Below are 72,089 nucleotides of genomic sequence, written 5' to 3' on the forward strand. Positions count from 1 at the left end.
TCTTATTTGTATAAAAACACACGTTCCATTTCTAGAGCTTTTCCCTGTGACTAATTATGATGTGATTTCAAATTGACCAAATCAGTTGTTTGCTATAAATTACCCCAAAGTACTTGAACCATCTTTATCAGCAACTTTTTTGGAAAAGTAAACCAGACTAATATTTATCACAGTATTTTTGGAACCATAGTTGGTTTGGTTGTTCACGAGCGTTGGGTCAAAACTTTATTAGAATTAAAAAGTAAGATGATGTGTAATGTACTTACCTTTGTTATCTTAACTTTGTTTGGTGATAAAAAATATTTATCATTTCAAAAGTTATAAATATCAGGCACCACATTACCAAGTAACTCAGCTATAAGACTAAGGACCTACGACGCTAAAACTCTGATCTCGATACCAACACAGTGTAGAGCACACAAAATTTATTGTGTAGCATTATGTTTATCAAAAAACAAATTAGATATCAGGTAGTAAAACTGCACACGATTGAGAAGGTAATATCCCGTTTCTTTTTTCATATGCAAATAGAAGTTTAATAGTGAATTGTTCATCACAAACTGCTATACATGATATTGTGTTCTTTTATTATTACTAAGTTCAATGGCGCTACGTATAATCTAGTGGATCAGTAGTCTAAATTCAGTAGGTCTAAAATTTGTTATATAAATCACGTAAATTGTTTACCTCAAATCACTTACCAGGATGTATTTCATTCAGTACCAACATTTATAATAATACATTTAAAGTATTAATTTTTACACGTGTTTGTGTTCAAACTGAATAAGATGAATGTGACAAAAAGAGCATCTGAAACTTATGTGAATTTTATCACAAATTTTAGGCATATTAATAAATACTACCTGGCTATCTTTTAACATTTGAACTGCAACTTGTAGTTAGAACCGACCCTGGACAAAATTGTGACCCGTGATTATCTTGTGCGGGTGCGTACATTACATCACCCTCTCAAAGAGCCCATTCTTCGTTTAGTAGTTTAAATTACAGTAATGTATCATATTTTAAAGCTTTAATGTCTTGCTATTCACACAAAAATACATATTTATAAAGATACAAGTTGTCTTTAGCCTTTAATTAACAATCACAACGCTTATTCAAGATGGTTAGAAGGATGACAATTCGATATAAATTCATGTATATGCAATGCTGTGAATGGAAATCATGCGTATAAAGTGGAGTTAAATATGCAGTTTGATACAAAAACTGTACATCACCACAAATTTCTTCAGTACTATCTTTACAGCTGTTCGAAGTGTCCACCATTGATATCTTGACACAATGCCATTTTTCTTCTTCGATTATGCTCAGAAAATTTAATGAATAAACCCTCTAAGTCAATATTATGTTAACATGAGCATATGTACAATAAATACAAATAGAACAATATTATAAGCAAATACAATGAACACTTTACATATATTTTATTATATAGTACTAAGTCACGAATAATCGACAATCCATTACCGCTGATTAAAACACATCAATATGTCGGATAGAATATGCAAACCTAATTAAATCCGAAACAATAAATATAATATTATATACAAGTTGTACTTCCTCTGAGCCTCCGAAAGTGTTCTGTTTCAAGAGTAATAAAACAAAAATTAAGAGTACCGAATATTTTTATTTCTTGCTTTTAAGTTCACATGTCATGTCTGCTGTAAACTACAGAGTGCATAAGTTAATTTGTTTGTTTTGGAATTTCGCACAAAGCTATTCGAGGGCTATCTGTGCTAGCCGTCCCTAATTTAGCAGTGCTCGCCTTTTCAACAGTGGGGAAGTTATAATGTGTCAGTCAATCCCACTATTCGTTGGTAAACGAGTAGCCCAAGAGTTGTCGGTGGGTGGTGGTGACTAGCTGCCTTCCCTCTAGTCTTATACTGCTAAATTAGGGACAGCTAGTGCAAATAGCCCTCATGTAGCTTTGCACGAAATTCAGAAAACACACCAAACCTTTCGGTGGACCCAGCAGATCGCCCGATGTGGCTTTGCTGTAATAAAATATACACTCACAATACTCACATGAATCCTCTGTGTTGTTTTTTTTAATTTTTAAGATAATTTTATTACCTTTATAGTATACCATTTAGTTATAAAATATAAATAGGCTGTGAAAAAGGGAAATTGTGAAATTGAAACTTTACCATAACTTTTGTTTTAAATAATATATAGAATCACATAAAATTTTAGTCATGTGATGTCGAATAGCTAGACCAAACCAATCGATGAGTGCGGGGAGGGGGTAGAAGACATTTGTGCTCGTCGTTTTAGTTAAACGTTATTAAGATTAATTAAATAAAAATGTTAGAGTGTTACTTCAATGTAGATAGTGGTTATCTTGAAGGTTTGGTAAGAGGATTTAAAACAGGGATTTTAAAACACGCCGATTATTTAAATCTCGTACAATGTGAAACTCTGGAAGGTGAGAAACTAAGTGTTATCGACGGTATTGATAATGAATAAATGATACTGGTGACTATCATCATACATCATAATATAATTAATATTTATTACTATTAATAATTATAGAAGCATGTATATATCTAAATAAATAGCCTAATATTAGAATTTCCTATCTAAGCAGTAATAATATTTATAGTTTAATGTTATTAGAGCGTGTGTAAATCTATTGTACTTGTATGATGTAAATAATACTAAACTATGTTACTGGTATGAAAAGAATATTACATTAACTTTATTCGAATTTCAACTGTTGTTTAGTGTTGTTTTAACCTGGGTTGATTTGCAATTTGATTTGAATATCACTTTCATGCTTTAAAAAAAATTGAAAGATGTGCTTATGACTTTTTAAAATCAGTTTTCTATACTTTGAGTTGCAGTAGTAATGCTGTTATTTGTACCTTGCATGTTAGTGAGAGCTCATTTGTAAGTGACAAAAGGATAATGGCAATGTTAATAAATGTGATATGGTAGAAAATCAATTTTAATCAGTGTAAAGTTATCCATATGTGGCAAAGAAAGTTGGAAAAGACTCACTTATATGAGAGAAAGAATTGTGGTAGTGAAGAAGCAAAGAGTATATAAGCAATTCAGTGTTGGTAAAACTGAAAAGTCATATACTAAGTATTTAGCTGTAGTAAAGAGAAATTGTTCTTAATTATTTTGAAAGGAATATTAAAGTTAAGAGAAAAAAAAGTTGTGTAACTTTCTTTAAGGCATATGAAATCTAATTTAGAGTATTATGTTTAGGGACTTTAGTTTTACTACAAGGATAATTACATTGCTGGACATAAAACTGAATGGACTATCAGAGTGATGCCAGAGTTAATTATAATCAATTTATGCCATTAAGAAAAGCCGAGAGATTTGAGCTTGTTTAACTTAGAGAAAAGAACAATTAAAAACTTCATTTAGGTTAAACGTACAAAAGATTTTGTGAATAGTCTGTTTAATTAGTATAATAGATGTTGTATTTTATAACAGACACTATTTTATTCATGAAGTACCATGTTTGGTCTAATTAAATATTAAAGTTTGTAGCTAAATAAAAGTGTCGTAAGAATAAAAAAAACATACAGTTTATCTTATTGTTAGTGGATATTTTTACAAAGAGCCAAGACTTTTAGTGTTGGATTTAGTTGCATAATATGTTAAAATTATATTAAACAATATTTACTAATCAAATTCAGTATTAATTAGCAGTTTCCGCTGATCAAATCCACCAAACTATTTTGTCCCCAGCATAATTTGGATGTCCAGTTCCTGGATGTATGATTGATTTGTATACATGCCCATTTAGCAGATTGGTTTATACAGTATGCTCTTCCATTTTACCATGGATAAGAAGCTGTATTCCCAATAACACTTGGTTTGTGGATTGGGGTTGACAGGCTGTGTATGGTCTGTGGCACCATTATCTATTTACAATTTAGAGGACTATAGATGGTTCTTTCACAGTGTTTGTTCTATGGGATTAATCTTCTGCTATACTGTGATGTAGATTCAGACCCAACTGTTTACCTTTTCCTTTTTAGTTGTGCTCCTTCCACTTTCTGCCTGTGTGTATGCAACACCTATTTATTTATCAGATGCAGAGAGTGCCTGGTGTAGAAGTGGTGCAATCAACATGTATTTCTCTCCCTATGGAATTCACACCTTATGGGTGTTCTCTGGATGCTTTTGAAGGATACTTCTTTTGTGTCTTTCACAACTATCCTTTTTCCTATTCAATTTGGGATTCTAACTATACATGAGAATGGATTTCCTATACCGAAAATCTTTTTCTAACAAGTATTTAACTCCTCTAACACTTCCTGCTCTTTCTTCCTATTGAAAACTGGCATTTTTTTGGTTTTTCTGCCTCATCGTGGAGTGATAACTCCATAGAATCACATAAAAAGAGATGCGGGTGTCAGAAAGGTGTGTTACATACCTATTGGTTGAGGGTTGTTACATGATGATTTACATCTGGGACTCAACCATATGGGAGTGCAAAGCTTGTGACATATGAAAAAAATTTTGCATATAAAGGGCAAATATGAACACAAATAATTATACATGTGAAAGGAGCTAAGTAACTATTGGAAATATATTTTCAGTATGAGAAAATAATAATTTTTGTGTTTATTTATGCATATATGTATTATATTTTAATAACAGTTACTGCAGCAATGGATAGTTAATGGCTACATGAAAATTAAAATATTTTGGGTTTACATTGATTTTGTAGATCTCAAGTTACATCTGCAGAGCACGGACTATGGCAGTTTCCTGGCAAATGAAGCTAGTCCTCTAACTGTATCGGTTATTGATGACAAACTTCGAGAAAAGTTGGTTATAGAATTTCAGCATATCAGAAATCATGCAGTGGAGCCACTCTCTACATTTTTAGACTACATAACGTATGTATGCCTCAGTAATTACACCTTTACTGAACAAAAATATCCATTTAATAATTTTATAATAAAGAACGTGAAGTCTGGTGATGAAAACATAAATGTTAATTATGTAAAAAACATTTTCTTTTTTGGTATTTTAAATTTGGAGTACACTTATTACATGATCATATGAGACCAAATAAGAATGTTTTGATGTTTGCAAAACATCAAGAAGCTTAGGTCATATGTGCATATATAGACTGATGTACATTGCAGTATCTAGTCAGAACATGAGATCTGACACAGTACATTACTTATGCTCACAAAAATAGCTATTCTCAATCAGTGCTACCCCCTGTATGCAAAAGATCTTTTGCACATGCAATAAGTTTTGAATCTCCCACATCTGGAATTAGCATCTACTTCTATCCAGTTTTTCTGGATAACAGACCACGCTGGTATTTGCAGGAACGAGCTCGTCGACACCGCAGCTAAATCTACCTGCTCTGGCACTATCACCGCTGTGCCTATTCCATACATGGATTATGGTCCTGTATTAAAGACTTGGCTCTGTGTCAGCTGGCAGTCGATTTGGACTGAGAAATGCAAAATCAAACTTTTCCAAACAAAACCCTGTATTGGACTTTGGCCGTCTTGCTTTTGTAAGAATCAGAAAGAGGATGTTGTTTTGACTAGACTACGCATTGGTCACAGTTTTTTTAACTCATTGTTTTCATTTACCTGGAACTGATGCATCAATATGTAGTCTGTGTAACACTCAGGTCACAATAAGTCACCTTTTAATCTATTGTTAGGACTTTCAATGACTCTCAAGGTTTTTCCCGTAACATTAGACCATGTTATTGGTGATGGTGGCACTGTCAACCTTGGAAATGTTTATAGTTTTTTTAAAGGCCATTAATTTTTTTAATGCTATTTAAGTTTTTTTAATTTATACATCAAACCTTTTTTAATGTGATTCCCTTTTAAGAATCATAGTCCATCTGGTTCAATTTGAAATTAGAAAATGGCCGTAACATCAATTAACTTGAAATCAGGACTGGGAAGGCCAACTTCAGGTGACTAACACTGCTGTTTGAACTACCTATTTGTCATCCTGGTGAGTTATAATTAAAATTTTGCTGCAAGTCTTTTAAAACTTTTATTACTTTACTTTTTGAAAATGGCCATAATGTCAAATAACTCGGAACTAGGACTGGAAAGGACAACTTCAGGTGACTGACGGTAGTTCTTGTACTTACCTGTTAGTCTTCCTGGCAGGTTATGATAATTATCATTATGCTACAGAAATTCCTTTATGACTTCTCTTACTGTAGTTTCTCTTTTAACATTGTAGACTAGATGTGAACATTGGTTTTATGCTATTTATGTTTTTAAATGCTGTTTTGTTTTACTTTCATTTCCTTTTATGAATTTTACTACATTTACTATACTTTTACATTTTTACCAGATATGACTCTGTGAGCTCTGCCATGTTTGTTGTGGTACAGTGGTTGCATGCAGGATCTCCTTTACATCTTCTGTGGTCAGTGGTGAATTGTATGCCATTTCTCATGCCCTGGATCTTGTAGAAGCTATGCAGTACACAAACTGTATTGTTAATACTAACTCTCATAGCTCTCTACTGGCCCTGTAATTGCTTCACATTAATACTCACCCTCTTCTTGTTGATATTCAAAACTGACTGGCCCATTTCTCTTTATCATCTACTTCTATCTAGTTTTTTATCTTATACCAGTCCACATCAGTATTTGTGGGAAGGAGCTCACTGACACTGCAGTTAAGTTTGTCTGCTCTGGTACCATCACTCCCATGCCTGTTTCATACATGGACTATGGCCTTGTATTCAAGGCTTGGCATCACATCAGTTGTCAGTTGGCTTGGAGTGAGCAACATGATAATAAGCTTTTCTAGATAAAACCTTCTTGAACTTTGGTCATCTTATTTATGTAAGGATTGGAAAGAGGAAGCTGTCCTAACTAAACTGTGCATTGGCCACTGGTTTTTAGCTAATTGTTTTCTTTTATCTGGAACTGATGTACCAATGTATAGTCTGTGTAACACTGAAGTTACAATAGCCCACATTTTACTGTTGTGCTGTCGTTATGACCATGAGCGACGGAACCAATTTAGATATGTTTACCCGTGATGTTGGGCAGTTCGTGACACTGCCCACCTTACAAATGTTTAAAAATTTTTTTTTTTAAGATCCATTGGCCTTTCTAAATCTGTTAAAGTTTTTATCAGATGTTGGGTCACTGTTCTTGTTTTAACTTTATTTCCATTTATTCTTAATAATACTTTTATTGTTATTTTATTTTTTTATCAGTTGTTTGTGCCATAACACATCAAACAGCAATAATGACCTTCTCTTTTACTTTATGGATTCTGCTCTGTGATAAGTGTTGCCTGTTCAAGTATGCTTAAACTGGTAAAAGCCACACTGTGAAGCCTCGATGAGTTAACCATTATAATTCCATGGCCACTTAATGCACACTGCAGAGATGGGGTATTTCACAAGATCACTTTTAGATTTCTTTCAGTAATAGGTTTCCTTCATAAGTTTGCCCATCCCAGACAATACTCATTCATGGACTACATGAATAAGACAGAAGAGGATAGCTATTCATCACTGCCATGCTGTCTTTGAACAATCAGTTATGGTATTCTTTTCAGTGCTATGGGTGGCCATAAAACCCTATTCTATCTTGGGTATTATCATTCTTCCAGACTTTTCACCTCACTATTTTCATTTTTATTTTCAAGTGGAGTTTGAGAGCTCTTACTGCTTTTCAGTCTTAAGCTCGTGGGGTGGGTGACTGTGGAAGCATTCTCCTGAATGTGATAATGAAAACAAAATAATACATAAAAGAGTTTATAAAGCCATTCAGTTGAGAGTAGGGGAGTGGCATTCTGCTCTGGTAGATAGAGATATCCTTCATGATATAACACGAGACTGAGCTGTCAAAACTGCAGTTATTCCCCATCCTTTGGTATCTCTTCCTACTCCCATGTGGGTGTCTGTTCCTAGTAGCTGGGTTTTGGATTTGGAATTGAACCAATCAGCATAAGACCTTACACAAGTTTGGCAGATGTCTCTATTCCTTCAGTTATTTCTACTCTTGTTACTCCATTATTGCAGTGAGTCATGGTGGAAGTACTTGCAGATTACTACAGTTTTTCACCTTTTGCTGTCCCTTGATGATTATTATTCTGAGGATATTTGTGCACCTTGTCATTATATATTTGAGTTAGATTGTTTACATTACACTGACATTTTGTTGATGCTAGAAGTTCCTGGATTCATCATTCAGTTTCTCACATTGTTATAAAACAAAGACATGCCAATTCCTTATATTTATCCATTTCATTGTGTTTAGTAAAAGTTAATAGAAGGTTTCATTTTTTAACCATCACTTTTGAAAAAAATTTTTTAATCTTAAATTTTTTGTGAAAAAAATGTTAAGTCAGTTTTATTGATTACATCAATTTTACCTTAAATAACCTTATTGATGAACAAAAACCAAGAGCAAAACTAGTGATTTCCAAAAATCTTAATCACTTTTCACATTCTAAAGTTTGTTACAGTTACAACAAAATACTTTCAAGTTCCACATTTTTCTCTAATCCTATTTGGACTGGTGAGTACCTTATTGGTGTTGAGAGAACATATGTATGTCAGATTTCAAACTTTAAGTGAAAACAATAATTCTAATTATATTCCAACAATTTTTAGCTTAAAATATTTTAGAATGGATATTTTGTCATTGCATTTAGTTACTGTAATCTAGGAAGTAGAATGAAGAAAGGTTCACATTTGTTATTTCAGCACAGCTCCAAGGAGTTTTGCATGAACAAAATGTGATTGTAGTTTTATTATACTTTATCTGAAAAAGAATAGCTTTATATTTACTAAGAAGCTCTTACCCATTGAGATAACATTATCCATTTCTTAAATTTCAAGCCTTTGTCTTTTTCTTCAAATTTTTTTTTGTACATACATTAGTTATTATTCTTATGATATCTTATCAAGTGATTTAACCATTTAATTATAAAACTCAGATTTGGAAACGGTTATATAGATAATTTCAGTGTGATTGGGTACAGCAATAATGACTTTTCATGTCCTAGTAAAGTAAGTAAAGTGGTTTGCACCTTTAGCAAAAGTTTATGGTTTAGTTAGAAAGTTGCTAATAAGAGTTCTTTTAGCATTGACAAAAACCATTCAGTGGGAATTTTTGAAGGTTTATGAAATAAATGCAGAGCTGGAGAATTTCTTTGTAGTTTATTTTGATGTTTTTCACTTGATAAAATGTTAAAATCTGTGAAAATCTGGATAAGAAGACTTTTGATGAACTTGTTTAGGTTTAGTGATTCCAGTGGATGACAGCAGGATATGCTTGTAACTCAAATCCTTATTTATTTAATATTAATTTTATGTTTATCATATTCAAGCAAGTTACACAAATATATTGTATAATTAACTAATTAACCCTAGATGCACTGCTGAGTCAAAGTTCTCTAAAGTTACATTCAAAATTTAATTAAACAACTTTATCATCAAGGTTTGTCAATAAATTTTAAATTGAAACATATCTTGTAATTTATAACATTTTCTGAAATCTAATATCTTAAATTCAAGAGAAAATGTTAATTATAAATTGTCACTTTTCTGTATCGTGAAATCTGAGCTTCAATTTTTCCATTTCACAATATTTTAAAATCAAAAATGGACTGCTGAGGTAATTAGAAAAACAAACTACATATGCTAACAGGGCATTATGTAAAATGTGAACCTCCTACTTGCTTGAATTGCTGAGAAAAAAAATATATTTATAACTCTTATCAGTGAAGGTCCTCTAATCTTTTCAGCTTTTTATTTTATATTGATTGACTTACAGTCTATGTTAGAGAAGAGAACTGACAACATTCAGTTGTAAACTCTCTTTATTAACCTGAAGATGATGTTAAAAGGTTGATATATTTTTCTGTACTTTATTTTAATTAAAGTTTTAATACTCATACCAACCATCTTTAGAATACATTTCTTCAAGTGGGTTTCTGGACATCACTAAGAAATTATGATGACAATTGTGTAATCATGAATTTGGTTGAATTGGCTAAGTCCATAGGGAGAGAATTGAAGTCAGACAAAAATAATCAACTGTAATAAACTGTTATAGCTTGAGTATCATTTACAAATTAGCATACAGAACCAGTATGCTTGCTAAACATGTTGATTAAATTGTATTTAAAAATGTGTAAAGATTTTAAATCTTTATAATAGTTTCATTCAGAATATCCTAATAGTTATTATTTCACCGTGAAACAACATTGTTTCTGAAAACATACCTCATTTCTACACACAAAACAGCTTGATTGCCTATGAGCTTTGCATGTTAGTAGTATTGAGTTATCTTTCGCTGAAAAAATGTGCTTAACGTAAACTACATTATGTTGTGATAGTCCTCCAGCAATAGAAGGGCAATACAACCTCCTCATAGAGTAACTTACCTGAAGCACTTGTAATTAAACTTCATTCATTTCCTCTGTATTGCCTAGAATGAATGTGTCACAAAATTGTTAATAATTTACTTGAGATTTGTGATAATTTGTGTCTGAATTAACTTTTATTTTAGTTCACTTAGTTTAGAGATCATGTTTTACATATACAATGTGTTTTTTGTCTTACTGTTATGAATACTCAAGTGACAGTAACTTGAGCATCTCCATAATAGTGATGATGTTACTAATACAGGACCAGTGTCTACTGTGGGTTCATTGTTTGTGGAGGATGTAAAAGTAGTTGTTCAACATGCTATGGGTTCCTTCTTGCATACTGAGCATCCTTCTCCTTTCTATTCAGTGGATTCTCTGTTTCTGTAATTTTAAGATAACATGGATGTGACAATATATTGACCAGCTATTTCTCCTGCCAGTGTTTATTCTAGGCACAGCCTTCCAAGCTAATCAATATTTGGTTAATATGGGCAGGTTCTGCAACTCCCATTTCACTAGGGATCAGCCTTCACTACTTCACTTTCTACTTGCACATTGCACTAGGTTCATTTCCGTTTTTTGGATTCTGACTTTCCTCAAACCATTCATTCCTTTAGACCTTGCACATGTGCACCTTCTTCAGCAAACATTATAGGATAAGTGAAACCGTTTTTTGGATCCATTGTCCTTGATTGTGTCTCCTATTTCTTAACAAAATCCCAGTCTCTCTACAGGTGTTTCCCTTTGGGATAAGTGTCTGAGTGACAACATGAGTTCATGGAGGAGCAATTTATTTGCTGTCATTGTGGCATATTCCCATTTCCTCCATTCTTCTCATAGATCAGTTGATTGTGATCCACTCTAACAATTCTACATTTATTTTGTATATAAGCTGTCAAGGGATACCTTTTTCAGGATTCTTCTTCCATACATTGGACTTGCTGCTTCAAGTTTATTTCTATCAGGCTCATCTCATGATTTATCATGTGCCAGGAGCCCTGAATCTGATAGTAGATCACCTTTCTCAACCAGACAAGATTCTGCATATAGAGTTATCTCTTCACCATCAAGTTTTTTCATGGATTTTCTCTTGACTTACCTCTCATTGATGTCTTCACCACTCATCTCAACATCAAACTTCTCTTCTTCTGGTTCACAGCTCTTAATTCTTTAGCTCTGGTGGTTGGTGTTCTCAAGAATAATGTTTTTAATGTATGCCTACACTGTTCTTTATCTTATTTTTCATGTCTTTGTTTTAATGTTACACTCCTGATTAGTTTATGTTAGTGGCACATCTCTGATTTCCTTTGCTTCATAAGTTAGAACCAATGCCCCCTTTTCCTATGTGTCATTTTTGCTTTCACCTGCTCTAACAACACACACATTCCACATTCTTCAACTCTGTCTGTCAACATGAGTTGTGGTTTTTCATTATTGGTTCATTTGCCACTACCTTCTTCTGAGCTATTTTTGGTCCACATTTCAGCTTTTTCACATGTTTGTTCAACCATCAATTGTTTGTTTCCATTATTGCTAGTTATTGGGTAGTTTTATGAACTACATTTCACATTTCCTATCAGCAAATTTTTTTTTTTATTCTTCTTCCTTCTTCACTTTGTTCAGAATCTTATTTCTTCAGTAACCCCTTCATCCTATTTTGTTGTTTAACTGGGACCTTGATATAATTTTACATGCTCTTATATGTGCTCCATTTACACTTTTGATTACATGTTCCTTATAACTTCTGTTTTCAAAGATGTATTTGCATCTTTTCCTTGCCTATCATATGAATGTATACGCTGTTAATGCTTCCTGCATTCTCTTTTATCATAATTACTTCTCTGTTCTGACCAGACCTTTTTCTATAGGACTTCAATTGCTTGAAAATGTGATTATTTTTTCTCTCATCTTTATGTTTATTCAGACTTGGATCATCTGTTATGTCTAATTTGGATTGTTCAATATTTCTTGGCAAGTACCACCTACCTTTTGTAGGGTTCCTGCCCTCATTTGTTTCTCCTTTAAGACCCCTCTTTGCCCATGGACTTTGCTCTTTTATCTTTACAGGATGACATTGTGCACTAGCACAATTCATATTGAAGGTATATTTTAGATGAGAGTTAGCTCAAAGCTAGTAGCATTCAAATCTCGCAAGAATTAGCTATTCTGTGGAAGTTATGAGTATTTACTGAAAATATGTTTTCAGGGAAGGAAAATGTTAACTTCTGTACTTGTATTTAACTTCATACTTAAGAGCATATTTTGTATTGCAAATCATGAAAAATACTTATCGTATTCTTAATAAACAATTTTGAATATTAAATCTAATATCACGTAATGCAATTATTTTATATGCCAATATTCAAACAATACAATAAGCCTATTGTGATCAAAATAATCAAAACTGTAATAGTTTTCCATTCGTACTTCTCTTCATTTGCCCATTTTACATTCCAAATCACATGTGAAAAAATGTTGTTTCCAATCCATATTTTGTCCCCCATATGACACTGGCCAAGGGTACTTTCTGTCAATACCAGAACTTCAGTTGGGTTGGATGATGAAAGATATGGAGAACAAAATATAAATCTGAAATACCATTTTTATACATTGTTGATTTGGAACCCAAAATGCACAAAGTAACAGTAATGTGGAAAGACAAGTTTATGTGATTTTTCAATTCACAAATTTTAGACCTAGTATTTCATGAAGCTTTTTCAACTTGTAAAATGAAAATGCAAAAGATACACCATAAATATCCAGTGTTGTAACAAATAAGAAAAGAATTATGTTAAGGAAGTCAGAGAAGGTCACAATTTATTTAAAAAAAAATATGGTATTCTCACATGCATTACTTCAAAGCTCATTGTTATATATAAGATTAAGATACACAAAATTAAGTTCTAATGTATCAAGTGGTAAAGACCAATACATTGTAGCAGAAATATTACAAAATTGTTTATTTTCTGAAGAAAAGTAATATTTCACAAAAAACATAACTCTCATTCCAGAGACAAAAAGTTTTGATTTTTGGTAATTGTTGAGTAATACAATTATTACATTAAATTGAAGTTGAAGTATTAAGCTTTCTTTGTAAAATTTTAAAAACCAATTAATAGAATTTGAAACTACTATCCAACCACCTGCCAAATGTGGATTGTTTTTACCTGCTTATGAACTTGTCTTAATTGCACATCTGTTTTTGTTGCTTTTGTTGTTCTTGTCTTGACTTTTAAATCAAAAATAATTCTGCTTGTTCTCTAGGATTTGTTCCCTATATATTTATATGTATACACATACTGTATACTTTGTTTTGCATAATATATTAAGGATTAGCTTCAGATACATTACTGTTTACACTGTCTGACCTTATGGTATTGTAGTTAGTCTATTGAGCATATTGAACTTGGCTTTGAAGGTCATTGTTCTGAGTGAGAGACCAACTGTCATCAAAAGCCATTAAGTTTTTTTATAAATATTGTAATTTTTTAGTGAAACAAGAATGAAGTTCATGTTTTAATTCACTTAATGAAATAAAGTATATTGAAATCTGTGTTGAAAGGTTATCACTTCTGCTAAAGATTATAGATTCTTATAACTGGTTAATTTGATTTAATCAGTCTGCAATTTATTTTAACTATTTATGAATTTCATTTGAGTAAGCTATGTAGAATGATTGTCGTGTTTTAAAGAAAATCTGGGAGGCCCCCGGACCCCCCCTAGTCAGGCGTGGTTGCGCCACGCTGTGGCGCCTCTGGCGCCAGGCTATATACCTTTTCCTCTTTTTTACATAAATGTCATTGGCATGCCTGTAAACTAAAGAAGGGATGTTAGGTTTAAATTTGTTAAGAAATTATCATCCCTTGAGCACATTGTGCTCAGTATTTTTTATCCTCATGTAATTTTTCTTTCTCTGATTTTATCACTACAGACTCTCTTCCTAGTCTTTTATTACCTAGGAGCATGTGATATGAACAACTACTGGTGAAACTCATTTCTTAAAATAGCTATAGGTAAAGCTTAAATATCAGTATTATATATTGAGAAGTAATTTGAAGTGTTGTTGGAGAATGTATGATTATATGTATCTCCTGAAGATGATACTGAACATGAGTGGGGCCACTTACTAAAATCACACCCAGCTGAATATTTTTTTTTTTCCTTTACTGTATAGCTTGACTGAAATTGAGCAATCATTTGTAAAATTAATGCCTTTTGATGTATCTCAAAACACAGAAGCATATGAAACATGGATAAGGGAAAATTGAGCTATTGAAGCTTAGCATTATCCTGGGCTGTATAACTTGCTAGCATATATATAATTTCAAGAGGGATAGAGCCTAGCAGAACATTACAGTTTATAGAGTCTCTAATGAATAAATAAAGTTTTTTGTTCATTTCCTAAATCAATTGGATGATCATATGGCTTCCTAATCACTGGGACACTAAACAAGGTTTTAAACTGAAATACTTTAATGTGTGAATGAAGCTAAGTGATACTAATAATAAAGTAATTTTATACAATGGGAAGTTAACAAACAAAAGTAGTCAAAGATTGAATTTGTAAAGAATAACTTATTTTTTAAACAGAATTGAGATTCTAGTATGTTCATTCAATAATAAAATTGGATAGCTCATCTTCAGTGTGTGCATTTAGGTTGCATTAGAAATACACAAGATCATACAGACAGGTCATGTGGTTTTCTCAAGCCTTTGGGGTTGTTTTCATTTGCACCTAGTGCAAATGGACACTGATGCACCACTTGCATCTGTGAGGATGCAGCAGTAGCAACAAACTGTTTCTCTTAGAAGTTACAAGGGGGACAAGGAGCTGACTAGTTAATATGTTTTTGTACTTCTTAAATGTTGTTGGTAAAATAACAGTTTCTTCTTAAAAATTTTACAAATATTGTTTGTTAGACATGGAAAATGAATATCTGAAGGGGTATATCAATTTCAGAACCTCTGTATTAAAGGTATCCAGACAGTTAAAAAATGTAACAGAACAAACACATTTCATGCAATAAATTCTGTATGGGACACATTTTAAACATTTTGTGTGTGTTATTCCACCAAAGAAAGTTTATCATTTTTTAAGAATAGCTATGAATTATTAGAAATTTTTCTTGTGAAAAAATAATATATTTACTTTGAAATATTTCAGCTACAGTTATATGATTGACAACATCATCTTGCTGATCACAGGAACTCTCCACCAAAGACCAATATCAGAGCTTATTCCAAAATGTCATCCATTAGGAAGCTTTGATCAGATGGAAGCCATTCATATTGCTGCCACTCCTGCTGAGCTGTATAATGCTGTATTAGTAGACACTCCTTTGGGTAGGTATTTTTGTTTTAAATTAAGAATAGAAGAAGGTTCATTCACTAGACAGAAATTCAGTGATAGTTTTAAGCATTCAAAATTTCATCAAACAGCATTTAAACAGTGTCAGATTTTTTCTTTTTTTGTTTAGCAGGATCTATTATGTATAACGATTAAATAAAATCTATCGAATGGCTAGTGTACTAGTGTTATGATATAATAAGTATAATACATAAAATTTCTGGTAATGCTAATAATTTTAATGCTTAATTAGGGAATGATTTTATGTTAAAAAGACTATGGTTATTAACCTTCTTGGAAAATAGGAAAATAACCATCACATAAAGATTAATTTTGCATAAGTCAACTGCATTTCTTTTAACTCTTTTGCTATGAACTCAGTTTATTTGACCTAAATCTTGACCCCAAATTGACCTTTAGTTTCCATAATATAAGTTTTAATGTTTTTTGTATTTTCACAAAAATTTTTAAGCTTTCAATAAACATCACAAATCTTTTGTACACAAAAAATCAGATTTTTAAAGCTGTGTATATTTATAGACAAAAATCAGAATTTTTAATGAATTATATTTACTAAAAATTTCTCCTTAAATATATGGAGTCAAAGTGTTGACTAATTAAAATGCAAAGTGATTTTCTGTTAAGGTTAAAAATACCTTTCGTCATATAAAAATGTTTTCTAATTCCTATACAGTACATTGTCTCTTCTCACATAAATAGCTATATTTTACCTGTAGAATAAAATGGTTTTCAGTCAAATATAAACCAATAGTTATGGTCAAGTAATTGGTAAATTATGAAAATTAGCATTTTTGAAGGTTCAAACACTAATTTGGTAATGTGTTCCATTTCTTCAACAATCAAAATATACCTTCATTATAGACCTATACGTGAGAAAGAACCATTACCACAAATGCAAGCTGTACATAGTTAATTATTCATTGAAGGCATTATTGTGATTTTACCATAATTAATGGATGAATAAATATTGTAATGAAAGCATATTTTGTATAAAGATTATTCATGAGTGAAATCAGTAAAGTATACTCCAGATATTTTGTATATTGTAGCTCCTTTCTTTGTGGATTGTATCTCTGAGCAAGATCTGGATGAAATGAACATAGAAATAATCAGAAACACACTTTACAAGGTACATTCATCATCACATACACTTAATTTAAATAAAAATATTTATAGTATTTTTATAGTGTTCATAGTAATGTTTTATTCTTATTAGATAGTAGGGCAGGTTGATGTTATTTATTATACGTCTGTCTGCCTAGAATTAGAGTTGGACAGTTTAATAAAAATTACTGTTAGGGTGATTGTGAAAAAACAATAAACTAATTGCAATTATTCTAACAACTGACTAAACCAGTTGCTGTGAAAATAATCAACAAATCAGAATTATGGATAACTTGATTATCACCAAGTAATCAACTAATAGAAGTTAGGGTTCCCTTATTACTATTTTCAGTTTCTAAATATCAACGTTATTGAAATATTACCTTTGTGTTTTTTGTTGTTAAACACAAAGATATATAATGGGCTATCTCTTCTATTCTATATGGGTATTAAAACCTAAATTTTGCATAACAAAATATTTTTCAGCTTTGGACAGGCATGGACTGGAGATTGTAGGGGGGATTTTGTGATTTTGAGGGCCTGTGGTACAATTTCAATTGCCATCAAACTTGTTTCCTCACCTTTTCTGTATATAACAAAGCTACTTGGGACCACTTGCTTCTCTCACTAATTTTGAACTGGTGACTGAAGGAAAGGCAATTGCCTGGGAGTACTCGTAACCTGCTTAAGTGTTAAATATACAAGGTGTTTGGAAAGTCATTGTGCACTTATATATTTATTAACAGACATGTTTCAATACAGAATACAGGAGGTAAATTTGAATGACAATTATAAACAATGTTGAAAGTGACCCTGTTGGCATCAGTACAGGCCTGGATCCTTCTTATTTTGTTTCTAAACACTTCTATCAGTTGCTGGCTTGAAATAAACTGAATAAAATGTGGTTACACAACTGCACAGTGACTTTCTGAACACCCTGTATAATTGTGTGGCTGTTTTCTTCAATGTTATGAAATTAGTTGAGGATCTGAACCATTCTATGTTCTCCAGAAATTAACATATAAAACATCCAGATGTATATACATCACCAAATACTATTAAAAAGAAGCATTAGATACATGTTTTTATTTGATAAGGCAATTAATTATTATAAAAGGTTTTATAGTTTTCTGCAGTCAACACAAGTTAAGTCTACAGAAATCCAATTAAGGCCTCAGTGAATAACTGGTATTTTCTAAGATAATGACAATATGAATGTTAATTAAAAACTACTGCAGTAACTTTTCATGCCATTCCTTTTTCCAGATATTCTAACAATGTATTTAAGAGTGTAGATATTTGTTTCATCAAAGTTAATATTATTTTAAGACATTGACCTCTTATAACATGGATCTGTTATAGATTAGTTATTGCTTAAGAGTTAGAATTCTCATATTGTTGGTATCTAAAATGAATGTAAATGCAAGTACTTTAACTGTATAAGCTACTACTTAAAAACAATTCAAAATAGGTATTTGTTTATAAATGAACATTATAATTTTTTAATTGTAAATTTGACATATTTGTGTAAATTATTTTCATATCTATCACATAACTAAAACTGGTTGATTTAATTAAGCTAGCAATTACATTGATTAACATCACTGAAATATTATCATTTAATGGGTTCATTGATTTATTGATAAGCAGATACCACTGATTGTATAGCTCTAAATAGAATACAGTTTGTCATGAAAATTAAAACACTGGAAAAAAATCTTTGAGTATTTCTACTTTTTATTATTGATAATGATTTAATTTAGTAATTTATCAAAAAGTATTTTATTGTTTTGTAATTTAAATTTTCACACATTAACTTGTAATCATATACTGTAAATTTGATCAGTAGTATTTCAGATTATTTGATTTCTGTAGGGCTTATTGGTGTATAGAAAACATTTCTACACTAATGCTAATACTTGGAATAAATGGCTTTATAACACGCACACACACACGCACACAGACAGACACACGCACACAGACAGACACACGCACACAGACACACAACAACAACAACAAGGCTGGGCCTGGCCTAATGCTCGTGTAAATTAACTACTATTTGCTTTTAATACGTAGTATGAAGAGAAAAAATGTGTAATATTCTGAGTAATAGTGTTATGCCTTCAAAAATTAGTCACATTTTATTGTATGATTCTCCAAGCTCTCTGTCATTACAAAAAGAATTCAATGAAAGCACAATACAAAACATTGTAAAATAAAGCATACTGTATGATCAGATCTTGGTATATACATTTTAGATTTTGAATGGAATATGAAGTTCACCAATACATCATAATTGTAAATAAATTATTTTTTCATTCACTTAAGGCATATCTTGAAGCTTTTTTACAAGTTCTGTAAGGAGACAGGAGGAACAACAGCTGATGTTATGTGTGAAATCTTATCTGTAAGTGAAGAATGCATTAATGTCAGGTTACCAACTCTGTTTATATACCACACATAGTACTAATGGGGTCCATATGCTGCATTATATGAAGTAATTTTTTTGCTTGTTACAACATTCAATTTGAAGAACTTGCAGAAAGGGGGTTGGGATCACTTATTTTCTCTGTGAAATATATAAGAGAACTTAGCAATAACTGGTGGGCTTAATTGTAATTTTAATATACTTTTGTTTAAATTTTTGTGTTTGATTCACTTTTTGCTGAGGCCAATTTAATGAACAAAGTTAAGGAACTACATATACTTTGCTGCATAAATAGTTTGAGAAGTATGTTCAGAAAAGTTTATGGACTTCATCAGTAATTCTATAGTTAAGAAACATTAGAAACAGTTTGTTATTGTCTGAAAGTTTTTTTTCTTTTCCAATAGAAACATATTGTGCAAAACTAGGTTTGTAACAAATCAAAACTGTAACATGCTGATTGATTTCCTCTATCTGTAAAGTTGAAAAATAATATTAAGTAAGGGAACAGAGTTCACTTTTCCAGATTTCAAAGGATCACATCAGTATCAAGAATAGTTTGGATTTTGAAAAAAATATTTTCTTGTGTAATAAGTAAAAGTAAGGCTTTTTTTTTAGTGTACAAAATACTATTATAATCTGTATGGAGAATTACTATGAATATGGTAAAACTGAAAAGATGTTCATGTAGGATAGAAATGTAAGTTTTCTGTTGACAAAGCTGATGTAAGAAGTATCTTAGATATATCATTAAAATATGTAAATGTGCTTTTAATCATAAAAAATTTTGCTTTGCTGAATTGTTAAAGGGAACATCTATGTATATTTTTTAATGAAATTAGAAGTTAATCTTTCACATGTCGTTTAGTTTGAGGCTGATCGTCGAGCTTTTATCATCACCATCAACTCATTTGGAACAGAGTTAACAAAAGAAGACCGTTCTAAGCTTTATCCTCATTGTGGAAAGTTGTACCCAGATGGTCTGGCTGCTCTCTCGAAAGCTGATGACTATGAACAAGTTAGAGCTATTGCAGAGTACTATGCTGTAAGGAACTCTGAAATAAGAATTTTCACAATTGAAATTAGAAACTTATTCTGCCTAGACTTTTTTTCTGTAAATTTTGAAGTAAAACTATAATATTTTAGAATAACTTTGAATTTGTATTGCTTGTATGTAAAGTAAACAGTTCAGTTAAAAGTAGTTGTTAATGACTTGTTGGGAAGAAAAAGGTTATGATATAGCAGTGTAAAACATTGCAAAAATAATTTTAATCCATTATTAAACAATAGATTCAAAAGTATGAACAAATTGTTTAGTAAAGCCATATTGACAAGATAGTGAGTTATTCAAATTGACCAATATATGTGGTCATTCCACTTGACAGTTATCTCTGAAAGTAGGATAAAATTACTAAAAAAAAAAAGCATTATGGGTGTAAATATTTGAAATTAAGAGAGGGCAAGGTCCAATTAAATCCAAGTAATAAAATGTTTTATCTGACAATGTTACCTTAGTTCTTATGGTGTTCTATAGTTGTAAATAATTAATAAAGTAAAGTAAATTTGTATTTTAATTGATTTTTAAACAACAAAATAAAATTCAAAGTTGTTAACATAACCATGATATTTGAAAATGAATACAATGCACAACATAACTTTTAAAACACAAGACTTCCTGTGAGATGTATGGTCAAAATTGTATGTTAAATGTCTACAAGCTAATCAAAAAGAATAATAACTACTTGGATTTAACATTTGTAATTTGTCAAGTTAACTTTGATCAGTTGCAAAATATATGTACGTTGTAAGGATGAAGTATGTTTTTATTACACAGTATAAGACTGCCACACTAGCATAGAGTGAATGTAATTACTGCCTCACCAGGAAAGTGGTCATCTTTTAAACAAATCTAAAGGAGAACTGTAAATTGCAGATAATAAAACATTTAAGCTCTTTGGCTTGTGGATCATTCATGTTACTCTTTGTGCACATACTTTTTCTTCTCAAACCCCATTTGAAATACTTTACTTAACGGGACAACAAATTATATTCTAAAGTAAACAATTTCTCATTCTTTTCAAATTATTATCAGGTGCTTTTTATGATTTTAAGTTTATTAGAAAATAAATGCATATTTTTAAACCCAACATTTCAAACTATGGAGAAACAAAAAGTATTTAACAAATCTGTTTTTCTGAAACAAGTGTTCTTTACAGAGATCATTGAAATTTCTAACAGGATGAAATGTGGAATAAGTTCAGTTGTCCCTCCCATGTTACGGTAGTACAGAGATGAATTAAAACTTCTGTTTTCAGGAATATTGGACATTATTTGAGGGATCAGGTAACAATCCAGGAGAAAAAACTTTAGAAGACAAATTCTTCGAACATGAGGTATAGTATTCTATTTGGTTTAAGGAAATCATTACAAATACTTTTCCTTTCAAAATATATTACATTTTCCTTGTTCTTAAGTATACAAAATAGTTATGATGTCAGGGGCTGTATAATTTTTTGTTTTGATTTTGTAACTTTGTGCAAATACATTATTGAAAATTTTTCTTTAACTCTTTCAGAATGAACATCATTTTGTGGGGATGCCAGATTTTAATGAGTTACATTTACTATTTTCTTATCATGGTATATAAATAAGCTTGTATCTAGTAATCTAAGTTTTAACCATATACAAGTTTTAAGCTCTCAATTTTATAAGGCAATATTTTAAAAACTTCTTAATTTCCTCCTAGTGTAAAAATTATGGTATTTGCTTTGTTGGTATCCATTAATTTATTTACTTACCCCTCAAAGTCGTATGAAATTTAATGTAAATTACATAGTATAATGCTGTCATTGCTCAGAGATGGCATAAGTTTTATAGTTTTCAGTCTTATTTCATTACAGAGCCATAAAATAGAAAATCAGACTCTACTTGCCCCTTCTGCCACTAATGTCTTCTCAGTCATATTTAATACTACATTATTTATAAACAGTAGAAAGCCAGTCTATCAAATGAAAATTTATGTTGTTTTCTGTTGAGAGAATTGTTTATTTCATTTCCAGTTCAAATTTTATCACACAAGAAACTCAGGTACAAGCTTAGCTGGAATTTTAACAGCTCTTGTTGCATAGGGAGAAAGCCAGAAAAATTGTGAAAGTTACAAGAAATTGGCTGCTATTTGCTTTTTATTATTTTTTGTTACATAGTACATTTATTTAATTAACTCCCTCAATATGGGCATGAATTTGAGTAACCATGTGATCTCTTTGTATTTGTTGAAAGTCTATTAGAGATTTGATATTACTAACACTTTATAATATGTATATCTTCATAAAATTTGGCACACTTTTAGTAAACATGTCTTTCACATACAAGAGAAACATATTTTTTAGTGAAATACTTTTAGTAAACTAAAAAAAACCAAAAACAATTGTCCATGAAATAATGAAGTATTTGATTTGACTAGTCTGTGTGTAAAGTGATGTTCAGATTAAAAATACTCCTCATCATCTCAAAAATCTCATATTTCAGTTATGTAATCTCTAGAATGTACAACTTCATTTCAAATATGTTTTTGTTTTGTAAAACTATTTTATTTGCAATGTTCTCCACCATAACTCTGTACAAGGTTGGTCAGTTTGCACAACCACCAAAAACAAATCAAAATAAATCTAAATTATTTTTGCTTTCTACAATTACTTCATACGTAACAACATTTGTTTATCTGAAATAACTTTAAACTCATAATAGTTTGCATCTGTTTATAATGACATTTTATTGTTTTATTGCCCTTTGAATCATGTCTGACAACTGTTCATGCTATTATACGTTGGAAATCACTTTGAGAACATGCAGTTTTTGCTATGCTAGTGAATTACATTATCCACAAGCTGCTGACATGCCTCATAAAATATATTTATCACATTATCATTATTTAGATTTGCTTTTTTCTGTGTCTTCCTTTATTCTGTTGACTTCATTGGAAACCATTTTGGGATAATCTGCTTCAGTTCCTTTTCTTGTGTGATGTTTTGGGTTTTTCCTCAGTTGCTGAACCTTACTTGATGACTGAAAGGTCTTGGAGCAAATACTTAGATTTCCTTCTATCCACTGACATTGTGATTCATGCAGGGAAATTTACTTCTCAGTTATATAAAGGTACAACTGTGCCTTATCTTCCACAGTTGTTTGAACTATGTGATTTAGCCTATTGCCTTTAGGTGGAAGCATATTCCAACTCTTAAAGAATACATCTGCCTCTAGAAATTTGCAATCCTAGAGCAGATACTGTAGTTAACCTGAATAGATTATAACTTTCTAGTATTTGTCTCGCCTTTTATGGTCCTAAGTTATTTATTATCACTCTAAACGTTGTTGGAAGACTATTAGGTTTGATTCTACATTTTTCTTGTTTTTTGTGTCTCAACTTTCCTCAGTTCTAAAGGGGATAATAGTTTCACTTCTGTTCAAGGGTTATGCTGCTTGGTCAGAACATTATCATTAGAGTCTTTGACTTTTGTATGCTTATGGGGTCTGTGAGGGTGTGACTTCAAGAATTTTTTAAATATGGTAAATCATGACCAGAGATCTATGGGCACTACAGGTCTTTAAGTCAGGATTAGTAATTTGGTTTACATCTTTTCTACCATGATTTACCCAACCCATTGTGTTTCCTTCTCCCATAGGTCTTTGGATTTTAGAACTTCATTCCCAGACTATCTATTGGAGGTAGATATAGAGAGATAGATAGTCATGTCAGTTCTTCCAGGATTTTATTTCTGTTTGTTTGTTGGGTCCATGAAAACAGACTGATGTCCAGTCATCAATCTTTGTCATCTATATCAATTCCCGGTTGGCATTTTGTACTAGGATTGTGGATGTCCAAGTTTGTTATCTTCGAGTCTTATGTGCACATTGCCGTAGTGAAGGATGTATTGTCACTATAGTTGTTTTTGTGCACAAGGGTCGCATATGAATTTTGCTGAATCACATGATGTTTTGTTGTCACCTCTATTTCCTACGTCTGTTAACACATCATTCCATTGAGTGGTTATTGCTGACACCATTTTGTCAATTGTCAAAACATCACACTGGGATTATACTTTCAAAAACAACTAAGATAGCTTTCATTATCAGAGCTGAGACATCTGTTCATGCTTCAACACAATGTCATCAATTTCATTATTTTTTCATCACATATCTTGATCAGCCTCAGCTGACTCCCATCTAGCTATATGCTATGAAACATCAAGTCTGACTCTCACTCACCTATCCTTTTCTCACTGCATGGAAGGTTCTTTTTCTTTTGGGAATGTGGACATCACTCAAATCTCTCATGGCTTTGGGACAAGCACACAAGATATTTCTTAAGTGTTTTTTCTGTAACCATTAGATCATAAATGGTGATTCACTGGATTCCTCAGTTTCCTTATTTAAGATAATTTTTTCAATCACAAGGGGTGGTTAGATGGAACAATACTAATATATGGGATCCTCTGCTGCCAATACATCCAGAGATCCATCTCTTCCCAAGTGCCTCATTTCTGGGATGGATGCATATTTTAATAATCGGAAGTTTTAAGGGCTGTATACAGATGATGAGGCTTCCTTACACAATGATTTAGACATTCTTGCTCTTCAAAAGGTGATGTTTCTTGGTCTTGGCTTATTAACCCTAAGACTATTATAATGTGCATTTCCTATCAAGGAGGCATTTAATCCATGGCTCTTTATTTCCAAAGCTTGGACCTCCTATCATATCAGCTTAGTAACTTGCTATGTTCCACTGGTGATGACTTTGGCAGAAGGTTAGTTGCATCTACCCAAACAGATTCTCCCAGCAGAATAGATGCTGCATTGTGAGGTTTTTATTTTAGATTGGCTGTCACTTTGAAACACTGATTGGTGGATTGGTCACTCACTGGAACACCCCACTACTTGCAATCTTGTCTCCAGTACCTCACCCTCTGGTTTTGACAGTAGATGCATTCAATCAGGACTGGTAATAGTTACAACTCTAGGCCTTCTCTCTGTATTTTACCCACAGTGCTAGCTGTGATTCATTTCAACCCATTGTGAGGTCCTGCTTATAGCATCAGATTGGCAGATAAACCCTGGTTTATGTTTCTGTGGTACTTTCACAAGTGACCACCTTTTCAACTTCCTCTTTGGTCATCTCTGTGGAGGTATGGCATGGCCAGGTGGTTAAGGTATTCAACTTGTAATCTGAGAGTTGTGGGTTCAAATCCCCATCACACCAAACATGCTCACCCTTTTAGCCATGGAGGCGTTATAATGTTCTGGTCAATTCCACTAGTGAATCATTGATAAAAGAGTAGCCCAAGAGTTGGCAGTGGGTGCTGATGAATAGCTGCCTTCACTCTAGTCTTACACTGCTAAAGTAGGGATGGCTAGTACAGATAGCCCTTCTGTAGCTTTGTGCAAAATTCAAGAACCAAACAATGTTTGTGGAGGTAGCCATGATCTGATAATGTAAACCCAGCTATGCAGGCATAGAGGTTAGGCAGTCTTTCACATGGTCTTGAGGTTTACTTTCTAAAGTAGCCATGTATCTGTCTCAGTCTTTGTGTAATCCCAAGATGGACTTTAACTAATGAAATGGCACATATACTGGTAGTGGTTGAACCCTCTTCATTCAGAAGTTCTTACCATAATCTTTTAACCTGGCTTTTTGGCAAGAGGTTTGTACTTTTCACATTCACCTTAATAAAGTGGCCTAATCAGCTACCATTTGATACTCCAAAACAAAAATTATTTGAGTCCTCAGTACTCTCCTACTTTCTCAAGCCACTTTAGGTCTTTTGTCCAAAATGAATATTCCAGTTACCTAACTGGTGGATTATGGTTACGTTACATACTCTTTCTCAACACCCATTTATGACCTTAGCTTTATGTGCCATGTATCCGCTTTCTCTGAAGTTTTATCGTTTGTTGCTGCTGACCTACAAACATCATGAATCAGAGTGGTTTGTGCTGTTTCTGCACAGGAAGCTTTATCATTCCACCTACATTATCAGACTGGTTTTTCTTCCTTAAGACACTGTCAGCCAGAAATGGGGTTAAATCCTGTTCACCAATTCATCTCATCATTGTTTCTCACTTCTATAACTGATTAGATTTCAATTGTTTATGTTGAATGAAGGTCTTGAAGTTTTTGTCCACCTTACTAATGCCTTTAGAGATGTTAGACAGTGATATTTTATTCATTGGAATTATTCTTTTTCCCAGGATTTATCTCTGGTTACAATGATAAGGTGGGTATGAAATTGATCTATATCACTGATTCTGGGCTGTCTTTGAAGTTGAGGAATCTTCTGCAAGTTGTATCTAATCAGATTCATCACATTTCTATGCCCTTAGCAGCCAGATCAAATTGCCCACTGGAAGACATGATAGGCTGTTATGTGGATCTCCCACAACACTTTTATCTCACATTATTTGCATGATCTGACAGCATCTTCCTGATGATTTTTGACTACCCCCTGTAATTAACTTAACCACTTCTGCTAGATTATACAGAGGGTTGAGTATTTTCACAGCTACACTTTTCTATTTAACCTTTCAGGCTTCCTTACCTCGTTTTCACAAAATCATTCTATGATGAGTGTTCACTAGGTAGATATGCTTTTATCAAATCAATTCTGCACTAGCAACCACTAATCCAATATACTTTATCTATGTTGCAAAAGGCTCTGTAGAAATGAGGTGTTTCATGACACTACCTAAAGGCTAACAGGATGGTATTACTGTACTGTGCTGGACTATTACTTATGGACATGTATCTCCAAATCAATAAATCAGGGTTGGTTTGCTTTTAAGATTAGGAAACTTTGTTTGCCTGTTGTACTGTTCCTCGGGGCTCCACAGTGTACATTAACCCCAAGATTAGTATAGTAGAGCCAGGGAGTTCTTACCACACATAGTTTTCAGTCACTAGGATAGTAAACATAAGCTTTTCTTCCAGTGTTATGGTGGATTTCCTCCATTCTTGACGAGAGGATGAAGTTGGGAGCACTTTTACTTGGGCCCTTGCATGTCTTTTTCTAGTTTTCAGCAGCAGAGGCACCAGCCTACACAAGAGCTTACTCTAATGCCAGTGCAGATTTGATACTTAGCTGTCTGGTTGGGTTGAACATGGTCCATGGTTTTGATCAATACTGGGTCAGTAAATTGTTCATGGAAGTGGGTCCATTGCCTCATCATAATTCTGAATGCAGAGTGGTCTTATTCTGAGTCCTCAGTTGAGCACAATTTGTTCCCAGTCTTCCCCATAATTTCAGAGACAAATGGAATTGATCTTATTCACATGGTTGGGAAGTAAGGATGTGTTCTGTTTCCTGAGGTTGAGTAAGGCATACAAGATATTGTTACTCCAACCCTAAGATATTGCTTTTCAAACTTCTTAAGGTTGACAGGAAAGTTTTTCTACTTTAGTGTTACTTATCTTCTTCTCATAATTCTGGTGGTTCAGAACACATCACACTGTGGTGAGAACCACTCGTGTGTGTGTATTGCAGTCCAGTTGCCCTAACCATCAATGTGGGATATTAGGGACTATGGCCTTATAATTCAAACCTATGGCAATTGAACCTCAGCTATCTGGTTGTATGCTGGCCAGTAATAATGCTAAATGATGTAAAATTTCACCTGCAGGACATGTGTTCCTGGTGAAGAGCACATCTGTTCTGGATGTAGTGTGGTTTCCCTGTTAAGTGTCTTCTGTTGATACACCCATGATCTGTGTAGTTGGTTTCTGTATGAATAATGCCCTCACTGGCTTCTTCACCTTTTTAATATGAAATTCTAGTGGTAGTGAGAGAGGAGGCAAGTATTTTTTGGAAGTTAATGTTTGTTAAATCAAATATGTATCTCCAATAATACTTGCCTTCTAATTACATTCTCCCACACTAGGAGCTGGAATTAGAGACTGCAGATTACGTCAATCTCAAAAAGGTGATAACATTATTAGAATAAGGTGCTTATATACTGTACCAGGATAGAGGGTGCATTGAAATAAGTAGATAGTGTCAGAAGAAAAATATTACCAAGGGCAGTAATGTGAGGTATAAAATCTTCAAGCAAGCAAGAAAAAAATCAGACCAGTTCTTAGATAGAGAAGGAAGAAACCTTGACAATTTAATAATAGCTGTAATGTGAGAGGAGGCAAATATTACTGGAAATACACTTTTGATTTATGAAAATATTAAGCATAGACATGATTTAAATGGCAATAAAACAAAATTTAAGCATAAAAAGATGTACGTTGTTACAAGTTTAAAGCTATTTAGAATAAACAAATATTTCACATTTAAATCTGGAATTATTCTAGAAAGAGAAAAAGGGTGATTTAGATTTTCTTTTGTGGTTACAGGGTCAGTCAAATTGACTAACCTTATATTTAGAGACTGTGTAGAGAAAATGCCAGGTAAAATATAATGTTTTACTGAAAAATAATGTTTTATAATTACTTAAGAGCTTTTATAGATCATGCAAATGAAATATGAAATTTTTCAGATTATAAAAATGAAAATCACTGCACTTGGACTAGTAAACAGACAAATCTTGGTAAAAATATTTAACTAAAAATTTAATATTTTGTGTGCAAAAGTCTTGTAATGTTTATTGAAAGTCTGTCAACTTTTATGAAAATGCACTTGCAGTATGGAAATGGTAATGAACTCAGTTGATTTAACCGAGCCTTTGTGGGAAGAGTTAAGAATGTTAGATATTGAGTGTAATTCTACATACAGTAACATATACATGCTACATCTTGTTATATTGTGTTATGAAAACTCACACGTTTCATGAGCTTGACTTTTCTGTGATTGCTTCTGCTGTTTGTAAATAAATCTGACAACAGAAATCCCAAATTGTTTCCATCTTACACTAAATCTTTTATGTAAAAAACAAAAAATGATGAGAATTGAAGCTGGAGAGTGCCAATCGGAAATCTGAAACCTATAGATATTTGTTTTACATGACATAACTTCTACCCACTCTTTAAATAGAAAATTTTGTTTTTCACAATAATTTATGTTTCTTAGATTATTTTCAAAGATAATGTTGGATTACTAGGGTATGAACAAAGTAGTGACATTGTGTAGATTTGATGATTGTTTATAATCACTAGTATAGTAGTTTCATTAAAATCTACTTAAATTTATAATACTGACATAACTTGTGTCATAATAGCATTTATACAAATTTGATTGTCAATGATCAACATTAAAGAGAATGAAAAAATAATGCATAATACAAGTAGATGTTTACCACACTAACTGTAGAAATTGTTAAGAACCAAACCTACACTCCAATTTTAAAATATAGTTGTTTTGGAAATGTATACCTTATGTTTCTTGTAAGTAAAACTTTATGCTAGATTAGTAAAGAGGGAGGAGCTGTGGTTGTGTTAAGATTCATAATCTGTTATTTTAGTACTAACTTTACGAAGGTAATATAGCTATATCTGCAAGAAGGGGAAAATGGGTCTTTTAGATAAATAGCCAGATCTCGGAACACTTGGTTCTTTTGATGTTAATTTTTCAGGTGAAGTTGAACGTGAATGCTTTTCTCCAGCAGTTCCACTTCGGTGTGTTTTATGCATATGTGAAGTTGAAGGAACAAGAATGCCGAAACATTGTTTGGATTGCAGAATGTGTGGCCCAGCGTCACAGGGCAAAGATTGATAATTATATACCCATCTTGTGATTGTGTAAAATTGGATCTTGCAAAAATAAAACTATCAAATACAGTAGTATATGCATGTAATATTGTATCATATATATAAATGTGTTCTTTAATTTATACATCTTTGTGGTTTATATTTTAGATATAGGATTTGTTTTTGTTATTTCCTGTTAGTAGTCAAATTTATGTTACCTTTGAGAGAAAAAGAAAAAAGATTACTGAAACAGGGCAATGTACAGCTTCACAAAAAACAATATGGAATACTTAATTTACACAAGATCATCTTTACAAATGATTCCATCTTAATGAAAGAGACATTTTAGTGTTGTGCAGTTTTATATTTTAAATCTTCCAAGAAATAACTTTGAGAATTACAAAAAACACAAGACTATAACAACTGAATATAAAACCATTACTAATCCACAACTCAATTGAGGAAGAGAGGGAAATGTACAAGAAATATATTGCAAGAATGAAAAACAATCACATATTTATAAACTGATTAGCTTCAGATACACAAATGTGTGGAAAGTTGAATTTTATCATTTTTAACACTACCTACTTAAAAACTAAACCTAAGCAACAAACTTGTACAGAGTTTAAATATTTTTACTGTCCCACTAACAATTATAAATGATGGTATGAAATTAAAAATTAGGATTAGTTGTTTGATTTTTTTTTAAAACAGATTAAAAGAATATTTAAAATTATGAATGTTTTATGAGATAAAAGGTTTCAAACCGTATGGTAATTTTGCCCCTGTAACAACATAACCAAAATAGGGTTAAAATAATAGGGTGAGGGTAACAGTTTGCACATCAGTTACCCAACTTTACTTGTATTGTTAGCATCAGATTCTGTGTTTTTCAACAGTTAATGCTTTTTGTTTGGAAATTTTACTTTTTACTTTCCAAGAAACAAGATTTTTCTCAAATGGTGATAGTTTTGTCACCATTGAATGTTGAAATGTACAAGGTTCGGCGTGTGAAAATATAATGTTAATAGCCTGTAATCAACCAGTTGTTTTCTATTAATATGAAAATGACGATAATTTATGTGAGTGTTTAGTGTACATTAAACAGTGAATGAAAAATAAAATATATAAATGCAACACTGAATCCATCAGTTCATTCATACTACTTATGTAAACATCAAAATGGAATAATGTGCCAACAAAATTTCTGATACTAAGATTATATTTTGTGTTCAATAACTTTATCTCATTGGTAATAAATGTGAAAGATTAAATGAACACTCTGAGCATGTTTAAAGGTGTGTTTGTATTGTTTGTTAAGCCTAAATAACCAATAAGTTGCAATGAAAAGAATTTGGAATTAATACATGAATGTAGTGACAATCTTTTCTTTAAATGTTCATCCTAGTTTGTATTATACTGATCCATCTTTTTTATTGCTAATGGTATTGTAGGCATGAGTAAGAAGCAGCCTTAATTAAGCAGTATTGGTACACTAATTTGTAGTTTGATATCAGTTTTTTTGAAATTAGAAAAACCTGTATCAACAAGTAGTCTGGAAAACTAGTAGCAATATACATAGCAAAAGTTATCATGCAGCTCTGTTCCAAATACAGAATCCTAAAAAGGATTTGCTGAAACTGATTTAAAATGCCTTAAAATATATACAGTGATACTTCGGTTCTCAAATGACTCCCTTCTCGAACAATTCGGTTTTCGAAGATATTGTTTGAGAAAAAAATGTCTCGGTTGTTGAACATAAACTCTGTTCCTGAACCAAGCTGTTGTGGCCCAAACCCCCAAAATAACCCAACTGATGACCTGAATGACCCTTCAACCATTTTCGGTCCACACCAAGCTTGCCCAAAACATTTTATCCACACCTGTCGCTCAGTCCACATCCCCGCTAAAATCTGCTGTGAACGTTCTCGTTTTTTCTTTTGTTTTTTTTTTCTAAATATTCTGATTAAATAAGCCACAATGGGGTCAAAGAAGGAAAACGAAATCAGCAAACCAAAAAGAAAAGTTGTTAGAACCAAAATAGAGGTGAAAAAAGATCTCATAGCAAAGTATGAGAGTGATGTTCTCGTGTCTGACCTTGCTACACAGTTTGGTGTGATGAAGTCTACAGTCTGCACCATACTGAAAAATAAAGAGGTCATCAAAAGAGCTGATGTTCTAAAAGGAGTGACAGTGCTTACAAAACAAAGATCACAAACAATAGAAGAGGTAGAAGAACTGTTGTTGATTTGGGTAAACGAAAAACAGTTAGCTGGTGATAGCATTTCTGAGATCATCATTTGTGAGAAAGCAAAGCAGTTGCATGCTGACCTGAAAAACACCCTTGGAATGCGTGCTGATACAAGTGATGCCTTTAAGGCTAGTAGGGGTGATTTGAAAAATTTAGGAAGAGAAGTGGCATACATAGTGTGGTGAGACATGGGGAGGGTGCTAGTTCTAACGAAGACACTGCTGATAAATTTGTTAGGAAATTTAAGGACTATGTAGAAGCTGAGGGTTTTATTCCCCAACAAGTGTTCAACTGTGATGAAACAGGCCTCTTTTGGAAGAAAATGCCAAAGAGGACCTACATCACCAAGGAGGAGACAACTGCTAGGACACAAGCCAATGAAGGACAAGCTAACTCTATTGTTATGTAGTAATACAAGTGGGGACTTAAAATTTAAGCCTTTGCTTGTGTACCATTCTGAGAACCCAAGGGTTTTAAGAAAAATTATGTCCTGAAAAGTAAACTGAATGTCATGTGGAGGGCTAAAAGTAAAGCATGGGTAACCAGGCAATTTTTTATGGAGTGGGTCCATGAAGTGTTTGCCCCAAGTGTAAAGAATTATCTCGCAGAAAAACAGTTGCTACTCAAAGCCATTCTTGTGGTGGACAATGCACCTGTTCACCCACCAGGCTTGGAGGACAGGTTGGTGGAGGAGTACAGATCATTATGGTGAAGCTCTTGCCCCTTAACACGACTCCTCTCATTCAACCCATAGACCAGCAGGTCATGTTGAACTTTAAGAAACTACACCAAGGCACTGTTTCAAAGGTGCTTTTAAGTGACCTCTGACACAGAGTTAACCCTCAGAGAGTTCTGGAAAAATCACTTTTATATCCTCCATTGCTTAAGGATCATAGACAAAGCCTGGAGGGAAGTGTCTTTGAGGACCACAAACTCAGCCTGGAAGAAATTATGGCCAGACTCAGTAGCAAATAGAAACTTTGAAGGCTTTGAGGCTGAGCCCGTTGTCTAGAATATTGTCTCACTAGGGAAGTGTATTGGCTTGGATGTGAGTGGTGATGATGTGGAGGGAGTTGGTGGAAGACCACAACACTGAGCTCACCATGGAAGAACTCCAAGACCTTCAGAAGGAGCAGCAACAGAAAGCAACTGAGGAAGTGTCTTCAGATGAGGAGGAGGGAAGGGAGGATGTTCCTAGTTCACTAATCAAGGAAATGTGTGGAAAATGGGGAGAGTTACAAAGTATTGTGGGAATATTTCACCCTGACAAAGCTGTAGCAAACTGCAGCATAAACCTTTTCAATGACAATGTCATGTCTTACTTCAGAAACATTTTAAAATGGAGGCAGAAACAAACCTCATTAGACAAGTTTTTGTGAGAAATAGGACCAGTGAGTCTCAAGTAGGTTGTAGCAGTGCAAAGAGACAGAAAAGAGAAAGAACCCCAGAAGGAGAGTTACCTGACATTTTTATGGAAGGTGACTCCCCTTCCAAACAATAATAACCCTCCTACTCTCAATGTTTCTCACCACCTTTCACTTATGCCATCAACTCTCCTCAGCACAGGTGAAGTGCAGTTAAATTTTCATTTATTGTTTTTTATTGTGTTTATAGTTTTTGTGGTTGACTTTATGAATGTAAGTATTATTATACAGGTATAAATAAGCAATATTTTTACTTAAAATGCTTCATAATGCATACTTTTTGGAGGTCTGTAATGGATTAATTTAATTTACAGTATTTCGTATGGGAAAAAATTGATTCAGTTTGCGAACAGCCCTCTGGAACGGATTAAGTTCGAGAACTGAGGTACCACTATATTCAATATACACAGAATTTGCAAATGGAAAATCTCAGTACAATCAGTATCTCCAAGGATCTTACAAACATGGTATTTGGTTAGGGTGAGAAACCATAGGAGTCAACAATGAGAATTTCTATAGATGGAAAAAATGTAAACTGTTAATATCCTAGTTATAGGGCTGACAGACACAAGACAATTGTGTCTAGAAAGCTTGGCAGAAGTACTCGAAAGGTCGGTGCAATATCATCTTATATTTTCTATGGTAGGTCAATTATTCTCTTCAGTAGTATTTAGGCTAATTTCATAGTGTTCATATCTTCCCTATTAAATGCTAAAAAAGTTTATTTTTATTTTCTCTCTTCTTATTTTCATCTTTTGAAGCTCTACTCAAATAAGTAGTTGAGTCTAACAATGCAAAATGCATATTTTTTCTTTATGTTTATTTGCCTTACGATTTTGGCCAGCAGTGTATATGGAAGCCTCACAAAATGCCATACCTCCATGTTGTATGATAAGCCTTCTCAATGTCAAAGAATATTTATACATGATGTTGTTGTTGTTTGAGTAAGGCTTCTCTGATTGATGTTTCAAGTTGAATCAGGTGGTCTACAGTGGAGTACTGTCAACAGAACTTTCTGAAACCTGTCGATACAGTCACCTTCCAGAGGTTTTCTTTGTACAGACGTGACAGGCTGTGTGATGGATGCCCACCTTGTCATTTCCACTCGACACACCCTTGGAGGCCGGAGCCATTCATGCTTCCTTGGGTCATACCATCACTGTTTTTTCTCTCTACCTGTTACCTGGAGAGACATATGATCAATCAGACCTTGATGCTCTCATTGAACAGTAGCCCTCTCCCAGTGTTTTGATTTCATCCAGATCAGAACATAAAGGAACATAAACCTCGACAGTTCCATTGTACCAAGGTGGTTATTTTTACTTGTTTAATCCTAGGGGACTTTAATGGGCATCATCCTCCCTGGGGAAGTGCTGATATTGATAGGATGGGTTGCTCTGTGGAGCATATTCTCTTTCATCACAACCTTTCTCATTTCAATAATGGTTCTTCTACTTAATTTCATGCACCTAGTCAGTCCTTTGCTGCTATTGATCTTTCAGTTTGCTTCACTTCACAATTCTTCCATTTTTCATGGAGGGTTGACAGTGACCCATGAGGCAGTGATCACTTTCCTATAATTTTCAGAGAGACTGGCTGTGGTTGATGCCACCAGACCCATATGCCCTGGTGGAGGCTGGATCATGCAAACTGGCCCTCTTTCACTACTCTCACAGAACTTGATCCTGCCATTGTCTGTAAGCCATCAATAGACGATTGTATGGCAGCAGTAACTGACTGTATTATACAAGCAGCTGCTTTATGTATTCTTAAAACCTTGACAAATTTTCCATGATATCCTTGTCCATAGTCGAATCCAGCCTGCCACATGGCATGGAAGGCTCAAAAATGGGCCTGGGATACTTTTCATAGATATCCCACACTTTCGAACCTCATCGCTTTCCAACGGGCCAGTGCACATGCTAGGTGGGTAAGACATCATTTAGGATTAAGTTCACAACTAGCATATCTTCTACTACCAGTTCCAAGGTCATATGGAACAGTCAACAGTGTGAGAAATTCAGAAGTTGAACAAAATGGAATAGAAATTCCTACTTCATTCCAAGTATTAAGTGATATTAATGCTATCATATTGTATGCAAAATTGAAGGGGGAAAATAAACTTCATGAAAAGGCTGTAGAATTGGCATTCTGTTTTAACCACATTAGAAAGCCCATACAGTCATGTTAAAAAGTTAGGGCTCCCTATGAAAGCCTGTGTATTTTTGTAACATTTTTGGATATACAGATATTTAATCTCAATTTCAACAATACTGAGAGATTATAGGAATATAACTAAACAATTAAATCTGAAGAAAAGACTTTTCAAGATCTTCTCTAAATGTAATTCTACAAAAATGCATATTCTAACTGAGGAAAAAGTTCGGACACCCTACCCCCTTTGGCTGAAATAACTGCAGTTAGATGCTTCTTGCAGCCATCTACCAGTCTCTGACATCAGTCTGAAGAAAGTTTGGCCCACTCTTCAATGCAGAATTCTGTCAGCTGAGATGTTTGAGGGGTTTCTTACATGTACAGCCCCTTTCAAGTCACCCCACAGCATCTTAATGGGATTAACATCTGGGCTTTGACTTGGCCATTCCAGGACTCTCCATTTCTTAGTTTTCAGCCATTCCTTTGTGGATTTACTGGTATGTTTTGGATCATTGTCATGCTGCAGGGTCCACTTCCACTTCATCTTTAATTTTTGTACAGATGGACTCGCATGATCCTCAAGCACCCTCTGATCCACAGTAAAATTCATGGAGGATTCTACGATTGTGAGCTGTTCACGTCCTGCTGCAGCAAAGCAGCCCCAAACCATGACACTTCCACCTCCATGCTTCACAGTTGGTATGAGGATCGTTTCCTGGAATGCTGTATTTGGTTTACACCAAACATGTCCTCTGTTCTGATGTCCAAATAATTCAATTTTGAACTCATCTGTCCAAAGAACATTATTCCAGAAGTCCTGGTCTTTGTCTACATTCTCTCTGGCAAACTTCAGTCTGGCCTTGATGTTTCTCTTAGAGAGCAAAGGTTTCCTCTTTGCACACCTCCCATGCAAGTTAAACTTGTGCAGTCTCTTTCTGATTGTGGAGGCATGCACTTTCACATCAACAGTAGCCAGAGCCTGCTGTAGGTCCCGTGATGACATGTTAGGGTGTTTGGAGACCTCTTTTAGCATCTTGCAGTCTGCTCTTGGGGTGAACTTGCTTGAATGACCAGACCTGGGCATTTTGGCAGTTGTTTTGAAAGCCCTCCACTTGTTGACTATTTTCCAGACAGTGGAATGGCTGATTTCAAAATCTTTTGGGATCTTTTTAAATCCCTTACCAGACTCATAAGCTGCTACAATTTTCTTTCTAAAGGCCTCAGACAGTTCCTTTACTCTCACCATGGTGGTCACTCTCACTTCAATTGTCAGGAGCACACCAAACTAAATGTCTGAGGTTTAAATAGGGCAAGCCTCATTAAAAATGCTGAGTGACGATCTTCTAATCATGTGCACCTGGTGTGAAACACCTGTGTGTGAGTTGAGCCATTTTAAGTGGGATTAAATGTAGGGGTGTCCTAACTTTTTCCTCAGTTAGAATATGCATGTTGTGTAGAATTACATTTACAGAAGATCTTGAAAAGTCTTTTCTTCAGTTTTAATTGTTTAGTTATATTCCTATAATCTCAGAGTATTGTTAAAATTGAGATTAAATATCTATATATCCAAAATGTTACAAAAATACACAGGCTTTCATAGGGTGTCCTAACATTTTCACATGACTGTATATAATGTTTTGGTTTGACCTTTTGAAGTTGCAAGATTGTAGTCATGTTGTGTTAACATCATTCACTTAGTGAGACATGGACACTTACTTGTAACAAATATTAGTATAAGGAGGAAATTAAGCAGAAAGAAGTGTAATTTATGTTTTCACTTGTGTCTGTGGCTAGAACTGGGTATTAACTTAATTACTTTTGGGCATTGTTAATGTTCAAATGATGGAAATCATGATTATACTGTCATGAAAGTAATCAACCAATTAAAAGTAGTTTCCTATTATTTCATGTACCTTAAGTAATCAAAATATTGCAAATATGATTTCTCAGTATTATTTTTGATTAATTCAAGGTTGTTCAACTTAATCAGTTTGTGTTATGATTCATGAAAATAATTAATTGAAATGAGTATTTATTATTTTCAGTATTCCAACTATCAATTAATAAACCCTAAAATGAATGAATTAGCAAACTCCACTGATATACCAGCTACAGCTATCACAAGCAATGTTTTTAATCTGACCCTTTTGTATTTAATAAGGGAACCACTACAAATCAGTGAGAAGATCAAAGATTTTTTCTTTTAATTGTACTTCAGCTGTTAATGTCTAGTTGCATAACCTTAGTGTTATTAATAAAAGTGACTTCAAAACATCAATATATATGTAGTTATGATTTAAAATGCATTAGTACAGCATATTATGAAATTAGGTTATATCTGTGTATACTGAAGTAAAAGAATAAACAAAACAAAGAAATTCCACAAAAATATAATTTTTTTTTTAAATAAAATTAAAACAAAAAAGAATATTTAAAACTTCAAAAACTGTGTTTGCAGTAAGCATAAAGTAATGCTTGTAATAATAAAGTCAATTCATCAACAAATATAAGTAATGTATGGTATAACAGTCATCCACCTCAGCAAATGTTTCAAAATACAATGAAGTAGTTTAAGCATGGGTAAAAAGGTTTTCACACAATACCTACAAGAAATGATCTTTATTTTTGTTCCTTAAGTCCACATGATTTCTCATAGTGCCCAGCCTTAACATACCAAACATGAAAATAAAGTAATAAAAACATCATAAGTCAGTAGTACCATATTTTTAAGTGAACACAAAATAAATTTATTCAAAATGTACACTAACCAATGTCTTCTGTATAAAACAAAATGTTACATTATGTTTTCAGTGTTTACAAAATTACAAACATTTGATGTTTTCAAAATATGTAGTTTTCAGCATAATACTAACAATAATAAAACTATTTTTTTACTTCTGGTGGATGGTGGATAGAAAAATTCCTTGTTTGACTTTTATCAACAAATGCTTTCCGGAAAATGCCCACTGACTGGAAAGAAAAAAACTATCTGTTACCATTCACTTCAAACTATTTACAAATGTATATATATGGATTTGAAGACAACAACTATCAACACTAATTTCTGCAACAAATAAATAATACTCACTATAACAAAATACACTCATGAAGAAGAGAATGAAAACCAGGTTTTCAATTACATGAACAAAACAATAGTAAAACACTCCAACAGTCTTAACATACAAATCTTCCACAAACCTGGTAATAACAGCAACTATATAAAGTGGGCCTCAGCTCACTCAATTCAACAAAAAAATTGGCATTTTATTATGGATTTACTTCTGGCTATAGACAGTGAAAGGTGGCAGAAGCTGAGATGTTATGGGTATAAGCACATAGCTTCATACCCTTATCTGATTTTTAACAATTTTCCACAATGGTTAACTAGATTGGCATTGGCGTTTGAATTTTGTCTGAGAGATGGGATATCCCCAATGCACTTGAGTGCTATTATCACAGACAATACCCATTATGACAACAGAAAACTGGACCAATAAGTTTTACAGTGCTGATTTAATCAATTATTAACAATTAATGTAATCAATAAGTTTGTAAGCTCTCTCTATATATACACATATATGCATTGCTATTATGTGAAACCTCTTTAAGGAAGGCAGTCATAACCCAATGAAATTATCATCACTACCAATTCATGTTATAGCTGAGCCATTTAACTGATTACCAATGAACAGAAATTACATCAATTAGTACCTCATACACTAATACATTAATCAAAATTGTGATTCACCAATTAATGTGATGAAAATAATCAGCTAATTGAAATTAGTGTTTTAAATTATTACCTTTCAACATTATTTCAACAATCAAATAAAAAAAATGCATTTATTTGTTGTTAAGTACAAAACTACATAATTGGTAGGTGCTTTATGACTTGATGGTTTGGTAATGATTCCCACTGCCACTAAATTTCAGATTCTTGCCTTTGCTATTACCAAATTACTAAAGCTATCTGCCACTGGTCACTAATTTTGAACTTCTGAGTCAAGAAAAAGTAACCACCTGGTAGAATATGACAACTCTCTGGATACTTGTGTACTAAAGTGTAAATTTAATATTTCTAATTTATAACTGCATAGTCTTTATAATTTCTTTAAAACATGCTTATAATTACTTAATTTTATTTACAAAATTTTAAAATGTTTCCTTTTAGCTATTTTTACTTTCATATAAATCATGTAAATAAAGTTTTGAAACTGTTGGGTTATAACACAATAAATGTACTTAACACAGTTTAAAAGTTTGTTAATCATTCATCTTTTTTTGCAGTTATTTGCAGAATTCTTAAAATCTTCACATTGTACTTGTAAAAAAAATTTTGGAAAATTACACAGCAAATCTATTCAACAATTAAATAAAAGCATGTTCAAACATACTTATTCTATGTGCATATTCTTTGAAATATAAAAATGTAACAAGTTTTATTAGCATGAAAATGCAAACAATACTTTCAAAGTTGGCTGTCAAAAATTATGGTTTAAAGATTTTGCAGTAGAAAGTAGTTATTTATTAAATTTTACCAACATGTATGGAAATTAACAAGCACCAATAAAAGTTGCTCCTAGCAGACCCTCACATCTACCCATACATTTCTCTTTCTATTCATATGCAATGTGGAGATAGATACCCATTTTCTAAATATTATTCTGATGATAGAAAATATCAAAATTTGAAAAGTTATAATTTTCCTACACTGAAATTATATTTCCAAAAGATACCTACTTCTCACATGCATAGCTAATATTCTTCAGTGCTGCCCTTTATTAGTTAGTTTTCATGCACCACAAGCCTTTCACTCACATGTACCCCTCAGTTCACATTGTTTAACTGAATCTTGCCACAAACCTTCACCCACAGATACACCCCACACACACGTAACTTATGACTGTATGCTATTTCACCAAATTGTAACTTTGAGTTTAAACAAAAGCCTAAGCACTGGTTGATGGTTGAGAGAAAAGGTGAGAATCCCACAATGAACAGTTGGAGAAACTGCTACAAGGAACAAAGTAGAAGCATCACTCAAAAGCATCTGAAAGACACCCTCCTGAGAGAACCCTCTAATAAGAGGGCATTATATTTAGGAGACTGCACCACATATGTACCAGGTATACTCTTTTATCCAAATGTAGAAAAGGTGTGGCAGGCAGAAAATTGAGAGAAGCACATGCCAATAGCAGAGAAAATGGTTAGACAGTGATCCTAACCACAAGATATTATAATTTGTAGGTCTCTGATGAACAGAATGTGAATGAAATGAGGGATGTGCCCCAAGATGTAGTGTGGCTCATATGAGATGAACCGTACACAGCAAGTCAACTGCATCCAAAACTCAACTACTGGGACTCACTGTTTATGTGGAAATAGGAAAAAGGATCATAACATTTTAACCTCAAGTTCAGCCAACCAGATAGAAATTACACCACTGATCAGGGAAAAGTGCAAATGTTAGAAGAGCAAAATACAAATATATCTAACTCAAATCAAACCAATTAATATCCTTGGCATAAAGGACTTAAAGGGTTAGAGCAAGAGAAAGAAGCAAAGCAACTAAAATGTGCACCACAGCAAGTCACCCAAGGCAACATCAGTGAGGTATCAGGCACCCCTTGAACACATTTGAGAACTTATGGTGATTGGTTCATCTGCAAATTCAAAACTCAGCATTCAAGAACTAACTTCCTTGGGGGGGTAGGATGACAGTTCCCAATCATTATGACAGTCTACTCCAAAAATACATCCTCATCTTGGATAAGCCCATGCAGAGTGGAGCATCTTTTTGGTGAATATTTGTTAGCTATAACAGTAGAACAATACCCTACTCTCAGTTGAATGGAGTCATTATTGATATTGTATATTTCTCATTCAGGGGATACATCCATGATCACCAACCAAAGAAGAAATATGCCTTAAGGGATAATTGAAACATGGAACAAGATGGCTTAGATTGAAACAAAAATAAAGTTAGGAGGTGAAGTACCACAATGACACCCCAATCTAGAATGGACATATGCCATAGAGGTCAACCCATCCAAAATGTTAAAAACGTAACAAGGTAAGGGAGGCAGAAACTTTACAATTACAGGAAAAACAAAAAATGTGGGATCAGACATCTGATAAATCATGATCAAAGAGACTAAAGACCCTGACTAAATAATCAAGTGATGAAATCTGTAACAAGAACAGTGGGATAAGCAGGTGAAAACCCATGAATCAAAAACTAACTGCAGAAAACATTTCACTTACACCAATATACCTCCTTGGAAGAGTGTCGAATAAAATATGCCAAAAATGAAGCTACTCACCACAATAAATTGAGTTTTGATAACTAAGGATCAAATAAAAACTAGGTGTAAAAATGAAGAGTAGGAATGATGGGATGAACTACATTGGACTAAGGTTGCCATAGAAGGAACAGAGTTCTAGGGATAGGAAGTGGTGGTGCAGATTGTATACAGAAAAGCTGCAGAAACTACGGCTTGGCCCAGCAAAGATAAATCAAAAGGGCTTGACATATAATAAAGTGGATGATAGAAATCATTCTGGAAAGGAGTCAGATAGGAGAATACACAAAGAAATGTGTGTCCAATTCTGACTGAATGCATTTGGTTTCAGAGCAAGTGGATGAGGTATCAAAGAATGAAACAGAGGTAACTTGCTACTAACGATAGTGGCAAATTCATCCAGATGTGGAGAATCCATCCAGTTGCATAACTATTGAAAAACTTAAAGATCTAGAGACCACTTCATCAGAGAAATTTTGTCCAAGGAAGAAAGGTGATCTGTAATAAGGTTCAAAACATCTGGAATATGACAGAATTTGATGAATACTGTGCAATGTGGTCCGAAAAACAGAGGTTCAATGTTCAACAACAAAGGGAACAAAACAGGTGCCTCCCTGGTGACTAATATATGCCACCAGTGTAGAATTGTCTGTATGGATTATAAACAAATGATCGCTTGCTAGATGAAGAAAATGATCTAAAGCCTGATGGACAGCAAGAATCTCTAAATTATTTGGTCATACATTATTGATCTGAAGCAATTTCCTGCTAGTCCTACATTACTCAGCCAAGAAGCAAAGAGTCCATAAAAATAGATAGATCTGGATGAGGTAGAGAAAGCAGAACTGCCAGCTCTTTTGAACAGAGTTGAAGAGAAGGTTGGACCTGACTGAGTGTTGAAAAAAAACACATTCCAATGGACAAGATTGGTTGTTTGGTTGATTTAGAGTTTTATGGCACAAAGCAGCTAGGCTATCTGCACCAAACATCTGGTTAAAAAGTTAAAAGTAAATTTAGTAAAATTCATAAAAGGGAATTAAGGTAAAACAAAATAAAGTTTAAAAAAAAACATAAATATCATAAAACCAATATTTACATCTAGTCTACAATGTTAAGAGAAAAACTACAGTAATTCAAATTGTAAAGGACTTTCTGTAGCATAACTGTAATAATTATAACTTGCCAAGAAGACTAACAGGTAAGTACAAAAACCACCATCAGTCACCTGAAGTTGAACTATCCAGTCCTGGTTCTGAATTATTTGACATTATGGCCATTTTCAAAAAGGTTTGAAAAGATGTATAGCAAAATTATAATAATAACCCGCAAGGATGACTAACAGGTAGTTTAAACAGCAGCTTTAGACACCTGAAGTTGGCCTTTCCAGTCCTGGTTATAAGTTATTTAATGTTACACCAGTTTCTAATTTAAAATCAAACTAAATGAACTGTGATTTTTAAAAGGTAGCCACATTAAAAAGATGTAATGTATAAATTAAAATCTTAAATGGCATTAAAAAGATTAGTGGCCTTTAAAACACTAAAAACATTACCAAGGTGGACAGTGTCACAATCACCAATAACACTTTCTAATGTTATCAACAAACCGTGGGACAGAACATGCTTAAAATGGTGCTGTCGTTAAAAGTTGTAATGATGACAAGAAGGTAAAATGTGGCTCATTGTGATCTGAGTGTTACACAAACTACACACTGGTGTATCAGTCCCAGATAAAAGAAAACAATGAGTTACAAAACTGTGATTAATGTGTAGTCTAGTTAGAACAACTTCCACTTTCCAATCCTTATGGAAGCAAGACAGTCAAAGTCCAATAGAGGGTTTTATTTGGAAAAGCTTGTTTTCACGTTGCTCACTCCAAGTCGACTGCCAGCTTACACAGAGCCGAGCCTTGTATACAGAACCATAGTCCATGTATTGGACAGGCACAGTGGTAATAGAGCCAGAGCAGATAGACTTAGCTGCAGTGTCAGTGAGCTCGTTCCTGCAAATACCAATGTAGTCCAGTATTCAGAAAAATTGGATGGAAGTAAATGTTAAAGAGAAATAGGTCAGTCGGTTTTGAATATCAGCGAGAACAATGTGAACTAACATGAAGCGATTCCAGGCCAAGTAGAGAACTAAGCGAATCAGTATAAATAGTGCAGTTTAAATACTGCTTAGCTTCTATGTGATCCAGGGCAAGAGAAATGGCATACAGTTCAGCAGTGAATACAGAAGCTGTAGAGAGGATTGTGTGTGCAACCACCAAACCATGGCAGAGCCCACACAGTCACCTGATTTTGAACCATCTGTATACATATGAATGGAAGGATAGTTCAAAAGATGTTCAGCAAATAGCTGACAGTATTTCCAATTGGGAGTGTCTACTTTTCTCAGATGACTTAAAGATAGGTCACAATTTGGGACTGTAAAAAAGCCATGGTGGGATGGGCTGACCAGTGGATACAGCAATGTTATCTAAGGACAGACCCACTTCACCCAACTGTGTCTGGATACGAAGGCCAAAAGGAGCATTGGTAGACCATCTGGTCTGAAAAAGCATTGCCCATCAAGGAAGGAAAACACAACCCCATGTGGGATGCTTTGGTAAAGAATGATATTTTGAAGCATACAGTAAAGACAGTTGCAAATGGCAGAGGTGCAAAGAAGGTTCATGATACTCTATGTATAAGCTCTGAACTGGGGAAGTGCAGAAAGCCCCAGTGCAGACCCAAAGTCCTTGATGATGAATAGGGTCTAGCATCTTAAAGGCTGATGGTCTGGCAGAGCTATAGACCAGTGATCCATAGTCGAGTTTCGATCAAATAAGAACATGTTCTGCTCCCCAAGTGGTGGAAGAGAAGACACGAAGGATGTTTAGTGCTCTTGTACATTTGACCCGTAGCTGCTTGATGTGTGGAATAAGGTCAGCTTACATCAAAGATAAGCTCCAAGAACAGGCAGCACAACCTCACTGATACGGAGTTCAGAATTAGGGTGAATACCCCATTGGCAGCAAGAGTGCATGCAAATGGTTTCAGATAGAGAGAAGTTAAAGCCGTTTGCTGTGGTCCACTTCAGTAAACAATTGAGGGCAGTCTGTAGCTACCGCTCAATATACCTCATATTTGACAACTGACATCAGATGTGAAAGTCATTGACATGGAGCCCAATGAGAGGGAGTTGTTCAGTGAAGGCATTAATTTTTATACTGAAAAGTGTGACACTCAGAACAGCCCTGAGGGACTCCAACTTCCTATAGAAAAGAATGGGAGAGTGTTGAATCTACATGAACTCATCTCCTATCCATTAAAATTTTTTAATAAAAATGGGCAAGTGGCCATGTAACCAATATATATGGAGGTCTCACAAAATGGCATACCTCCATGTTGTATTATAAGCCTTCTCAATGTCAAAGAATATTGATACAAGATCTTGTTGTTTGAGTAAGGTTTCTCTGATTGACGTTTCAAGTCGAATCAAGTGACCCATGGTGGAGCACTGCCATTGGAACCCACAGTGGGTGGGTCAGAGGAGGTTGTTTCATTCAAGAAACCAAACAAGATGAGCATTAACCATCCTCTCTAAAGTCTTACAGAGACAGCTCGTCAAAGCAAATGGACTTCAGTTTGAAGGAATCTTGGGATCCTTCCCAGGCTTGGAGAAAGATAGGACCATAGCCTGGCACCAGGCATCAGGAAAAACATTATCCTGCCAGATCTGGTTAAAAAGAATCAGAAGAATAACAAAAGAAGCCAGAGATGTATGGCAAATCATGTCATTGTGTATATCATCAGGCCCAACCAATGTACTGGCAAGACCAATGAAGGGCCAGTTTGAGTTCCACCAGTGTAAAGGGACGACAGAGACAAACAGCTTGAAAGGAAAGACATGATTGCTCTGCCCAAGTCTTGATGGCTGAGAACGAGGAAGAAGAGGCAGAAGTGCTAGATATCCAGCAAAAGCTTTCACCTAAAATATCAGCAATGCTCCAAGCATCAGCTACTTCCTGGTCTTCAAGAGCAATATCGAGAGGGGAACAGATTTATATTGCCCACTGATCTTTTGAATCTTGTTCCATATGACTTTGGAACTGGTGGTACAAGATATGCTGGTTGTGAACTTAATCCAAGAGTCCTTCTGGCTTTGAGCATATACACAGGCCTGCTGGAAAGCAATGCAGTTCGAGAGTGTGGGATATCGATGGAAAGTATCCCAGTCTCATTTTTCAGCCTTCTGCACCATGTGACAGGCTGGATTCCACCATGGATGAGGATACAGTGGAAAATGTTTCAAGTTGTAGGAATACATTTAGCAGCTGCTTGTATAATACAGTCAGTAACTGCTGCCACGCAGTAACTAATTGATGGCTTACAGATGATTGCAGGATCAAGTTCTGCGAGAGCAGTGAAAGAGGGCCAGTTTGCCTGATCCAGCTTCCACTGGGAAAATAATGAAGGGGAGCAAACTGAAAGATCAATGGCAGTAAAGGACTGACTAGGTGTATGGAAATAAGTAGAAAAACCAGAGAACGGTTGTGATCAGAGAACATATGCTCTACAGAGCAACCCCTCCTATCAATATCAGCACTTCCCAGGAGGGGATGATGTCCATTAAAATCCCCCAGGATGAAAAGGGAGACAGCAACTGTTAAATGAGAGCATCAAGGTCTGATTGATCCTGTCTCTCCAGGTGACAGGTAGAGAGAACAAACAGTGATGCTATGACCAAAGGAAACATGGATGGCTATGGCCTCCAAGGGTGTGTTGAGTGGCTAAGACAGGGTGGGCACATGCTGATCAACCAACAGTGCCACCCCTTACTGTCCTTATTTGAGGGAGGTATATCGACCTCCATGGATCCTGCCCTGGGTCAATTTGGTAGGTCTTTGCTGTGGGAAGGGGATTCCAGAGACTGAGGATGTGAATAAATGATTGTTTTGATGTCATTCAGATTAGAGCGTAAACTTCAACAGTTCCATTGTACCAAGGTGGATATTTTTACTTGTGTGTAGGTGAATTGGGTGGAGAACCCTTCTGTTTATGACCACATTTTTTTTCTTTACAGTCTTTATTCGAGGGAGGTCTATTGACCTCCATGGATCCTGCCCTGGGTCAATTGGGCAGGTATTAGCTATTGGAAGATTATTTAAGCAATTAAGGATGTGAACAAATGATTGTTTTGCATCCTGGGTGGGAGAAGAAGAAGTATCCAAAGAAATGTCTGCACCCAGAACCAAAGGAAGTGGATCTTGGGGTTTGGTGGAATGTATATATGGGACAGATATAGTTGTTGAAGTTGATTAATCAACTTTTTTAAACATGGAGGTCAAAAGACTTTTTATTTGTTTGGAGAAAGATTCTTTAGGAGATCTGTCTGCACTCCCACTGTAGTTGTAAAATGAAGTGCAGCAGCATACATCAGAGATGAGGTAGTGGACAGCAATGTTCGAGCCTCAGAATAGATAATGTTATCAATTGTTTTGAAACACTGCACCTCTTTTTCTTCCAACCATTTAGGGCAACAACAAAAGTAGGATGGGTGAGAGCCATTTCAATTGATGCAATGAGTGTCCAATTCACACTTGTAGGCATCATGGTCCTTGCCACTGCAAGAAGCACACGTCAAGGAACCACAACATGACGTCTTTGAGTGACCGAACTGTTGACACTGGAAACATCGGAGAGGGTTTGGAATGTATGGCCGTACTCTGCAATTAAGATAACCTGCTTTAATGGTGGCATGTGGATGTGGTGATGTAAATGTGAGAATGAGGACATTGGTTAGCACCATAATTCCATCTTTGAAAGTGGATATACGCCTCACTGTAGAAACTCCTTGGGTGGAGAAACCAGTAAGAATCTCCGACTGTGAGATGTTCTTCAACTCCTTCTCAACAATAACTCTTCGTGATGAATTCAAAGTAGCATGAAGTGTAACCTCAACAGGTATATCCCCAATTGCCTTTGAATCCAAGAGGAATTCACTGTGTTGAGATATGGATGTTTCCACCAATATGTCACCAGATTAAAGCTTCTTTACTGACTTTGGAGAGCCAGCAAGTCCCTCTAGTCCATTCTGAATGAAAATGGGAGATATTTGCCCTAAAGGCTTGTCTGAAAGTGAATGTAATATAAGAAAATGAGGAACAACATGTGGTACAGATGGTGAAGATTGCTGCTCAGAATCTTCAAGATGTGATCATTTACCTGTGGACTGTTTTTTTGCTATTTTATCAAGATTTTTAAATGGAGTATCCATAGTAAAAAGAGGGAAATTTCAGTGCCCCCTGACCCCACTCACCATGGAAATCTATGATGGGACTCACTACAATGTCAAACAAGGACACTGCAGCAATGCCAAGGTTTTGTGAGCACCATACCCAAACACCAACATCAGATACAATGTCCACAACACCTGTTGAGAACATCCAACACTAGTACTTGGTTGACCCTAGCCCAAGTGGACCAGCTGACTGACCCAAGGGGGGCCATCCTCAGGCTGCCTGTCTACAGGAATTCAAGGTCAAAGTGGTGTGTTAAGGTTGGACCCCTCAACCACCAGAATCCTCTCCTCCCCTTCACGGGTTGCCATGCATGACAAACACGTGGGTGGATATTTAGATCCCAGAGGAGGTAAATTGAAAGAACAGAACCTTCTCTGGGAGGTCCCCTCATCACGTACAGGAATCCACACTGAGGGGTCCAATGGATAAGAAATTGGGAATGAGGAAAGATTTCTCCAACTAACCTGACCTGCCTATAAAAGGAGTAAAAACAAGTGTCAGGAGGATTCCAGTTCAGAATGCACCAACAAAACCAGTTATCCATGTGACGGTGGAAGCACAACCTTTGAGTTTGCATGAGTCTGGCAAAAGCCTTGAATGTCCTATAAAAGACAATGTGCTGCAAGAAGCCCAAAAGGTAGAGAACAAAATTGATAAACCATTCCATGATGAACAAACTGAAGGGAGCACCTCGATTCTCATAATATAGAAGTATGGAAAAAGAATTTGAGATATTGACCTTGTCCATCCATAAACTCACAGAGAAACACCCTAGGCTGTGAAACAACTCCACAGTAAAATGAAGTAGCATTAAAAAGTAATTGAGTGATAAATCAATCACAGGCAATCAGTCTCCAGTTTTCTTGAGGATAACAAACAGCTTGGAATAAAACCCTGGAGAAGGGTGAACTGCAGGTTCAATGGCATATTGAGAGAAAGCAGACACTGCACTGCCTGGACAAACACTGACAAATGGTAGTTTCCTGAGGTAAAGAAAAGGAATTGAGTATCAGAGACAACAGAAGAGGGGAGGAGGAAGTTGATAACAAGTCCTTTGGATAAAACTTGAAAAACTCACAGATCTTTGGCAAAGTTTTACCACAGATGAACAAACTGAGATAAATGAATAAATGAGCCCCCACAGAGTAGTCACTGATACTGTTAGCAACATCATGTTCTGCATTAAATTATATTATGAGAGGAAACTCCTCTACTGGAAGGAACAGGTAATGAATTGGAAGAATTAAAATGTGGAATAGACACGGGAGGGATGAAGTTGTGTGTGTGAGACAAAAGATCTTCCAGCAAATTTGGAATTCTGACTAGAATGTGTGAAACAAAAATCAACTATTTCCTTGTTGGTTGATCAATTGGTCAATGTAGAAAATGATCCGGGCATAAGTCCCTAAGATAAGGAGATGAGAAATGAACATAGGACAAAACTGTATTTCTCCCCCAAAAGTTCTCAAAAACATAGGAAACTTGTAAAGAAAGAACTAAAGTTGACAAATGTGCTAACAAGGAAAAAAAACAAAACTTAGATAGTAGATGTATGATGGATAAATACTGTAATATAAACACAAGAATAATATGAAGGCGAGAAAACTGGACTTGAGACATAAGAACAAGACAATCAGGGTCCACTCCCCAAAAGGCAAAATAGATTCCAGTTGCTGAGAATAAAGGAACAGAAAATCTGCCTGGTGACAAACTTAAGCAAACTGTTTTGAAGCCCACAGATTGTGATGCGTGCCAGTATCCTCACATAACTGAGATAGAAATTACATAGCATGAACCCCAATATCAAAATATGGAAACAAAAAATACTGAAATGAAGTATAAAAGTAACAAGGAAGGTAGAGAATCACAGGAAACTGGGGAGACGGATAAAACAGATCCTACTGTTCTGGAAAATCATGTCCAAAAACGCTGTATTAATGGAACTCACAATGGCAAATTCAACTGGAGAAAAAGGCTGACCATGAAAAAAAAAAAATTGGTTAAGCTAAGTTCAAATTAACAAACTGACATCAATTTTCCCAAATTATATTATTGTATGTCTTGATCTATTTTACTATCACTTCCATCTGATCTTACTATCTAAAGAAGTTATAGCAAATTAATTTAAAAAAAAAGTGTTAGCATTTTACAAAACAACATGGACAAGCATATTAAAAATAAACAGTAATGTCAGAGACAAAAAAAGCACTGAGTTTTTCTGTCTATTTATTTTTACTATATCCTAAGTAGTTCAAATGTAAGTTCTGTTATAGATTTCTTATTAGTAAGTAGCATTCCCTAAAACTTACTTTTATCCGTTAATTTTTTTCTTAACATTAGGGTTTCCCCTTGGACAAGTGGATTCACCTCACAACTAGTAAATAAAATCTATACAAAATTCAATACATTTTAAAATATTTGCTTTTAAGCTCTCACTCATTTTCAACAAGTTTGAATTAAAAAACTTAATTGGTAGATGTGAGATTATTCTTTTTAATGAAAGGTGCAGCCCAATTCCAAGAAAAGAATTAAACAATTTAATGAAGTATTTTAAGTTATTCTCACTGCTCAAATGTTACTGTGTTGTTATCTGAATTCAAATGATTATCTAACATAAAGCTGATTAATACAGAAGTTATCATCAAAATTGCTTTTAATCAACAGGTGGAACTAAAAGGTGTTAAAACTGCATCAAAACTATTTGAAATTTATTTAAACTAGTGAAAAAATAATACAAACATGTTTCTACACATATTAGTGATATCCAACCTCTTTTTTTATTCATTATTAATATCAATTGTTCATAGTGTACTTTGAAACAATATGCTAACAGAATCTTTTAAAATACCTCATGAAGCATTTCTTGAATTTCAATACTTTTGTCCAGCTTCTCCATTGTGACTTTCAAATCAGCAATTACAGTTTCTGAAATATTTTTTATAATGCTGATGAAATGTTACATTTACACACACAACTATATGTACAATTGAGAGAAATTAGAAAAAGCCATATTACAGTCTGAAATTGGGCAAGTCATGCATCAGTGCAGCTAAGAAAACCATAAAGAGGCATGTCCACTGAAAAGAACCAAGAGTATTATTAAGTGGGTCCATACAGATGGCATTAATTTAAAATCACTGAAGACTGGCAGTTGAATATGGAGGAAAAGGTTAAACTGGACAACATTTCAAGCATAGAATGGATACACAAGCAAGTACTGAAACTGATCCTAGCACAGGCCTCAACAAATATTTTCAAATCTAAGAACTATCTCAAACACTTAGGAATCAGGTATAACTAACATAACTACTATTTGTATCAGGAAATGGGAGGTATGTAGATTTATTTACTTTCACAGCAATGAGAGTGAATGCTAATAATCACATAATATCACCACTTGATAGTGTTGCCTGAACTAACTGATTTTGGTCCCATACGAGCCTAAACATGTACAATGACTGGTTAAATTGAAAGAGAGAAGAAAAACAAAATGGTGCAAAATTAGTAGTGTTGTGCACTACTAATTGTCAGACTGACAATCATAACAGGATCATACCCTTAGTAATTTCTAAACCTAAACACAAAATTAAAGATAGGTTTTCCTCAAAAATCCTTTTTGAGACTGAAGATTTATCTGATTACTACTACTTTACAGGTTAGGTCACAATGGCAAACCATTCAAACTCAATGGTGTAATTGGTAGGAACTAGATTCTACTAATTTTATTTTTAGAAATTGTTGAGAATATAACAATGAAGTTGGCTTGACCAAAATGTTAATCCCACATTTTTTTTATACCTTAGAGCAATTTTCACTTTTCTATTTTCAGGTTTGTTCTTCAAATAATTTTCTCTAGTACTTTTAGAAACATCAAAATAATTACAAGAACCAAAACCAGATACTGACAATCAAGAGGCAAGCAAGTAGCTCCTAATAAGAAGTCTGTACATTGCTAAAGAATTGTACTGAATTAAAAGGATGAAACAAATCATTCCTGAGCAACCAAAGTTACTGCTGTATAAGAGCAACTGAGTACAGTACAGATGAGGAATACAGGGCATAAAGATCCAATTTGTAATATCACCATATTAAAATAAAGTATTAAAGGAAAAGTACTGATATAAACAAGTTGTTCAAAAAATAGGTGAAAGCTTAGCTGAAGTATGTAGAACAGTAGCAACATTCTAAAATATATATACACAAGAACAATATGCTCCACTTATTAAAGAAACAAACTGATAAGATGTGCAAATTTACAATTTCACATCATGCCTAGTTACACTGAAGGGTTAAAATAATCTCATGTAATTCAGTAACATCTGAACAGTAAAGTATATATTTTTATAACTTTTCTCTGGCTATAACACAAACTTTTAAAACTCTGAAGTTTGGCTTTCAAGTTGCATCTGCAAATCACATATCAGACGAGAGTAAATTTTTGTTTCTTAAATAATTTCTTATAAAATTAGAACTTTAATAATACAAAAATTTGATTACCTATTTTCTGATGCCCAGTTTATTCAAATACATTGATAATAAAGTTATTTACGTAAATTTTGAATGTAATTCTGTAAAATGTTTTAATGTGCACTTTGACCTATCCAAGATAAATGGGTTAATCATCTGTCTGTTATTTTCCTGTAAGTTATTGTCATTGAAGAAAGCTAGTTTTATTGCAATGGTGAACAGCTGTGTGAAAACTGTATGCTGTTTAGTTCATTATGGTATAATGTTTAAAGCAAAGTATTTGTGCTTGCCTTGCATACAGGGCATTCTGCAGTGCCTAATCAGTACCCAGTGGATCAAATCTCATCCATTCTGACAAGTTCTCCTGTGTATGGGACCCAAGAGTTAAGGTTAACTAGAACCCTGTGCATTTATACCAAACCAGTTATTGATAACCCATTTTCGAAAAAAAATTAAAAGCCAGCAATATATACATCTCAACATGAAAAATACTAAATTCATAGATTTTTTCTTTGTAAAACCATACTTGTTAAACAAGCAGCAAACTGACAAAATATTAGTTCAAGAAAATGCTGATATACAGTTGTTGACATTATGCATTCTTTTTTACTTTCTCTCATACATTTCATGGCCAACCTTTTTTCCTTCTGATTTACCATGGTGTTGATTGGGTGTCCAAATTAGTTATACTCAAAATTGGTTTAATAATTTTAGAAATATATTAGACCAAATGAGCACTGCTTCAATGGCTTAAGTAATTTATTCATCATTATTCCAAGTTTCATTTCTTCAGTCAAGCTACTAAAAATTGGTCCCATCTATATTAAATACATGATCCAACTTGTGATGCCCTATATGCACTTGTCATATACCAAATATTTGTTAAAATTACCAACTGATAAGTTATTCTGAAATATCTCAAAAACATCCCCCAATACAGCTAGAAATATCCAAAAATTTTATCACCATCAGAAAACTTTATTAATTTACTAATTTCAACCTTTATAAGCATTATTAACATAAATCAATGAAAGCAAAGGTCCAAGCACTAACCTCTGAGGCACTCCATTTCCAACATCAGTCCAGCTTGACTGGACTACATAAATAACCTTTTATTTCCTCTTATCCAAACACTTTACAATCCAATTAAATAGTACGAGTTTCTTAGATAATCTTTAGTGTTGCAACTTATCAACAGCTTTTGAAAATTTATGTAAAGTAAATCCACACCCAAGTAAAACCAATGTCCCTGATAAAATATAAAAGCTTAGTAATGTGATTTACCTCTGGTGAATAGAATATGACTTTCATTCATATTTCTCCAAATGAGTTCATAAAAGTTTCTTTTAATCACACTCCAGAAGTTCCCAGTTACACAAGACTACACTAGATCTGAGCAATTAACTTGATTACACATGAGCACTGATTAAATCAATTACTGGCACATAAAATGATCATTTAATCAAAATTATGATTAAATTGTCATGAAAATAGTAAATTAATTTGTGTTTTTAACTATTACAATTATCCAAGTAACTGAAATACTGCCATTATAAATTTTCACTATTATTTTAGGCTAATTCAATGGCTTGTGAAAATAATTGATCATATTTAGTATTTCTGATTATTACTATTTTCAATTATTTCAACTTTTCAAAACTTGTGAGAAAAATCAGTCAGTTCAACTAACTAATTAATTAGCCCAGTAATCAATTAATTATCAAATTCCATCATTAACTAAATAGGTAAAAGAATTTTGTAAAACCCTTTTAAAAATAAGAGTAACAGCATTTTTCCAATACTAAGGTATCTGTCCACTGTTTGTTGAACTCAGAAAGAGGTTCATATACCTGAACTTTGATATCTTTCAAAATGCTGGGGGAAAAAAATCCCCGATGTGGCCATGGTAGTTTTATTTTCTTATTCATTCAGTCTTTCTGTTTATAACCAAATGGTTAATATTTACATGATCAGGGAAACTCTGATATTTTTCATACTGGAACCAGTAATATTACTATTAATATTAACATCTCTTGTAAAAACAAAACAAAAATTTGACCATTTAACAGTAATAAACAAACTATAATTATCAGGAAAAGTTGTTTTAGCTTTGAATTCAATGGTTACAGTTAAAATACAGTAAAATGGTTAAAATAGAAAATAATGTAACTCTAATCGTCGTTAATACAAAAACTACTTGGGCTATAACTAGCGTAAGAAATGTAAATCTTACTGCATCATCAATGGTCTCAGCAATACTACATTCAAAATACAACAAACTTTCAGTTTGTATGAATCTTTAACTGTGCAGTGTATTAATCGCCAATCGAACATGCAATAATTAGTTAAATGTTCTTTTTCAAATGAATTATTTCTCTAAACTCAGATTCCTAATTCTACTTCTAAATTCTATGTAGTTAAGGAATATTAAATCCAGTGAAATTATTCTACAGTGTTTTATTAAACTAATATAATATTCAAATACTAACCTGTAACATCGTTTATCTCACACATTCGACGACAAATATCTCGCATTACACTCAAATCTTTTGCCATGATAAGTTTTATTCATAGCGACATCTACCATTCATCATACACTCAATAAAAATTCACAAAAATAAAGGGCGTGTTTGTGTATGCGTTTGTATAGGAAAGCCACATTGGGATATCAGCTATATTCACCAAGGGGAATCGAACACTTGATTTTAGAGTTGTAAATCCGAAGACTTACCGCTGTTTCAGCAGGAGACATACGAAAGCGACAGCAAGTCTTTGATAATATTTTAGATTATTCCGTTTGTTCAACGTTTCGATTTTACATTTTCTTCAGGAACATGTATTTTCTGTTATGAATTCAATCACTCAAATCAAGATTGTCGTATTATAAAAATAAACAACTTATACTTTTCTGCAAACAAATAAAGCTCATTTTGCAAACCTGTAAATAGATAAAATAATTTCAATTTAAGACGTATGTACAAATACTGCTTTCCTCCACTGAATGCTGCCAAACAATGTAAACATAGTCACTAAATCGAATATAAAGTCCAGTTTTATAAGTACTTCTGAAATAGCTTGAGATTCCAATTAATACATAAAAAGTATAGCAAACGTGAGTGTTATACACCCTTAATTTGCTTAAAGAATTGTTTGCGGAAACGAAAGTGACTGTTTGTTTGTTTTTTGAATTTCGCGCAAAGCTGCTTAAGGGCTATCTGCGCTAGCCGTCCCTAATTTAGCAGTGTAAGACTAGAGGGAAGGAAGCTAGTCATCACCACCCACTGCCAACTCTTGGGCTACTCTTTTACCAACGAATAGTGGGATTGACCGTAACATTATAACGCCCTCACGCCTGAAAGGGCAAGCATGTCTGGTGCGACCGGGATTCGAACCCGCGACCCTCGGATTACAAGTCGAACGCCTTAACACGCTTGGCCGAAAGTGACTGTTACTGAAGATGTTTCATTTGTTCATTGTTTGGTCATATGACGTGGGAAGATTAGGTACACCTGGACCTCTAGCACTCTCCATGAATAGTGATTTTGTCTTTGAGTGTCGGGTGAAGCTCACGTTAATTCTTCCGTAAAATATGTTTCGATAGATTGGTGTGTATGTTTTTCTTATAGCAAAGCCACATAGAGCTATGTGCTGAGTCCACCGAGGGAATCGAACCCTGATTTTAGCGTTGTAAATCCGTAGACTTATCTCTGTGCCAGCGGGGGATCCGGTAGATTGGAAAACCAGTTCTTACATCATGCAGTTTCTCTATGCGTGTAGCAACGTTGTTGTTTGTAATTAAACACAAAGCTACACAAATAGCTAGCAATAGTTCGTTCGCAGATTCAAGTGACCCTTTTAAGGCCATGTCCATAAATGTATAAAGTAGAGTTTTCTAATATAAACTTCTTTTTTATGTTCATTATCAACATAAAGTTTTGTGCTTATAAACATTTCCGTGAATATCAATTTAAGTCATATAGTACTAATCGCATTTTCAAATAAATATACCATTTCAAATTGGCCCGGCATGGCCTAGCGCGTAAGGCGTGCGACTCGTAATCCGAGGGTCGCGGGTCGCGCCCCCGTCGCGCTAAACATGCTCGCCCTCCCAGCCGTGTGGGTGTATAATGTGACGGTCAATCCCACTATTCGTTGGTAAAGAGTAGCCCCAGAGTTGGCGGTGGGTGGTGATGACTAGTTGCCTTCCCTCTAGTCTTACACTGCTAAATTAGGGACGGCTAGCACAGATAGCCCTCGAGTAGCTTTGTGCGAAATTTCCAAACAAACAAACAAACAAAACCATTTCAAAATGAGTCCACCACTGGCATGGTTGTATGTCTACGAACTCACAGTACGAGAATGCAGGTTTCAATACCCGTGGTGGACAGAACACAGATTGTCCATTGTGTAGCTTTGTGCTTAATTCCAAACTTTTAAAATGAAATTAACACTACCTCTTGCTACCGGTTTGCCCAGTAGAAAGTGGTCATATGTTAAATAAGGAGTTTGCTAGATTTAGTAGTAAGGTGTACTTAGGTCAGTTATTATTATGTATGACAGAAGTTTTTCAGTGTTCGTAATGATTCACTGTTGTTAATATTTTTGCGAAAGTAATCTTCTGATATACTTTGAAGTCTGTCTGACAAGATGGGATGTTTTCGTAATTACGTTAGAATGTTGTGTTTGTGTATCTAGGCGCTTTGTATGCTTTCATGATTATTAAATTCGTACTTATTTGTAATTTTTTTACGTTTATAAGGATACATTTAACCGAAATGAGCATGTGTAGTCTGCCACTGGACATATGGATGTTTTCTGTATTTTGAGTATGTTTTCTGTTGTCGTCAGTCAGACGTTGTACACAATATGCTCTTTGCTAAATTGTATTTCTGATTTCATTTATGTATTTAGTCCAATTTAAGTCAGAGTTGTAGATTAGACTAAGAATTTGGCTGATGTGGCTATCAGAAGAAGATTCTGTAAAGGTATATTTTGGTGACAGTTTGGCCTTTTTCTTTTTAATTTTTTGAATACTATGATTATAGGGGGTTTATTTTTATCATCCATTTGTTACAATAGTTTTCTGTTTCATTTAAACATGGTTGTAGATTTGTCACTGATATAGTTGAAGTGTAGGAACTCTTCCAGACAGCCTCATCTTTCACAAAATGAGAGCAGAAGCAGAAATTCGTATCAGACAATGGGATTTCATTTACATACAAGTTATACCACGTTAATTTTTGTTTTCCTGTTGTCTAGAGATTAGTAGAACTATCATATAATATCTTGCGGTAGTTTCATTTGTGACATCTATATTTTAGTGTATTACACCATACAGTGTAGAATGCTTTCTCTGCCTCGAGAAAGCAAGCGACAATGTATTAATTACGGTTAGAACTAACTACTATTGTTTCTGTAAATCTAACTAGATTTTATCTATTTCCGATAGTTTTGATGTCAATTCGAGAAATGCCAAATGTTATTGAGGGCAGTCCTGGTTTGATTGATTTTGAATTTCACACAAACCTACTCTGTGCTAGCCATGCCCATTTTAGCAGTGAAAGACTAGAAGGAAAGCAACTGGTCAATACCACCCACTGTTAACGCTTGGGCTACTCTTTTAACGACGAATAGTGAGATTGACCTCGTATTATAACGCCCCCCAAAGCTGAAATGCCGAACATGTTTGATGGGACGGAGATTCAAACCCTAAAATCGTATATTGTAAGTCGAGTTTCCTAACTATCTGGCCTATTAATGAAGAACTTTAGGAGACATATAATGTTATTGCAGTTATAGGTAGATGCAAAATTTCTTGTTTTGTCACAATTTTTCTCGGGTTTTGACCCTTTCTAAATATTCTAAATACTTATTATTATTTAGAAAGTAGTGGATTTTCAGTGCAACCTTTATCCTTGAACTACATTCACCGAAGCTTAATCAATTAGTGCTCAATCGTTTATTAAAGTTAGTCAAAGAGTTGGTTATGCTTTACAGATACAAAAATATTACAGTTTATTATTTTCGTATTTGTACTGTGTTTTAAACTGAATAATTAAAATGCAGATGTTGAAAATACAATGAAAAAGTGAATCTTCTATGGTATGTTTATAACACCTAAAATCCATATTACAAAGTAAATGTAACGACATCATATGTGTGATATTTAAATCCTTTTTTAGAATTGCTAGTTATTGATTGCTTTCGCTTTTACGTTAATACAAAAGAAAATTAATACTGTCCATAAAGTTTTACCCAGAATGATAGAAATGGCAAACATTTCGAAGTACATTATTTTGCTTGAGCTGGGATGTTTCAATACAGATATTGTTCGACAGCGTATTATTGTAAACTAAATACAGCAAATTGATAGAACTCAGTTACTATTGGATTACATTTTAGCAAGTAATTTCTATATTTAACACCTGGCGTGAACTTATCCTGCTTATTGTTTTATTATTATTATTATGAAGAAACAAAGACTTCCGAAGATGCTAGGGAAATCCAACATACTTGTAACAAAACTATTAAAACAATTGAAACGCAAATATTAATTCAATATTTAGATAACCAAACTAAAGTGGAAAGTAAGTCATTTAAATATTTTTTCAAAAGTTTCAAGAATTGTTAAGCATCAAAATTGTAACCATATTCTCCTGTTATTCCAACTAAATCTCCACATCGCACCTTTCCACATATAAATCATTATTAAAAAATCTCAACTCAACACTCAGATATCTCAAGGTTTCAATTACGCGTATAAAGGATAAAATCTTCCAGTCTAGCAATGAGTAACATGTAATAAAGCATCCAATATACATTTCGTTCAAACTGAGGGAACTGGAGCGTTTATAAAATTCACCAAATCTGACAGATATCCCGTTAGAACGATTCCATCATCAATACTTCTAGTTTCTAATTTTTCATTTGATACACCGCAACCTCTTCTCAACTTCAAATAAAGACCGATGAGATTAGTTTAATACCCCCTAAAAATCCACTATTAGTATTGAGCCAACATTGCACAACAATAAGTTATCCCAGATCACCCTTCCAAACTGCTGCTGATCTTTGTTTTCATCAGAATATAGATTATCACGATTTACAACTTAGTGGTATATCAATCAAAACTGAAAGAACTTAAATCGATTTAAAAGTGTTTTAGAGATATTCCGAATCAACAACTCAAGAGTATCAGTCAATCAAGTTAAATATATACTTTTAGTGTACAGAAAGTTCATTCATATAATCGAGAATCAAGAGAATGAAAAGAATAAGTTTATGTCTTGAGTCTCAGAAATCTTACATCTTCAGGAAGAAAACTATACTGCAATAAGAAACCTTTATCCTTATCGAATATTAGTTACTGAATGAGCAAGGTTAGATGGAATCATATGCATTACTCAATAGCACTGGAAATAAAAAAACTTTTGTCTTGTCGGCCGTCAAGGTTTTATCTCGCATGTGCAAGACAAGAGATCCAGAAGTTGTTAAAAAATATGATAAAATTATTAACCCGCCCGAATATCATTTGTCATAAGAAAAAAGTAATTGAAACATGAGAAAAGAGCTTTAACAACATACAATAATAACTTCATCTCTCTCTACTGTCTCTGTTTATTTATATACCTCTTTCACAAACTTCTCCCTTCTTAGGTTAATTAAACACAAGATCATGCAAAGAAAAACGAACATTAGACTTATCTGGAATGCTAATAGTTAAACTGAGAAAGGTCCTTTTTAACTGTGAAAGTGACTTAAATACGAGAAAAAACAGGCATCAAGGTCGATTATATACAACCAATCACCTTCTACTTATACATATTATGAAATCTCAAAGTTTTTCTGCAATATTATGAAGAAAGTATACCTAAAGAATCACACAAGCTAAAACTACCAAATTTATCTTCTCAGCTGTCTTTTATTCCACCTACATAGCCACTTTTTCTTAATGCAGAATGTTATTCATTATCTTTTAACACACAAAATTAAACAAATAAACAGTCAGTAATACCATTCATTTCACACAAAATTAAACAAATAAACAGTCAGTAATACCATTCATTTCTTCAAAAAACATCACTATTGGATTTACCTAAAATCCTAGTTATAAAACTGAAGAAAACTTTTATCATATAGAGAGATGACCTGAACTACAAACAGAAACATACAAAAAGGTCAGATATAAAACGACAACTTTCTATTCAGATTCATGCCAGAATAACAGAAATAACTATTAAAATACTACTCGAAAAACTCAACTAATCAATACAAGTTTCAGAAAGTTAACAGTGATGTGCTTCATATTAGTCATTGTCTTTTACCACGTAGGTGGTAGCACTGATTATGATGGGATGGCTAGGATTATTCATCGAAATGTTAATTTGAACATCTCAATAAACTGTCAGGACTTTACAACACTATATAGTGTTTCATTTTATAACAATATTGATGTGATGACTGAGACACAAGTTCTGGAAATGTTTGTAAATATCATAGCAAAAAGTTTGAATTTCATGTTCCTCTTTCTTCTTCATTTTATAACGTAAGTAATTAAAAACTAAAACAATAGTGTCAATAAAAGTCACTAATGTCATATAGTTTCAAACATAGTATTCTTATTATTAACTAGTATTATTTTAAAAATCATAATTCTACTAACTTTATCTCTTAAGGCTAACTTTCTTATAGACATTTAGGTTTTCTTATATATAGGATGAAGTAGGATTTATCAGTCAATAATAGCAAAACAACATATATTACAGTTGGAATTTCATTGTATTTAGAACTTAGTTATAAATACAACCGTCCTACGTCTATTTAAACACTGTATTAAAAACACAAGTAAACAAATAAAGAAATACTTTTCAAAAAAGGAAGTAGATGTAATGTTGGCTAATATCAATCCTTAAAACAAACACACTAAAAACAAACAAGATAGAAGGGATGGCATTTGTATCATACTACATAATAGCATAGCAATGTATATAACTATTCAATCACAACTTATTGTAATCTATTCTATTCTTGTCTGTTAACATATTACTACGCTATGTGTAGCAGTCATCCCTACATTTACTTTTCTTGAAAAGTTTTTTCTTTACTTCTATCCTCATATATTAATACAATTCGACTACGATGTCCACATACAAACGGTTGTTAATGTTTTCATTCAGATTTCTATGAGTCAAACATACAAAATAAATCTATCACCACATGATGTTAATCCTAATTCAAGTGATGATTCACAGAGGGGAAGTAATCAAAACAAGTTAACTAGCCATAACAGTAAGTTGTCATTTCTTCAGTGTCAGAAAAATATAATGAAAAATTCACAACAGGAAATATCATAAAATAGTTTGTTTGTTTGAAGTTAAGCATAAAGCAACACAATGGGATATCTGTGCTTAACGATTTTTAGCAATATAAGTTTGCAAACATACCACTGTGCGATTAGGAGGTTCATAAAATAGTCCACAGGTACAAGGTAAGCAGGATATTTATTTAAAGATGCAAGAACATCCTCTCGCAACATATTCATATATCGCGTGAAATAAACACCATGTCTAGAAAAAGAGGAACTACATACTTTTTCACATAAAATGCTTCGTTTAGATTCTAAACTTTAGAATATTGCAAGCACTCAAGAGCCTGGACGAATCGCCTACAAAACCTTCCACTCCATTTATTTCATCTTTGTACCTGAATCGTCATTCTCTACTCTATCACCAGGTTTATCATCTTTAACAACACAGAGTCATAAACACCAATAAATTCTGGTTAATCCTCACATTAAATCTCTATTTGATTTATCAAAAGTAATTTTCACTAAATTGAAAAAGATATAATCACACTGTAGTATAAGAGAAATCAATCGACAAAACAAATATTGAAATCAGAAATCAGAGATATGTTTATCGTGATTAAATCAGCAAAATCAAAGTATTCTGAAGACTAACTTACATACCTAGATTCCCTCATTTCAGGTAATGATTGTTTGTTTTTTGAATTTCGCACAAAGCTACTCGAGGGCTATCTGTGCTAGCCGTCCCTAATTTAGCAGTGTAAGACTAGAGGGAAGGCAGCTAGTCATCACCACCCGTTCAGGTAATGAAGCACGTTTTCATTCACCAGAAAAGTTTAGTCACTGTTCAACTGATTTGGAAAGGAACATACAACACAAAATAAAAGAGCTTATGCAACCAAAATACTTTTTTTTTACGAGGAAGACAGTAAACAAAAGATTATTGGTCACTTATAAACAATTTAGGTTATCACATTGAAATGTTTAATTTATTTTAGTAAAACTGATCAATTGGTTTTATAAACTATATTATTTATATGTATGATTTGTATATTTCCTTATGTGCTTTCCAAAAATCTGTAACTTTCATTTATCTTTCTTTCAAACCTTCTTATAGGTTTAGAGCCATACTTCTGATGCTAAGGAGTGTTAAGGTGAAATATATAAACTATAATTGTTTTATAATGATTTCTACCATTTTATAATGTTGTAGGTGCTAGTCATGGAAAAGTACATGTAAGACACCAAAAAGCTGTATTTACATATTTTACATATTATAATGTATTTCGGTCGCGTCTCCTATTTATTGTTACCTTAATAAATCATCAACTGTGCTAATATTGTGGTGTCTTTCCATATTTCACTGGTAGCATAAGCAGTTGGTGAATAGTAAACCCATTAAAATTAAGTGTGGATGATTAAATATCAACATCTTTACAAGCTGTTGAATGTACGAATGTCCTAACAGTATTGATTTAAAAATTCTTGACACCATCACCAGACCCATTAACAAACGCCTAAGTTTTTTGGCATTGTGTACCTGATTAGCATTTGCTTTAGTTTTTATGGTAGTCTGGACCTTGTTGAACACTCATTTGATTCTCATTCAATTTTCCAACAATTTTATTCATATCTATATGTTCATCATGGTGAATGAAATCTCAAATTCTAACATAGCATTGTTTACTTCACTAGCAACAGAGTACAATGGACAACCAGCAGGAAGATCACTGCTATTCTTCAGTTTCCATTTTTGCTCAACATAGTTTAAATAGTTCACGTACTTCAGTGTTCTCTTCCTACAAACGTGACAATTGGTCATGGTATTTCAAACCTCCAAAGAAGCTATCTTTACAAGCATTAAATACATTCGTGTATTTGGAACAATTTTCCACTAGGCTATCGCATTTTCCCCAGGACTTAAACGGCAGCAACAACATGGTACAGAAGTATGTCTCCGGTTCTTGTTTTGGATTATATCTGTAATGGTTGATAATGTATGGTTGTATCCTTTTTTAAAATAAGTAACCAAACATAAACTAGAATGAAGCATTATCACTGAGCTGTTTGTTTACAATGTCATGCCAGACTAGAAAATCATATAGATTAACATCCTCAATCTTAGGTGGTCTGTTTGGATCATAGGTATTAATCCAAAGAGGATAAAGAGATTTTTAGAATTCCCAGGCAACCCAATTATGATGTGATGCTCCTTGAATCTACGATTGCAAACCATGTTTACATCAACCTATCACAATATAGACTGTACCTGGATCTTTGCCATACAGTGGTAAGCCCAATAAGGTGTAACTAGAACTTAAAGCAGCACATTTTCAATAAGAAAGACTCTATGGTATGACAGTCCATAAATGACTAACTAGTGATTGGTTTGAGGTTAATTCAGAATTGTCACAACTTTTTTTGCTTTAGTTGTGTACTTTATAATATACTAGCTTAGAACCGTCGACTTTTTCCTGCAAATTGCAGATTCATATCCCCATACCCGTTTATACTCTCGTCCCTATAACATGTGCCCGGTAACGGTCAGTTGCAAACTCTCTTTGTTAACCTGAAGATGACCTAAAGAGGTCAAAACGTTTTTCTTTACTTTATTTTAATAAAAATTTTAATACCCATACCAATCGTCTTGAGATACATTTTTACTTCAAGTGAGTTTTTCGTCATCACGAATTAACTCTACAATGATTATATAAATAACACTGACTCATTTTCTGACAAGCATAATCAACTAAACTTGAAAATAACTAAAAGAATCATTTGTGAAACAAAAGAAAATTATCTTGTACAATGTAAAAATTACAATTACCACTATGTAGAACACACAAAAGAACTATTAGAGAACGTTTCAAAACCCTAAATATTCTATTAACACTGAAAAAGATCTCTGTAGCTCAACACTTTAACCAACCCAGTCATTCCATTAACAATGTTACTCTCATTGGTACTGAAACAGGATCCAAAACTAAAGCAGATAGAAAAAAATGTAAGCTTATTTGATTGCTAATGTAACCACTGTTCAACCTTTCAGAATTAATCTTGATCCAGAATCAATGATCTCCGTTCATTGGTTTCATCTCTACCATAAAAAATAATGTTTATTCTTTGCTTATTTTATCATGGGATATGGAAACTGTGTGTGCTTGTTTTCTTAGAGCAAAGCCACAGCAGGGTATCTGCTGAGCCCACCGCAAGGAATCGAATGGCTGATTTTAGCGTTGTAAATCTGGAGACTTACCGCTGTACTAGCGGGGTGGGGTGGGTGGGGGACATGAAAGCTGAAGTTCCTAAAACTTACTATTTGTTTAAGATAATTTTTCACACTTGTTTTTATAAAATGATTAGTATAAGATATCTTTTTCAATCACTCTCCAAGTGTAACATTTATTTTACTTAAACACCTAATTATAGTTTAAATATACATATATCTAGCCATTTTTAAATTAAAATGTTTCTTACATCTTTTCGTTTGCATTCTCGTCATCGGCCACATTGTACCGGAAATGAGATGCTTACAACAGTAGGTACGTGTAGAAATAAACATTTGTGGGAAAACATTCATGATGTTACTAAAATTCCTTTATATATATCACTCATTCCATTACACCACCATTCCCAATTTGCCCCTAAAGAAGAAAGATCAACCTCTTGAATGTGCTCAGGTTATAATCAGTGATGTCGAGATAACCCACTTGTAGAGAAATATATATGTAAAAACGGCTCGTTTGGGTTTAGAAAATTATTTACGTACAGGAGTGAACAACGTTTCGACCTTCTTCGGCCATCGTCAGGTTCAGAAAGAAAGAGAGAGGTAACTGACAAGCTGACCACATGTTTGAAAGGGTTTGTGTAATGAGTGTCGGAATGTAGAGGGCGGGCTTAAATGTTGAATATGCAATTTTATATTATTTATTTATTTTAATTATTATTTATTATATTATATTTTAATATAGATATAAAGATGTTCCTTTGTATTGGTTTATTTTGGGCTTAAGTTGTTGTATAAGTAAGACTTCTTTAATTTTGCGTTTGTTTATGTTTGTTTCTTTATTTAGTATTTGAGTGTTTTTCTAGGGTTATGTTGTGTTTATTTGACTTACAGTGTTCGAAAACGTGTGAAGGAGACTTTTTATGTTTTTTAAATCTGGTTTCCATTTTTCTACTTCTTTCTCCAATATAGAAGTCGTGGCAGTTATCACATTGTATTTTATAAATAAAGTTGGTGTGATGTTTGTCAGTGTAGTTTTTACATAGTATAGACCTCAGTTTTGTGCCTGGTTTTTGAATAAATTTGGTGTTAACTGGAATGTCATATTTTGTTACTAGTTTTTGCCAAATGTTGGTTATTTTTCTGCTGATGTCGTGAGTATATGGTATGCAGCAGTATTTGGTTTTGTGATTTTTTGATTTGTGAGATATATTTACTTTTGTTGGTTGATTTTGCTTTATGTCTAGGTGTGTGTGTATTATGTTTTCTACGGTTTGTGGAGGAAACTTATTGATCTTGATGAAATATTGTTTTATTTTGTCTAATTCATCGTTAATTTTATCTGGTTAGCATAGTTTTATGGCTGTGTTTATTTGATTTTTAGTATGTTGAGTTTTTATTTTGTTTCATGTGCTGAGTCCCAAGGAATATAGTCCAGTATGGGTGATTTTTCGGTGGATTTCTGTTATAAATTGTGTATCGGTTCTTGTAGTTTTGAGGTTAAGAAATGATATTTGATTGCTTCCTTCTTGTTCACATGTGAAGTTGATGTTGGGATGTATAACGTTAATGTGATTGAAAAAACTTAGTGTGTGTTCTGTAGATGTGAATCCCGCAATCGTGTCGTTTACATATCTGTACCAGTATAGTGGTGGATGTAATGCTGTGTTAATTGCTTGTGTTTCAACTTGTGTCATAAGACAACTTAGACAATTTTATTGACATCCAACAGCCAAACTTCCCAGGTAAAATAAAAAATTTACATTTCCCAGAAACACCTAAAAACAATATCTTAAACGATTTTTTCAAAGAATTTTCTCACAAAACCATCAACATAATTTCACAAAACAGAAAGTTAAAAATAATCTCACAAAAAGAGACATTAATTCCATTAAAAACCTAAAACAAGAAAAAAACATAAAAATTCTAAAAGCAGATAAAGGTAACGCTATAGTCATAATGAATACGAATGAATACATTCAAAAAATAAAGAACATTCTATCAGACACTAACAAATTTAACCAATACACACAAATCTCACAAAGACACACGAAATGCAACTAAACAAAATACTACTAAAAATGAAACAAGCCAACACAATTTCACAAACACTTTATTCCTACTTACGCAAAACCGACTCACGGACACCACAGATATACGAAATCCCCAAACCTCATAAACCAGATTGTCCATTACGACCAATAATGTCCACATATGAATCGTTTAATTACAATCTTGGTAAATACATAGCATGGGCATTTTCCAAATATATAACATCAGCCAGCTCATTCATCAAAGACTCTTTTAATTTCAAGTCTAATCTAAATCAACTTAATCATAAAGCCTTAATGGCCAGTTTAAATTATACGTTCTTTACATAGAATTTGTAATAAATACTATTTTTATCTTGGAATTAAGCTTTTTATGTAGATTCTGTATGGAACAATAATAATTTCTTGTGGTATAGTTTATTTGTGTAGAATTTCTGGGAAACAGTAGTTATTTCTATGAAATGTATTTTTCATTATATAGCTATTGTCGGGAAGAGTAGTCCTTTCTGGTGAATCTATGTTTTTTAAGTAATTTTCTAAAGAACGATAGTTTTTTAGAGATCTCTTTATTTTTTATGAATCTTTTGTAAAAAAATAGTAGTCATTTTGTAGGATAAAACTTTTTATGTAGATTTTGTAGAGAATAGGAGTCCTTTATGGGGTATCTTTCTTTATATACATAGTTAAAAACTAGTTGTCTTTTCTGGGCAAATGTGTAGCTGTGTCTAATACAGATATTGTAAGAAACAGTAGACCTTTCTGGTGTATCTAATTTTTTTCATCTATAAGTGTAACCCGGTAGTACAGCGGTATGTCTCCGGATTTACAACAATGAAATCAGGGGTTCGATTCCCTCGGTGGGCTGAGCAGATAGCCCTTTGTGGCTTTGCTATAAGAAAATTTTGTTTAGAATTAAGCACAAAGCTACTCAATGGGCTATCTGTGCTTCTATAAGAAAAACACGAAACGCACTCATATATAAGTATAAGGAAATGTGGTTCTTTCTGGAATATCTTGTTGATGTAAAATAGGTATTGTAGGTAGGGAACAGTAGTCTTTTTTTGGTTCCGGCACTCATATAGATATTTGAACAAGAGTATTTCTGTTAAAGGGCAATTCTAGTTTTCTTAGGAAACAGAAGATGGAAGGAAAATCATACTTTTTATATAGAACTTGTAAGGAATAGTACTTGTTTCTGGTGGGCCTTACGTAGATTTACTAACTGACAATAATTTTTTCGAGGATCTAGCCTTATTATGTACATTTTGTATGTAACATTTATCCTTTCTGAGAGATCTAGCTTTCCTTATACAGGCATTTTTTAGGAATAGTAGTCGCGTATAGTGGATCCAGTATATTCTAGAGTATATTTTGAACATTTTTACTGTTTAAGGAGGAACTACAATGGATAGTGATAATGTAAAATAAGTGTTTGTCCTAAATTTTATCAACAGTGGAGAATTAAACTTCTCTAAAATGAGCAGTAAAGTAACAAACATATATAATTCTTTTCAACATCCTATAACAGTGAGTAATCCTAAGAAGATGTGTAGAAATTTAAAGTTTCTTAGACTGTTTATAACAAGTAAGAAAAGAATGATTATCACCCGGTTTACATCAACCGACACCCTTCAAAACTTTAACACACTACTATATGGATATTGAATTTTTTCATCTAATTGAACTGACTCCTCGCTATGGTCTAAAGGCTAAAAGCAGAGTATGTATAGCGTGTAAGGCCTTTGAGAAAAAATCTTAAGAGTGCTCAAATATAATTTTCATATCTATATAAGGTATACTTTACATTCAGGCTTAAAGATGCGTCTCAAATCAACCTGTTTGTAAGCAGAATGACAATTATTTAGTTGATTTTTAATCAAATTACATTATTTACCTGTTTATGACAATAGTAAATAAATTTTAAGTTCAAAAACATTCCAGTTCTTCTGACTACTGTCATGTATGTGCAAAAAATTACTGATTCTTTTCAATAATTAATTTACGTACTTTACAAGTAATTATGTTACTTCAATGCGACAGCTGTCATAACATTGTTGTGTATGTCATATTTTTACATTACACTGAGAAAACTTAATAAGTTTATTATTGTTCTCAGAACAGCTGGCATGGATATTAACACTTTTGTTAATAAGCAAAGAACAACGTATCGACTTTCCTAGGTCATTTTCAGATTGTTGTTTTTGTTTGTTTTCTTGTTAACCTGAAGATGACCTAGGAAGGTCGAAACGTTGTTCTCTCCTTATCAGTAAAAGTGTTAATACCATACCAGCCGTTTTGAGATACACTTTTATTTCAAGTGGCTTTCTCGTCATCAAGAAGTTTATTGTTCATATCTGTGTTTAATCAACAGTATTTTACCTTAGTTGCATAACATACTTTTTACAGTTATTTGTCCTGAAAAAATACGGTTTTAGAGTACGGAATATTTGATATAAACAATCTTTCTAGATACTTTAATAAAAAAGACAGCAATGATTATTGAGAGATCAGTACAGAAACTAACCGTGTATAGAGGTTCATTTAAGACAATGAAAGTGTTTCATTCTAATTAATTGTGCTGTTTTCAACTCTAAATTGATCACTGTAAGTAATTTCAAGAGACAAACAAACTGACTAAAAATAATTTATTATTAAAATGTAATTTAGTTTAATACCTTAAAACTGTTCTAATTTAAATAATATTTTATAATATATATTTCATTCATTTGATGACAAATCAGAAATTCTATCTATAACCGTATTTTTTATTTTTATTTTCACTGTAGACACACACACATACAATAACATTTAATATTTTTAGTTCACCAAAGCATGAAATATATAAAATAAATCACAATGGAAATACTTATCGTTATCAATACAAAAGTCTTGACAAAATATTTTAATTTTGTTGTTTCTTACATTTATTTTGTACAATTTCATAACATACTTTACAAAAACAATGTAAAATCACAGACTTAGCAAATATCACTCATACTGAAGCGCAAAAATATTTAAAACGAGATAATACAAAAAATTAATACAGTCGTTCTGGAATTTTCTTAAATTCCATCAGCAGCATTTATATTTCATAATGGAATTTAAAGAAATTCAGAAACATCCATATTGAAGATGTTTTTTAGTATTACTGTGTTTTAAATATTTATTTAAAAACTTGCAAATGCTGAAAGGTTTATTAAAAACTTTAAGAATTTCATACATTAAAATAATATTTACAAGAACTTCTTAATTTATAAAATATTGGACTGTTTAATTTAAATTAGCTTTCATATAACTTTTATGCGTTAGTTTCAAGAGTCTATATTTTTCGTGTAAATACTGTAATTCATCTTTGTAACAATACGTCAAAACAAGCACTGAATTTATCATTAGACATTCTTAACACACGTTACTACATAAATAAATGAATTATGATATCTCATAATTCTACTAGTGATAATTATGGACAATTTATCTACTATAAATACTTTTCTATTCATTTTACGTTTTCAAATTTAATATTGAATTACATGAAACAGGTAGTGCTACAGAACTATTTTTATATTGATGACACAAGATGTGTTACCAAGATACAGTACTTATAACTTAATTGTGTACTTATGTAGAATACGGTCACACTATCTATTAGTTGTGTTGTGCTAAATGAATTAAGAAACGTTTCATACCTACTATTGGATGAAGCTTACTTCCAGCTGTCAGCGATAACTGTTGACGAAACTGAAAAGTTTGAGGTTCCAAATAATGTAAATTGTTTTCATATTGTCCACCAAATTATATTGGTATATGATCAATACAATTTTCTGCACTTATACAAAATTATGACATTCGTTTCATTTTTTTACAGGCATCCTGTGATGAAGTGTCTAGTAACATACACATTTCCTAAGGTGTCAAGTGTACATCTAACAAGGAAGTGTTAGTTTTCAACATTTATACAAGTGGGAACTTTATTTTAAATTATCTTATCCATCAAGTCATAACGTTTGACCTTATCGCAAACGGTATCAAATTTAAATAATTGCATATACTTTTCCTTTTACAGACAATTTATGATGTTAAACGTCAGCACAAGGAAGGCATAGATTTTATTATTAGAACAATGGGAAATAAATGTAAAGGTATACAAAGCAATTGCTACAGCATATAACATATTTAATTCATAATCATATGAAAAGTCTTTTACAAACACTTGGAACACTTTCAAAATATATTGGACAATACCATGTCCAATTTAATCAATTAAGTTATAGTATGTAATTATTCCAATCATATGGAAAAAATCAAGAGATGTTTACAGAATAATTTTTTTAACCTTCTATGATCTCAACTATTGAAAAGATCAAATGATAAAGGGTATACCGTTAGATGAATGAGGTCATTATAATACAGTTATCTCTTGGTAGCAACAGACGTAAGTTATTGAATATAAGTCTTGATGATCTTAACAAACAATTAGTTATCCCTACAAACAACAATGATGATCTTTGCTGTGCTAGGGCTATAATATTAGCTTTCTGAAACATTAGACGAAAGATATAAGTCCTTAGCCACATATATAAAGACTTGTATCTTTTGTTACAATATAATGGGTTATAATAATCTACTGATTTACAAAACCGGTTACAGTCAGCACAAACTATACCTTTTGAA

At 33.4% G+C, this 72,089-nt stretch overlaps 1 protein-coding gene and 1 long non-coding RNA gene across 9 annotated transcripts; one reads left to right on the top strand and one right to left on the bottom strand.

The window, feature by feature from the left end:
* The first annotated feature begins 2,206 nt into the window (after positions 1-2,206).
* On the top strand, positions 2,207-31,091 carry LOC143237041 (V-type proton ATPase subunit d-like). Its single transcript, XM_076475877.1, is given in 9 exon segments — positions 2,207-2,443; positions 4,712-4,883; positions 15,544-15,722; positions 16,797-16,876; positions 19,180-19,194; positions 19,196-19,258; positions 20,145-20,321; positions 21,592-21,669; positions 29,840-31,091. Coding segments are annotated over 9 exon segments (1,047 nt in total). The 5' UTR covers positions 2,207-2,322; the 3' UTR covers positions 30,002-31,091.
* LOC143237043 (uncharacterized) lies at positions 20,199-55,460 on the bottom strand. Of its 8 annotated transcripts, none has more exons than XR_013019843.1 (5): positions 55,327-55,411; positions 53,891-53,933; positions 51,219-51,295; positions 50,680-50,758; positions 38,507-38,753 (listed from the first exon to the last, which is right to left on the bottom strand). It is a non-coding gene; the product is annotated as an uncharacterized LOC143237043 (long non-coding RNA). The 8 variants fall into 8 exon arrangements; XR_013019845.1 differs by lacking the exon at positions 53,891-53,933 and adding an exon at positions 54,122-54,229 and having other exon boundaries at positions 55,327-55,387; XR_013019846.1 differs by lacking the exons at positions 53,891-53,933; positions 55,327-55,411 and adding exons at positions 54,122-54,229; positions 55,071-55,313.
* Positions 55,461-72,089: the final 16,629 nt, after the last annotated feature.

This window comes from Tachypleus tridentatus, chromosome 13, assembly GCF_004210375.1.
Source record: "Tachypleus tridentatus isolate NWPU-2018 chromosome 13, ASM421037v1, whole genome shotgun sequence".
Classification (NCBI taxonomy): Eukaryota; Metazoa; Arthropoda; class Merostomata; order Xiphosura; family Limulidae; genus Tachypleus; species Tachypleus tridentatus.